The sequence below is a fragment of the Magnolia sinica genome, chromosome 1 (assembly GCF_029962835.1).
Source record: "Magnolia sinica isolate HGM2019 chromosome 1, MsV1, whole genome shotgun sequence".
Classification (NCBI taxonomy): Eukaryota; Viridiplantae; Streptophyta; class Magnoliopsida; order Magnoliales; family Magnoliaceae; genus Magnolia; species Magnolia sinica.
Window position 1 is genome coordinate 6,756,561 of NC_080573.1, and position 72,089 is coordinate 6,828,649.

Below are 72,089 nucleotides of genomic sequence, written 5' to 3' on the forward strand. Positions count from 1 at the left end.
ATTCCCTACAACATCCTGGAGTGGACACAGAAATTTTATTACCTTCATAAACAATTACTCTCGTTTCAGGTACCTCTACCTTATCAGTGAGAAATCAGTACCCTGGATGCTTTTAAAATCTATAAAGTTGAAGTTGAAAATCAACTCAATAAAATGATTAAAGTTGTCGGATCTGATCGTGGTGACGAATACTATGGTAGATATGACGAATTAGGTTGCAATCCAGGGGCATTCGCTAGATACCTATAAGATTATGGCATTGTCGCCTAGTACACTATGCCTGGTACTCCAGAGTAGAATGGTGTAGCTGAAAGACGTAATCGCACCGTTATAAATATGGTGCGAAGCATGGTTAGCAATTCGACATTGCCAAAATCTCTATGAGGTGATGCGATCAAAACCGCAGTTCATATCCTTATCAGGGTCCCCAGTAAGGCAGTACGCAAAACCCCTTTTAAGTTATGGAATGAGAGAAAACCAAGTCTCCGATATCTACATGTTTGAGGATGTCTTGCTGAGGCTAAAATTTATAACCCACATGAAAAGAAGCTCGATCTCAGAACTATAAACTGTTTCTTTATTAGATAGTCAAAAAGGTCAAAAGGTTTTTAATTCTACTGTCCTTCCTACTCTATTAGGATTGTTGAGACTGAGAATGTTAGATTTATTGAGGACACTGAAAACAGTGGGAGCACGAACATTAGAAACTTTATTTCCGGTCATAGTCACTCAAGATCACGTGGATATAAATGCTATAGTAGACCATGCAGTCACTGCAGAACACCACGTTGAAACTCATATACAACCCACTGATGATGAAATTCAAAATCACACCTAATAAGCTGAACCATTAAGAAGATCCGAAAGAGAGAGAAGACCTGTAAATCAAGATGATTATAGCGTATACTTACATGAGCATGAGTTTGACATTGGGATGAAAAAGGATCCTAAATCCTTTGCACATGCAAGTCAAACAAAGTGCTGACCATTCTCGTTGGTTTGATGCTATAAAAGATGAGTTGAAATCCATCAGGGACAATAAAGTATGAGATATTGTTGAGTTACCCTCTAGAATAAGGCCGATTGATTATAAATGGATATTTAAAATTAAGTGGGACTCCAAGGGTAATGTTAAAAGATATAAAGCCAGACTTGTTGCCAAATGGTTTTAACCAACGTGAAGGCATTGACTTTAAGGAGACTTTCTCACCAGTATCTAAGAAAGACTCATTCAGGATCATAATGGCCCTTGTAGCTCATATGGATTTAGAATTACATCACATGGATGTAAAGATAACATTTCTCAATGGGGATCTGAATAAGAATGTATATATGTTACAACTCGAAGGTTTTGTAGCCCATGTCTCAGAACATTTGTTTTGTAAACTAAAGAAATCCATCTATGGGTTGAAACAGGCATCACGACAGTGAAACCTAAAATTTCATGAAATAATTTCCTCGTATGGTTTTGTAGAAAACACTGCAGATTAATGTATCTACATTAAAATTAGTGGGAATAAGTTTATTATGATGATTTTGTATGTTGATGACATTCTGTTAGCTAGCAGTGACATCAGGATGTTGAGCGACACCAAGAAATTCTTATCTCAAATATTTGAAATGAAGGACGTTGGTGACGCCTCTTATGTCATTGGCATTGAGATTTGTCGTGACAGATCTCGTGGACTACTTAGCCTACATTATTAGGATACTCAATAGGTATGGCATGTAAAATTGTACTCCTAGACAGTCACTTATTGTAAATGTGATAAATTCGGCCAATTCCAGTGTCCCAAAAATGATTTGGAAGAGAATCGAATGAACGAACTTCCGTACGCATTAGTAGTATAGAGCATCATGTATGCTCAAGTTTGTATGTGACTAGATATTGCGGTTGTTAGAATATTGGGCAAATACCTGTCCAATCTAAGAATGTAACATTGGATAGCTGTAAAGATAATGTTACACTATCTAAAAAGAACAAAGGACTTCAGAGTCACCTACAGGAGATCGAACCATTTGGAGTTGGTTAGATACTCAGACGCAGATTACGCTAGCTGCGTTGATACTAAGAAGTCCACCTCATGCTACATTTTCATGATGGTTGTGGGGTTGTATCTTGAAAAAATGTGAAATAGTCAACTACAATCTTATCCACCATGGAAGCTGAATTAATTACTTGTCATGAGGCATCTAATCAGGTATTATATTTACAACATTTCTTCTTTGGTTTGCAGGTACTGGAGCATATCCTGAAACCATTAAGAATATTTTGTAATAATTCAGCTATGATATCCTTATTTAGTAACAACAAGCACTCATTAAGGTCGAGGCATATCGACATCTAGTACCTTGTTGTAAAGGAAAGAGTTCAAAATCGTCAAGTGTCTATAGAGTTCAACGGCACTAAGCAGATGATTGCAGATCTGCTTAATAAAAGGCTCCCTATCACGCCATTTTTGAAACATGTTACATCCATGAGAGTCATTGATTCCACGGATGTTTTCATTTAGTGGGAGTTGAACATATTTTATTTTCACAGACATTAAGGAGATCTCATTTAATAAAGTTATTTGATGATTCTGATATAAAGTTAATTTTGCTTCTCTCAAAGTATGTGCAACAAAATTTGAGTAAGTAGAACTATAGTCATGTCTATTAGAGACATTTGAAAGCTTCAATACCTATTAGGGATAGACACACATCATCACATTACGTGTGTAATCCTTATACCACACTTCCTAATTTTTGATCTATGTCATCAAAACTCTTAGTATTTATGACTGCGCTTAGTGTAAGCCCCGTATCCTAGACCGTACCTTTCCATAGGCTTCCGCGGTCTTTTCGGTCGAATTCCGGCAACCTTCGACCCTTAACCGGTATTTGCGCGCGACCTGGATTCTCGTGCCGTCAACCCGAGTCAACTCAACCCAGGGCTTGTACCTTAGCGACCGCGTCGTCGCCGCGGTTCCGATGCCGCGACTTACGCGCCGAGGCGATACCTTGGTTGGGAGTTGTGGGCCAGCGTTCTATGCGAGGAAACGCCGAGCGTGCGAATTCCGAGAAAATCTCTACAAGGTGTCACATCAATCAATCAATCCCATCAATCCCATCATGTCAAGTACACATCAACTTTCACCATTTTCCAAGCAACCCCCAAAGTCAAAAAGCTCTTACACAACCCATGCTTTTCTTACACCTTTTACGAAAAAAGTCATAAAGTCTCTTACACCCCCATCCCTCTCTCCCATCCATCACTCCATCACCCATCACTCCCTCTCTCTCTCTCCCTTACAAGTCTCTCTCTCATTTCAAACTCTCCCATAGCAAAAATCCATACGTATGAGTTCTCCCATGGTGAGAAAATTGCATTTGTGAGGCCCACCTTTCCTACCCCTTCATCTCTCATCTCAACCATCCATTTCTCATCTTCCTCCATCAAAGAGGAGCACAAGGAGCTAAGGAAGCCAAGGGAGCAAGAAGATCAAGTGGTGGGTGTTTTGATATGGTAGATTTTGATGTTTTTAAGATGGGCCAAGTGAGGCCAACCGATCAATGGTTTGGATCTCACTTTGGACCCTAAGATGTGGCCGATGGCCCACTTGGATCATCATGATCATTCCATGATGGGGCCATCCTCCATGGACCCCATCATGATGTTTATTTCTTTGCATGCTTAGGGTCATCTAGACCGTCTCTTTAGTGGAGAAGGGATCTCCACCGTTGGATTTCAATTTCATGGACCCACATGTAATGGGACCCACTTGATGTATGATTTAGTGCAAGGGAGGGCCCATAGTGCCGGGGTCCCTCCATCACGCGGGTCTCACTCTCTATCTCTCTCCCTTTTATTTTATTTATTTTATTTTATTTTTTTCTTTTATGTTAATGAGGTTATGTGGCCCACTTGAATGGACCCCACCAAGAGGTAGGTATCTTATCCAAACCATTTATAAGTGGGGCCCACCTTATATGTGTAGTACCCGCACCATCCATCAGTGGTGGACCACCTGAGCAGGCCCACCTTGTGTGGCAGACCGTCCAGCGTCCCTGGACGCTGGACGTTTTAATGGAAAATCATAAATACTAGCTTGGTTCAAGCTTGGGTGGTCCACTCATGTAGGCCCCACCTTGATGTATGTATTAAATCTACACGATCCATTCCCTTCCCAAGCCCTTTTTAGGCGTTGACCCGAAAGATGGGATCAATCAGACTTTCGAGTGGGCCATACCATAGCAAATGGTAGTTTTCACCATTGAAACTTTCCCTAAAACTAATATACCCCAAAATATGTCCAATATTGGACTTGTTTTGCTCGTGGTGAGCCATGGAAGAACACTGGACGGCGTAGATTCACTGGATATGGACCCCACCTGCAAAATCCCCTGAAAAAAAAAAAAAAAAACTACACAGCAGCCGCTGCTGCTGTGTCAGGAAGAGCAGCAGGCGCTGCTTGCGCGCCAGGGCCCGGCGGACGGACGGCGGGCGTACAGCCACCCACGGCTGTAGCCGTGGGCCCCACCTTGATGTTTACATGTCATCTAAACCGTTCATAGTGTGGGCCATCCCCTGACGTGGGCCCACTCCAAAATTCATCCTGATCTAAGGCTCAGGTGGCCCACACCGTAGGAAATAGTGGGATTGAACCTCTACTATTGAAATCGCCTTTTGGGCCCACAGAAGTTTAGGATCAACATGAAATTTATTTTTACCCTTCACCTAGGTCCATGCGACCTTATCAACGGTTTGGATGGGGTCTAAACAATATGGTGGGCCCCACATGGAGCCCACAGTGATGTAAGTGTTTTATTCCCACCGTCCAGGGACGGTGGGTGTGCTGGCTGTGTACGTGTGCGTGTGTGTGGGCACGTGTGTGTGTTGGTGTGTGTATATATATTTATATATATAATATTATATTACATATAATATTATATGTTATATATATATATAGATATAATAATATATTATATATAATATTATATGTTATTTATATATATTATATTATATACAATTTATTGATGGTTGTGGCCCACTTTAATATATATATATATATATAAGGCCCATCTCAGTTATTTTTGGCCCATGATTGAGGCCCACTTCGATTTATATGTAAGGCCCAAGGGTCGAGGCCCATTTGATGTGTTATGGGCCCATGGGTCGAGGCCCATTTGATGTGTTAGGGGCCCATGGGTTAAGGCCCGTTAAGATGTATTAGGACCTATGGGTCGAGGCCCATTTGATGTACATATAGGGCCCAATTGGCGAGGCCCATTTGATACACATAAGGCCCATGAGAGTAGGCCCATTTGATGCACTCTAAGGCCCACGGGTCATGGTCCATTGCAATGCACACAAGGCTCATTGGTGCGGCCCAATGATGTGGCCCACTTGATGAATATAAGGCCCATATGATATGGTCCATTTGACATATTTAAGACCCAATGGGATGTGCCTAAGGTCCATTGCAATGTACGATCCCAACATGGGTTATGTAATGATGTTTACGTCGGGCTGTACCTTGGGAGCAATGGCGGTTTGACGTCCCCATTGCAAGTATAGTGTTGGTTAAATGTCCACATTATGACTTTTCCTAGGGCCCATTGTTAGGCTCGTACGTGTTATGTGTAGGCCGTCTAGGCCCATCTTCGTTATGCACATCACCCATCCTATATAACATGTTTAGTTCCATGATTCATGATCATATACATCATACGTATGCTTGATATGAGAAGTACCTGATCATATCATATGCCTTCGGGTAGATTGTTTAGGGGCTCCCGTACAGGGGGTGTTACCCTACATGAGCGCACGATACGCGCAGGATTGCTGCATGACTGAATAGTGTGATTCATGCATTCGCATTGTGTGATATGGTTACTATACGCCCTAGCGACATCGGGGCCGTAGCCTCCACAGATGTATCGTGGTTGGCAGGATTGGATACCGAAAATACTGTTCTACATGGGGTGCGATAGATATCCCTGGGTGAAAGTCCCTAAACCCTTATGGTACCAGGAGGTTGCTCCAACGTCTAGACCGAGTGGATGCATGAGCGCTGAGTGCCGATTACCAGACGGTTGCGCTTTCCACTGTGTCGTGGTCGGTTGGGAGGGAGTGCGGCCTTACCCGCCCGAGAGTAGGGGGCAATGCTAGGCTGAGTCTGACCAGTTCGAGGAATGGGTCCGCTATTGACGAGCCGAGCCCGATATTGGCAGGCGGATAGTGAGGTCTTTTCCACTCACCTTATTGCGCGCGATGGGGCGGCAATCTGGCTTGAAGTGTACTAGACCCCGGTGATATTCCAGATTTGAGCCGCATTGACACGTGGACTTAGATGAGGATTTGTATGCTTGACTTGCATTTCGCATTACATGGCCTTGGTATGGCCGACATCATTCTTTGCACCGCATGGCCTTGGTACGGTTAATGGTATTCTTGGCATTCATCAGCATGTTCCGCATTACTCTGATACTGCATAGCTACATTACCACCTTGAGCATACACTTTTACCACCCTCTAAGCTTTCTATAAGCTTATGCACGACTGTTGCGTGCAGGTGACGTTGGATTGCAGTAGCGCTGAGGCTTAGGCGCGTGACAGATTATTTTTGGAGTTTTGTTCATCTTCATTGTATTTCCCTTATGCTCATTGTACTTGTAAAGTTTTTTATTATAGTGGAAATGTGATGGAGTTTTTGGTTGTTGTTTGTGGGTTATGCCTTTGGTTATGCTTATTACGAATCAAACTGATGTTGAAAATCCTCCTTGTAGCATCCCAGGATCGGAACCTGGCGAATGAGCGCTGGGAGCCGAGAATGGGGTTCTACGGAGGCTGTCGGCGCCGGATTCAGCGATCGGGAATTTTGTGAGCCCGGTTTCTGAGTTTGGGGCGTGACAGATAGCCTCACTTCACCTAGATTAAATGTTATGATGACTACCGCGATTTGCAATACTTATAGTCTTGATGGACCATATTGTCATAGCACTACCCTTATTATCCAACAATATTATCAGTTAACCATTGGATGTTTCTTCAAATCAAAACATATTTTTCAAAATATTTCAAAAGATTAATCATTGACATTAATAAAATGTGGCCCAAGTGGGAGAATGTAAGAATTCTATAAGGTGGGCCTTATTGATCAACGGTTTGGATTGTCCTAAGTTTTGGATAATCTGATCGGGTATACTAGTGGGCCCCACTAAGTTGTGATACATTCAGAAATTCGTGTAAGGGGTGGAGTGCTACAACTGTGATGCACACACAATGTTTTAAAGGAACTAGGATTATCAAATTCGGGTGGAGCCATAGGGAGAGGAGTTTTGATGGGTTTTAAACACCTCTGCCCTCTCCATTATAAAACAGGGCTGGGTCCCCAATCCAAAATCACCAATAGAAGTTTCAACCCTATCACAGGTTCTCTAAGGGTTTAAGGAGAGGAAGACTTCGACATCCTATCTACAGTAATGACGTCCCAATAAGGTAAGCCATCTATCTCTTCTGATCTCCATATCCGATGCATAACACAATTCTTGCAATTTCGTATAAAGTATTACAAGTTCATCCTGTCTTGCCACCTGATGAAATTCTTACCATCGAATCAGTCTAATCAGATGATATTCTAGTTCGTCAATTTGACTGATGCAATACTTTTGGTATACAAAATCAAGCTTTAAGATTATTGAAAAATATATTGGAAAAATTGACAACTAAAATTATTTATTTTTAGCACCAGGCCGAATCATATGTAAATAAACTGGCCTTAAAGCTTGATTCACCCCCTTATCAATTCCTAATGGGTTATAGGCGAATTGCGTAAAGGAAAAGACAATGAGAAAGGTTTTGGTGAGAACCGATGAATTCAGATGAGATATGTTGGAGTTAATTGATTCTGTAGTATGCGAAGTGCAAAGTGCGCCATTTAATGCCACTACAGCCACACTGCCCACACCTGTGCCCAAGCGTTCACATATGTGGGACTTAAGAAACTGCAGTTTTTCATTTCAAAATTTTCAATATAGTTTTAGCAGGAAATGAAAAATTCAAAATATTTTGAATGTTAAAACTAAAATTTTAATACCGAGTACAGGGTAAGGCCAAACTATGTCCAACCTTATCTATTTGTGGACCAACGTAGGTTAACGTGGGGACCCACCTGATGAACGTCACAAATCATCAAATGGGCCACACAGGTATCTTCAAATTGATAGACGTGGGCTCACCTGGCCACCGCACAACCTTATTTTTGGACAAGGGCACGTAAGCTTTGAGGCCCACCTAATGAACGACATAGATCTGTTGTTCGTGTGCAATCTCACGTGTTGGATAATCTGATTGGGTATACCAGTGGGTCCCACTAAATTGTGATACATTCAGAAATTTGTGTAAGGGGTGGAGTGCTACAACTGTGATGCACACATAGTGTTTCAAAAGAACTATGATTGTCAAATTCGTGAGGATCCAGAGGGAGAGGAGTTTTGATGGGTTTCAAACTCCTCTGCCCTCTCTATTATAAAACAAGGCTCAGTCCCGAATCCAACACTACTGATATAAGTTTTAGCCCTATCACAGCTTCTCTAAGGGTGTAAGGAGTGGAAGACTTCAACATCTTATCTACAACAACGACATCCCAATAAGGTAAGCCATCTATCTCTTCCGATCTCTGTATATGATGCATAACATGGTTCTTGCAATTCCGCATAAAGTATTAAGATTTCATCTTGTCTTGCCACATGGTGAAATTTGTACCATCGAATCAGTCTAATCAGATCAGATCCTGGTTCATCAGTTTGACTGATACAACATTTTCGGTATACAAAATTAAGCTTTAAGATTGTTGAAAAATATATTAGAAAAATTGAAAAATAAAATTATTTATTTTTAGCACCAAGCCAAATCATATATAAATACACTGTCCTTAAAGCTTGATTCACCTCCTTATCAATTGCTAATGGGTTACCGGCGAATTGCCTATAGGATAAGATAATGAGAAAGGTTTTGGTGAGAACCGATGAATTCAGATGAGATATGTTGGAGCTAATTGATTCTGTAGCGGGCGAAGTGCAAAGTGCGCCATCTAACTCCATTACAGCCACACTGCCCACACCTGTGCCCAAGCGTACACATGTGTGGGACTAAAGAAACCATAATTTTTTATTTTAAAAATTTCAATATAGTTTTAGCGGGAAATGAAAAATTCAAAATATTTTGAATGTTGAAACTAAAATTTTAACACCGAGTATAGGGTAGGGCCAAACTATTTCCCACCTTATCTATTTGTGGACCAACGTAGGTTAATGTGGGGACCCACCGGATGAATGTCACAAATCATCAAGTGGGCCACACATGTATCTTCAAATTGATAGACGTGGGCTCACCTGGCCAACGCACAGCCTTATTTTTGGACAAGGGCACGTAAGCTTTGAGACCCACCTGATGAATGACACAGATCTCTTGTTCGTGTGCAATCTCAAGTGTTGGATAATCTGATCAGGTATATCAGTGGGCCCAACTAAGTTGCGATACATTTAGAAATTCTTATAAGGGGTGGAGTGCTACAACTGTGATGCACACACAGTGTTTTAAAGGAACTAGGATTGTCAAATTTTCGTAGATTATAGGGAGAGGAGTTTTGATGGGTTTTAAACTCCTCTGCCCTCTCCATTATAAAACAGGGCTGAGTCCTCAATCCAACACCACCGATAAAAGTTTCAGCCCTATCATAACTTCTTTAAGGATGTAAGGAGAGGAAGACTTCGACATCCTATGTCACACCCCGAACTCGGAAACCGGGCTCACAAAATTCCCGATCGCCGAATCCGGCGCCGACAGCCTCCGTAGAACCCCATTTTCGGATCCCGGCACCCATTCACCAGGTTCCGATCCTGGGATGCTACAAGGAGGATTTCAAATCATCAGTCTGATTCATAATGAGCATAACAAAAGCATAACCCACAACTAATAATCACAAGAACACCACCACAAAATCCACTATGATCAAAAACTTTTTAGTACAATGCGATAGAAAAGGAAAATACAATGTGATAAAAGAAATAAAACTCCAGAAGCTCGTCTGCACGGTCCAACTACGGCGAGACTAAGGCTGCGACTATGTCCTGGCGTCACCTGCACGCATCAATCGTGCATAAGCTTATGGAAAGCTTAGAGGGTGGTGTAAGTGTGTGCGCAATATAAACGTACTCAAAATGCAAGGTCAGAGTGATGTGGAAACATGGTAATGAGCACATGAATGCAATCAGCCGTACCAAGGCTATGCGGTGCAAGATATGAATGCCATCGGCCAAAACACGGCCATGCGATATGAAATGCAATTCAAGCATGCCAATCCTCAACATGTATCAGTACAGTTCTCATTCTGGATAATCACCGGGGTTCAATACACTCCAAATGGCACTGTCGCTCTCCTAGCCGCACAGTCCAAGTGAGCGTAAGAAACCTCACTATCCGCCTGGCCAATAGTCTGCCAATACCTATCCGGCACGTCGATAGCGGACCCATTCACGAGCTGGTCAAACTCAGCCTAGTATTGCCCCCTACCCTCGGGCGAGTAAGGCCACACTCCTTCCCAACCGACCACGACACAGTGGGAGACACGGCCTCCTGGTATTCGGCCTTCATGCGCTCGTATATCCACTCGGTCTCGACGTTGGAGTCATCCTCTGGTACCATCGGGTTTAGGGATTTTCACCCAGGGACATCTATGGTGCCCGTATGCTAAAACTAAATATTTTCCTCCAATCCTGCCATCCACGATGTATCTGTGGAGGCTATGGCCCTGATGTCGCTAGGGCACATAGTAACTATAATCACACAAATGCAAGTGCATGAGTCACATTATCAGTCATGCAACAGTCTGTATATACCATGCACTTATATGGGGCAACTCCGCCTATCAGGGAGCCCATAAACAGTCTGCCCAAAGGCATATGCTATGATCGGTCACTCCTCACGTCAGGCATACATATGATGCGAATGATCATGAACCATGGATCTATACTAAACATGCATATAGGGATGGGCTCTGCGTATCACAGAAATGGGCCTAGACGGCCTGCAGAGCATAAGTATGAACCTATCAGTGGCCTTAAGGAGTGTGACAATGCGGACATTTAACCAACATTGTCCTTACAATGTGGACGTCAAACCAACATTGTTCCCAAGGCTTAGCCCGCCATAAAGCACCATTACACATACCATAGGAAATCACACATTGCAATGGACTAATATACATCTCATTGGGCCTCGACCCATAGTGTTCAGTTACATCAAATGGGCCATCTCATATGGGCCTTATATAAGTCAAGTGGGCCGCATTAGTGGGCCTTATGTACATTGCAATGGGTCATACTCCATGAGCCTTTGAAAACATCACAATGGGTCTCGTAACATGGCCCTTATAGATATCAGAGTGGGCCTCGACATCGGGCCACCAATACGTCAAATGGGCCTAACCTCATGGGCCTTATATATATATCAAGGTGGGCCTCCCCAATGGCCAGAATTACATCAATATGGCTCCACCACATGGGCCTAGGGCCCACCATAATATTTATTTGAAATCCAACCTATTCATAAGGTCACTTGGACCTTGGGTAAGGCCCACTGAAATGTTCATTTGAAATCCAACTTATTCATAAGGTCATACGGGCCAGGGAGGAGGGGAACAACAATTTTCAGCTTGATCTGAAAATTCTGTGGACCCAGAAAGGGTTTCAATGGTAGAGTTCAATTCACACTTTTTCTTGTGAAGTGGGCCGCCCAAGCGCTGGATTGATCTGATTTTTGAGGGGGGTCCATGTCAAATGGTGGCCCACCAAATGGACGGTGTGGATACAAAATATACATCATGGTGGGGCCCACAGCTGGAGCCGTGGGTCCCTGCCTCGTGGCCGCCCGTCAATGCAGCAGCAGCAGCGCTGCTGCTGCTTTTAAATTTTTTTTTTTTTTTTTTTTTGTTTTGGGGCCCACCGAGATGTGATTCACAATCCAGCCCATCCATTATGTGGGTCCCATCTAAATAACCGTACAGACCAAGTTTCAACGACATCCAAAACTCAGGTAGGCCCCACCAAGTGTTTTTATATGTTTAGGAATGTCTTCACATGATTTTTGATGGTATGGCCCGCCTGAGCTTTGTTTATGGCTGATTTTTGGAGTGGACGTATGGGCTGAGGGGACCTATCGAATGGACGGTGTTGATGGTTGAAAGCACCAAGGTGGGGCCCACAGCTGGGGCCGTGAGCCCCAGCCCGGTCGCCCGCCCGTCCATCAGCGGCAGCGCAGGCGCTGCCTGCGTCTGTTGTCAGTGGCAGCGGCAGCTGCTGCTGCTGCTTTTTTGAAAAAAGTTGTTTTTCTGCAGTTTTTCCCAGGCAGGGCCTGCTTCAGCAAGATCCACACCAGCCATTGGCCCCTGTGGCTCGATACAAATCTATCGAGACCAATATTGAATAGTTTTTTGATGTACAGCAACATCGGGGTGTATTTCAATGGTAGAGAACTTATTCGCTATGCTATGGCCCACCATAAGTTCAGATTAAGATCATTTTTCGGCTCAACACCTAAAATGATCTGTGGAAGGGGATGGACGGCTTGGATTGCATAAAAACATCAAGGTGGGGCCTGCATGAGTGGCCCACCACTTCTACTCTCCTTTTTTTTTTTTTTTTTTTTTTAAGAGACAAAAAGGGGGGTGCCCGTCCAGCGTCCAGTGACGCTGGACGGCGTGGATAAACACATGTCTTGTGGTGGGTCCCACATGGACGTGGCCCACCAAATATATATATAAATATATATATATATATATATATATATATATACATATAATATATATATCATATTGTATATATAATACATATTAAGTTATATATATTATATATATTATATAAACTATAACATATAAGTATATATATATATATACAAAAAAAGTGCATTGGGCCCATCCAAACAGTGGATGGTGTGGATCATCACCTGTGATAGAGTGGGCCACGCCGTCTGGTGTAGATGGACGGGGGTAGATGTAGCACATATTGGTGGGATCCACACCATTACAAAGAGAGAGAAAGAGAGAGATAAAGGGAGATATACGGTGAGATAGAGGAACCCCGCCACTATGGGCCCTCTTGATTAGATCACATACATCCAAATGGGTCCCACCAACAAGTGGGCCCTGAAATTCAAAATAATGACAAAGCACCCACCTTATCTTCCTTCTCCTAGCTCCCTTGGACTCCTTAGCTCCTTTCCTTCACTTTTAATGGAGATTGATGAAGGATGAATGGTTGAGATTGGAGATGAGAGGGTGGGCCACACTTGAAGTTGAGAGGGAGTGTTGGATGAGTGAAATTCTCATGGGATTTGGAAAATTTGCTAGAGAATGAGAGGGAGAGATAGAAATAATGGGTGGAGGGATGGGTGGAGTGATGGTTGTAAGAAAGAAGTGATGAGGGGTATGGTTTAGTTTGAAATTGGTGGAGAAGAGGGATGGTTGAGGTTGAAAATGAGAAAAGAGAAATGGTGAGGTGGAAAGATGGTAGACTTTTGAAAAAGATGGAGATGGGTTGTTGTACTTGAAGTATGGGATGCTTTAATGGTTGATTGATGAGACTTATTGCGTAGAGATTCCCTCGAAATCCGCAACGCGCGGTGTTTCTTCGGAATAAACGCTGATCGGCATCTTCTTACCTGGGTATCGGTTTGGTGCGCAAGTCACGGCGTTGGAACCGCGGCGACGACGCGATCGTCAAGACATAAGTTTCAGATCGAGCCGACGTCGGTGTGCGGGACCTGCCTTAGGATCGTGCGCAAACACCAAATACGGTGCGAAGGTTGCCGAAATTTGACCGGAAGGACCGCGGAAGCTAATGAAATGGTACGGATTAGGACACGGGTCTTACATCCTATCTACAGCAACGACATCCCAATAAGGTAAGCCATCTATCTCTTCCAATCTCCATATCCGATGCATAATATAGTTCTTGCAATTCCACATAAAGGATTACAATTTCATCTTATCTTGCCACCTGGTGAAATTTGTACCATCGAATCAGTCTAATCAGATCAGATCCTGGTTCATCAGTTTGAATGATGTAACACTTTCGATATACAAAATCAAGCTTTAAGATTGTTGAAAAATATATTGGAAAAATTGAAAAATAAAATTATTTATTTTTAGCACTAGGTCGTACAATATATAAATACACTATCCTTAAAGCTTGATTCACCCCTTTATCAATTGCTAATGGGTTACAGGCGAATTGCCTATCGAATAGGACAATGAGAAAGGTTTTGGTGAGAACCGATGAATTGAGATGATATATGTTGGAGTTAATTGATTCTATGGCCCACGAAGTGCAAAGTGCGACATCAAACGCCACTACTGCCCACACCTGTGCCCAAGCGTGCACATGTGTGGGACTAAAGAAACTGCAGTTTTTCATTTTAAAAATTTCAATATAATTTTAGCAGGAAATGAAAAATTCAAAATATTTTGAATGTTAAAACTAAAATTTTAACACCGAGTACAGGGTAGGGCCAAACTATTTCCCACCTTATCTATTTGTAGACCAGCGTAGGTTAACGTGGGGACCCACTTGATGAACGTCACAAATCATCAAGTGGGCCACTCACTTATGTTCAAATTGATAGACGTGGGCTCACCTGTCCAACGCACAACATTATTTTTGGACAAGGGCACCTAAGCTTTGAGACCCACTTGATGAATGGCACAGATCTGTTGTTCGTGTGCAATCTCATGTGTTAGATAATCTGATCAGGTATATCTGTGGGCCCCACTAAGATGTGATACATTCAGAAATTCGTGTAAGGAGTGGAGTGATACAACTGTGATGCACACACAGTGTTTTAAAGGAATTAGGATTGTCAAATTCATGTGGATCCATAGGGAGAGGTGTTTTGATGGGTTTCAAACTCCTCTGCCCTCTCCATTATAAAACAGGGCTGAGTCCCCAATCCAAAACCATCGATAGGAGTTTCAGCCCTATCGCAGCTTCTCTAAGGGTGTAAGGAGAGGAAGACTTCGACATCCTATCTACAGCAACAACATCCCAATAAGGGAAGCCATCTATCTCTTCCGATCTCCATATCTGATGCATAACATGGTTCTTGCAATTCCGCATAAAGTATTACAATTTCATCTTGTCTTGCCACTTGGTAAAATTCGTACCATCAAATTAGTCTAATCAGATAAGATCCTGGTTCATTAGTTTGACTGATGCAACACTTTCAATATACAAAATCAAGCTTTAAGTTGTTGAAAAATATATTGAAAAAATTGAACAATAAAATTATTTATTTTTAGTACTAGGCCGGATCGTATATAAATACACTGTCCTTAAAGCTTGATTCACCCCCTTATCAATTGCTAATGGGTTACAGGCGAATTGCCTATAGGATAAGACAATGAGAAAGGTTTTGGTGAGAACTGATGAATTCAGATGATATATGTTGGAGCTAATTGATTTTATAGTGCGCGAAGTAGAAAGTGCGTCATCTAATGCCATACAGCCACACTCCCCACACCTGTGCCCAAGCGTGCACATGTGTGGGACTAAAGAAACCGCAAATTTTCATTTTAAAAATTTCAATATAGTTTTAGCGGGAAATGAAAAATTCAAAATACTTTGAATGTTAAAACTAAAATTTTAACACCGAGTACAGGGTAGGGCCAAACTATGTCCCACCTTATCTATTTCTAGACCAGTGTAGGTTAACGTGGGGACCCACCTGATGAACGTCACAAATCATCAAGTGGGCCACACATGTATCTTCAAATTGATAGACGTGGGCTCACCTGGCCAACGCACAGCCTTATTTTTAGACAAGGGCACGTAAGCTTTGAGACCCACCTGATGAACGACACGGATCTGTTGTTCATGTGCAATCTCAAGTGTTGGATAATCTGATTGGGTATACCAGTGGGCCCCACTAAGTTGTGATACATTCAGAAATTCTTATAAGGGGTGGAGTGCTACAACTTTGATGCACACAGTGTTTTAAAGGAACTAGGATTGTCAAATTCATGTGGATCCATAGGGGGAGGAATTTTTATGGGTTTCAAACTCCTCTGCCTTCTTCATTATAAAACAGGGCTGAGTCCGCAATCCAACACCATTGATAGAAGTTTTAGCCCTGTCACAGCTTCTCTAAGGATGTGAGGAGAGGAAGACTTCGATATCCTATATACAACAATGGCATCCCAATAAGGTAAGCCATCTATCTCTTCTGATCTCCATATCCAATGCATAACACAGTTCTTGCAATTCCGCATAAAGTATTACAATTTCATCTTGTCTTGCCACCTGGTGAAATTCGTACCATCGAATTTGTCTAATCAGATCAGATCTTGGTTCATCAGTTTGACGGATGCAACACTTTCGGTATACAAAATCAAGCTTTAAGATTGTTGAAAAATATATTGAAAAAATTGAAAATAAAATTATTTATTTTTAGCACCAGGTTGTATCATATATAAATATACTGTCCTTAAAGCTTGATTCACCCCCTTATCAATTGCTAATAGGTTACATGAATTGCCTATAGGATTAGACAATGAGAAAGGTTTTGGTGTGAATCGATGAATTCAGATGATATATGTTGGAGCTAATTGATTCTGTGGCCCGCGAAGTTCAAAGTGTGATATCTAACGCCACTACAGCCACACTGCCCACACCTGTGCCCAAGTCCTGCACATGTGTGGGAATAAAGAAATCGCAGTTTTTCATTTTAAAAATTTCAATATAGTTTTAGCAGGAAATGAAAAATTCAAAATATTTTGAATGTTAAAATTAAAATTTTAACACCGAGTATAGGGTAGGGCTAAACTATTTCCCACCGTATCTATTTGTGGACCAGCATAGGTTAACATGGGGCCCCACTTGATGAATGTCACAAATCATCATGTGGGCCACACACTTATGTTCAAATTGATAGACGTGGGCTCACCCGTCCAACGCACAACCTTATTTTTGGATAAGGGCACCAAGCTTTGAGACCCACCTGATGAATGACATAGATCCGTTGTTCATGTGCAATATCATGTGTTGGATAATCTGATTGGGCATATCAGTGGGCCCCACTAAGATGTGACATATTCAGAAATTCGTGTAAGGAGTGGAGTGATACAACTGTGATGCACACACATTGTTTTAAAGGAATTAATATTGTCAAATTCGTGTGGATCCATAGGGAGAGGTGTTGTGATGGGTTTCAAACTCCTCTGCCCTCTCCATTATAAAACAAGGCTGAGTCCCTAATCCGAAACCACCGATAGGAGTTTCAGCTCTATCGCAGCTTCTCTAAGGGTGTAAGGAGTGGAAGACTTCGACATCCTATCTACAACAACGACATCCCAATAAGGTAAGCCATTTATCTCTTCCGATCTCCATATCCGATGCATAACATGGTTTTTGCAATTCCGCATAAAGTATTACAATTTCATCTTGTCTTGCCACCTGGTGAAATTCGTACCCTCGAATCAGTCTAATCAGATCAGATCCTGGTTTATCAGTTTGACTGATGCAACACTTTCGGTATATAAAATCAAGCTTTAAGATTGTTGAAAAATATATTGGAAAAATTGAAAAATAAAATTATTTATTTTTGGCACCATGCCGAATCATATATAAATACACTGTCCTTAAAGCTTGATTCACACCCTTATCAATTGCTAATGGGTTACAAGTGAATTGCCTATAGGATAAGACAATGAGAAAGGTTTTGGTGAGAACCGGTGAATTTAGATGATATATGTTGGAGCAAATTGATTCTGTGGCCTGCGAAGTGCAAAGTGCGACATCTAACGCCACTACAGTCACACTGCCCACACCTGTGCCCAAGTGTGCACATGTGTGGGACTAAAGAAACCACAGTTTTTCATTTTAAAAATTTCAATATAATTTTAGCGGGAAATGAAAAATTCAAAATATTTTGAATGTTAAAACTAAAATTTTAACACCGAGTACAAGGTAGGACCAAACTATGTCCCACCTTATCTATTTGTGGACTAGCGTAAGTTAACGTGGGGACCCACCTGATGAACGTCACAAATCATCAAGTGGGCCACACATGTATCTTCAAATTGATAGACGTGGGCTCACCTGGCTAACGCACAACCTTATTTTTAGACAAGGGCACATAAGCTTTGAGATCCACCTGATGAACGACACAGATCTATTGTTCATGTGCAATCTCAAGTGTTGGATAATCTGATCGGGTATACCAGTAGGCCCCACTAAGTTGTGATACATTCAGAAATTCTTATAAGGGGTGGAGTGCTACAACTTTGATGCACATACAGTGTTTAAAGGAACTAGGATTGTCAAATTCGTGTGGATCCATAGGGGGAGGAATTTTTATGGGTTTCAAACTCCTCTGCCCTCTCCATTATAAAACAGGGCTGAGTCCCCAATCCAACACCACCGATAGAAGTTTCAACCCTATCACAGCTTCTCTAAGGGTTTAAGGAGAGGAAGACTTCGACATCTTATTTACAACAATGACATCCCAATAAGGTAAGCCATCTATCTCTTCTGATTTCCATATCTGATGCATAACACAGTTCTTGCAATTTCGCATAAAGTATTGCAATTTCATCTTGTCTTGCCACCTGGTAAAATTCGTACCATCGAATCATTCTAATCAGATCAGATCCCCGTTCATCAGTTTGACTGATGCAACACTTTCGGTATACAAAATCAAGCTTTAAGATTGTTGAAAAATATATTGGAAAAATTAAAAAATAAAATTATTTATTTTTAGTACCAGGCCGAATCATATATAAGTACACTGTCCTTAAAGCTTGATTCACCCCCTTATCAATTGCTAATAGGTTACAGGCGAATTGCCTATAGGATAAGACAACGAGAAAGGTTTTAGTGAGAACTGATGAATTCAGATGATATATGTTAGAGCTAATTAATTCTGAAGCACGCGGAGTGTAAAGTGTGCCATCTAACGCCACTACAGCCACATTGCCCACCCTTGTGCCCAAGCGTGCACATGTGTGGGACTAAAGAAACCACATTTTTCATTTTAAAAATTTCAATATAGTTTTAGTGGGAAATGAAAAATTCAAAATATTTTGAATGTTAAAACTAAAATTTTAACACCGAGTACAGGGTAGGGCCAAACTATGTCTCACCTTATCTATTTGTGGACCAGCGTAAGTTAATGTGGGACCCACTTGATGAACGTCACAAATCATCAAGTGGGCCACACATGTATCTTCAAATTGATAGACGTGTGCTCACCTAGCCAATGCATAACCTTATTTTTGGACAGGGGCACGTACGCTTTGAGACCCACCTAATGAACAACACAGTTCTGTTGTTCTTATTGAATCTTAAGTGTTGGATAATCTGATCAGGTATACCGGTGGGCCCCACTAAGTTGTGATACATTCAGAAATTCTTATAAGGGGTGGAGTGCTACAACTGTGATACACACACAATGTTTTAAAGGAACTAGAATTGTCAAATTCGTGTGGATCCATAGGGAGAGGAGTTTTGATGGGTTTCAAACTCCTCTGCCCTCTCCAAGATAAAACAAGGCTGAGTCCCCAATCCAACACCACCGATAGAAGTTTTAGCCCTATCACAGCTTCTCTAAGGATGTAAGGAGAGGAAGACTTCGACATCGTATCTACAACAACGACATCCTAATAAGGTAAGCCATCTATCTCTTCCGATCTCCATATCCGATGCATAACATAGTTCTTGCAATTCCGCATAAAGTATTACAATTTCATCTTGTCTTGCCACCTGGTGAAATTCATACCATCAAATCATTCTAATCAGATCAGATCCCGGTTCATCAGTTTGACTGATGCAACACTTTCGGTATACAAAATCAAGCTTTAAGATTGTTAAAAAATATATTGAAAAAATTGAAAAATAAAATTATTTATTTTTAGCACCAGGCTGTATCATATATAAATACACTGTACTTAAAACTTGATTCACCCCCTTATCAATTGCTAATGGGTTACAGGTGAATTGCCTATAGGATAAGACAATGAGAAAGGTTTTGGTGAGAACTAATGAATTCAGATGATATATGTTGGAGCTAATTGATCTGTGGCCCGCGAAGTACAAAGTGCGACATCTAACGCCACTACAACCACACTGCCCACACCTGTGCCCAAGCGTGCATATATGTGGGACTAAAGAAATCACAGTTTTTCATTTTAAAAATTTCAATATAGTTTTAGCGGAAAATGAAATGTTTTAAATATTTTGAATGTTAAAACTAAAATTTTAACATCGAGTACAGGGTAGGGCCAAACTATGTCCCACCTTATCTATTTGTGGACCAACGTAGGTTAACGTGAGGACCCACCTGATGAACGTCACAAATCATCAAGTGGGCCACACATGTATCTTCAAATTGATAGACGTGGGCTCACCTGGCCAACGCACAGCCTTATTTTTGGACAATGGCACGTAAGATTTGAGACCCACCTGATGAACGGCACAGATCTGTTGTTAGTTTGCAATCTCACGTGTTGGATAATCTGATCGAGTATACCAATGGGCCCCACTAAGTTGTAATACATTCAGAAATTCGTGTAAGGGGTGGAGTACTACAACTGTGATACACACATAGTATTTTAAAGGAACTAAGATTATCAAATTCGTGTGGATCCATAGGGAGAGGAGTTTTGATGGGTTTTAAACTATTCTGCCCTCTCCATTATGAAACAGGGCTGGGTCCCCAATCCAACACCATCGATAAAATTTTCAGCCCTATCACAGCTTCTCTAAGGGTGTAAGGAGATGAAGACTTTAACATCCTATCTACAACAACGACATCCCAATAAGGTAAGCCATCTATCTCTTCCGATCTCTATATCCGATGCATAACACAGTTCTTGCAATTCCGCATAAAGTATTACAATTTCATCTTGTCTTGCCACCTGGTGAAATTCGTACCATCGAATCGGTCTAATCGGATCAGATCTTGGTTTATTAGTTTGACTGATGCAAAACTTTCGGTATCCAAAATTAGGCTTTAAGATTGTTGAAAAATATATTGAAAAAATTTAAAAATAAAATTATTTATTTTTAGCACCATGCTGAATCATATATAAATACACTATCCTTAAAGATTGATTCACCCCCTTATCAATTGCTAATGGGTTACAGGCGAATTGCCTATAGGATAAGACAATGAGAAAGGATTTGGTGAGAACTGATGAATTCAGATGAGATATGTTGGAGCTAATTGATTCTATAGCGCATGAAGAACAAAGTGCGCTATGTAACGCCACTACAACCACACTGCCCACACCTATGCCCAAGCGTGTGCATGTATGGGATTAAAGAAACCGCAGTTTTTCATTTTCAAATTTTCAATATAATTTCAGCAGGAAATGAAAATTTTAAAATATTTTGAACGTTAAAACTAAAATTTTAACACCAAGTCCTGGGTAGGGCCAAAGTATATCCCACCTTATCTGTTTGTGGACCAGCATAGGTTAACGTGGGGACCCGCCTTATTAAGGTCACAAATCATCAAGTAGGCCATACATGTTTCTTCAAATTGATAGATGTGGGCTCACCTGGCCAACGCACAGCCTTATTTTAACACAAGGGCATGTAAGCTTTGAGACCCCCCAGATGAACGACACAGATCTCGCCAGATGAACGACACAGATCTCGCACTCGTGCATGCCACCACCGACGGAGTCCTTTGCAGCCCGTGAGTTCTAGTGGGACACACCAAGTACCCCACAGCCGGCGCCAGCTGCCACCTGCTTACGTTAGCCAACAACCTTCCAGAAGTTCATCATTTCTTTCAGCCGTCTATTGCCATGTTGCGCACAAACGCTTCTACACTCGAGTAGAAGCTTCTTGTAACCGTAACTATCTTGTTTTAGTAGGGAATCTTGTAACAGTTTTTATCTATTAGTAAAAGATCGACAGCCAAGTGTATTACTGTCCTTGTAAATAAATATACGGTTCTGATTCAACGAGGACCTCTCATGCGATAAACACAAATTACCACTGGATCAACGGTCCGATGCCTCACATGTCAGAGATCCGATCCATTCATCAGATAGCATATGCTTTCAGCATACCGTGGATAAAAAATTATGTTGGTCCACTGATCAGGCAGGTTAAACTTGAGATCTACTTCATGGGTACTGTACTATCAAATTCTTTTTTGGCATATGGGTGTTGACAATGCGCACTTGGTAATGGATGGTCCGGATCTGTTGTTCGTGTGCAATCTCACGTGTAAACAGGGTGCTCGCTTGAAGGCCCCCCAAATCTAACAAAGTCCGTGAAGATCTTTGCATTTATCAGCCCACTGGAAAAAAAAATCCGCGGATATCTCACAATAAATAAATACTTTGTTCGACGTGGCATCTTTTCTTAGTAAAATCTCTTAACTAATATAGTAGTATCACATACAAACCATTGCATGCTATGTTAGTATCATGTCACTTTTTTCCCTACTGAAGTGTAATACATGTGGAAAATCCGGTCCGTTCATAAGGTGGACCCCACCGTGAAAATCACCTGACACAAAAATTAGGTCGTTCCATTCATTTGTGGGCAATGATTTTGAAATTAGTGGATGGCCAACGATCTAAACTAATGTTTACTTCCTGCTCCATGGTGGTCTAATTTTCTTTTCAGGTGAACATCCTGGAAGGGCCCACCTTTTGTAAAGCTAAGATGTGGTGTGGATGATGTGAAAGGTTGGAAAAATGAAAGGTGTGATGAGTTGTTTACGATCTTTCCTCATTTACAAACGGATTTGCGTTACCGTTGAGGTCTCAGTTGGGTTGAGCCACGTGGACTTGAAGATAATTCGGTACAGCTATGGTATTGGAATACAGCGGAGCCATACTCTCATTTGGGACCGTCCATCTAATTCTTCACGCATGGATGGGGAATGCTTTGAATTTTGAAATATGTACAGATAGGAGGACATAAGCCATCTGATCAGTGGGCCTTGCAAACAATGGTGGAAAGACAAGAAGCTTAATGGTCCACATTAAGTGAAGAAACATGTTTGATACAATTTCATTTAATAGGTCTAAAAAGAGATATCCAGTCTGAGGTGGGCCTCATAACGCTTATCACCTGATCGAAAATCAGGCCGGTCCATTTATTGAGTGGGCCACATTAATTCATGTGTCGTGCCATTGACTGTCCATTGATTTTGGTGTTGTGTGGACGTGAGGTGACTGTCCAAATATCATGGTGCAGCGAAACGCGGCCTTTTTTTTTTTTTGGTTAGCTTGTCAGTACATCCCCCTGACAGTTCACACTTCACTGTTACCCACCCCACTGGGAAACGGATTGGCTGCTCCCCCTGCCACCTGCTCCGTGGCTGATGGTCGATCGGTGATCTGTGGGCTCCACCATGATGTAGGTGTTTCATCCATTCCGTTCATCTATTTTTACATATCATTTTATGGCTTGATCCCAAAAATGAGAGGAAATAAATCTCAGTGGACCACACCACAAGAAAACAATAGTGATTAGATATCGACCATTAAAATCGTCCTGCGGCCCACTATAGTGTTTATTTGACATCCAATCTGTTGATTAGGTCATATAGGACCAGATGAAGAGAAAAACCAAAGATCAGCTTGATCCAAAACTTTTATTGCCCCTAAAATGTTTTAAATGGTCGACCCTCATTCAACACTGTTTTCTGTAATGTGGTCCACCTGAGATTTGTTTATAACTCATTTTTGAATTTATATAGTAAAATGACCTCTAAAAATAGATGGACGGCATGGATGAAACACCTGCATCATGGTGGGGCCCACAGCACCGACAATCAGCCATTGGCTCCTGTCGGGGGAGTAGCCAACACTCCCCCCCCCCAACGAGGTATCTTTCACTCAGTCTACCACTTGGTGCAGCCAAACGCGGAATTAAAGATAGTTATTTTCAATTTTGCTCCTGATATGAATATTTTTATTTAATTAATTAAACACTGAGGAGTGTCAAGTAGATAGGTAGACATCAAGTCAAGCATGAATTTTCAGGTTAAAATAGGGGAAATGATCTAATAAAGCGGTTGTATGATAAGTCACTATGCAGCTTTTTAACTTTACCCCTCCTAGCTAAGGTGTGGAGTATTTGGTGCAACCAAACACAACCTAAGCTGCATAGTTAATGACATGTTAGTCATTAAAAACAGTAGATGATGTATATTTCATGGGACGTTGGACGTACAGTTAATAAAAAAGCGCCATGTACCTATGTACAAGTAAGACACTCCTACTGAAAAGGGTAAAATGGTTATTTCATGTACAAAAGTTTTTAATATTTTACTATGAGTCTCATGCATGATGCACGCACGTGCCACGTTATCATTTAGCACTAATGCGAGTTAGCCTTCCTTGCTTGGTTCTCCTTATAATAGGTGCAATTGTAAAAGGGATTCTTTATAGGTTCTCCCCTTCCTCGATCAACGTCCCCAATGCGTTAAATCCTTGTATGGTTTGCATATTAAGGTGGTTATATCAACAATTTGGTATTGTTGGGAGGCAGGGTATTCTTGTGTTTGTTGCATCTAGGTTGTCTTTGTATGGATATTATTTTGGATAGGTTATATGATTGTTGTGGCCTAATTTATTATTATTATTATTAAGCTCATGTAGATGATGTAAAGTTATCTTTTTTGTCTAAATAAAATTTCAGTAGGTATGCTCTCACCTTCCTTTAAAAAAATGATGTGAGGATTTAGGTGGATTGATTAGAACCTTTCAAAGACACTTTGGATAGAAACACCTCAATTATATCTTGTAAAAGGGGACATTTGATTCACCGAAACAACTACTTTGGATGCTAGGATGCTATCAAAAAAATGAACAAAGGCTATAGACTATAGAGGTCTCTTGATTTAATGTTTCTTGCGATTTGGATGATTAAGAAAATTAAAAATTCTGTAAAATAATTATTACATTTATTTATAATTATAGTTTTTTAATGTAAGATATGAGATGACTGTTGTCTAATAAATATATAATTTTCCCTTGTCATTTAAATAACAAATTTCTTTTTAAATTTATAGAAACATATTTAGTTGGGTTAGAGAAGATAATATTCATCTTTTGGACTGCAATGTTGAAAAAAACATTTTTAGAATCCATTTGTATGCTGTTTCAAAAAGGTAATCGTTACAGTTAATTTTTGTTGACGCTTATTCTAGCCTAAACAAGCCATAAAACATGGTTCTTTGAGGTGATAGTGACACTCAAATACATACAATGCAACTATGAAGAAGTTTTTATTTTTTATTTTTAAATGATGTCCCAAAGCGGCCTAAAATGCATTTTTGTACATAAGTGGTAATTTTCTTATTGGGTTATCAAACATGGTTAATTATTAAATGACCGGCTAAATTTTAACTCAACTAATTATATCCTTGCATCCAAATAGTTCTGAAGGTAATTTCTAATGCATGAAGATGCTTTTTCTAGTGAAGATAATGAAAACATTCCAAAACCGATCCAGTCAAACAAATACTTTGTTGATTAATACAAATTTTATTTGGCATATTTGATTGAGCGATGGCTAACCACAATTAGTTGGGATAAAACTTAGATGATGATTCATTGAAATAGGTAACTTTCATCCCTTCCATATAAAAATAATGAGAGTTACAAATAAATAAATAAATGAATCAATCATCATACCTCTTGAATATTTCATGACAAAGTTAACCAAGCCAATTGACATTCAAATTCCCTCATCATTTAACTAACTACAAATAATTAAAACTTCAATAGTTTATCATGCCGTTTGTAGTGAAATATTATCTAAAATTTGGGACCCAATGTTAAATCAGAGAGACTACATTATGGAAAAATGGAACTTACATTTACTTCATTAACAATCACACGGTGGAAGGTATTGGTTTGCCAAAAAACAAGAGATGGTGGAGGGTTATGGTGGCATGACGGCGACGAATAGGGGGACATGGGGTTTGTGGTGGTGGCGTGGCAGATGGGTTTCACAGCGCTAGAGATTGCACATGGTGATGGGTGTGGGGCAGCGGTCTTGTAGATGGGTTAAGGTCGATAGATTTGCTAACGAAGATGAGGGCAAGGGAGAGGAAGGTGCAGTGGTCAGCGACTGTTGTGCGGTGACTATTGAAGGTGTTGAAGAAGAAGAAGAGAAAATAAAGAACAGAGCTAGGGTTTTCTTGGATCAAAGGCCCAAATCGAATACTTTGATACTATTTTAAGCCAGAGAGACTACGCGGAAAAATGAAACTTATTTATTTTACTAACAATTAGAAGAATATATAGAAGAGATTGGATATATACAAAGATCTAGGGAGATCCTAACAGATATGTATTAATAAAGTGATGATATCCTAATTTATCTAATATACTGTAACAACTCTCTAAACTTAGGATACTCAGAGTAGCCTGAGTTTAAAAGGCATTGACAAATTTATTTGAAAACAAAGGAAAAAATTTAATAGCAATGTATTTCGGGTAGCGACGGGTAGCGTTGGATATCATGATCATGAGTGTGAGCGGTGATCATTAATAAATTTCGAAAAAATTGGCAATGAATTTCTAGCATGAGATGAACATATCAATAATGATGGTAGGTTTGAACATTGGAGGGAACAAGTAACTTATGTGTGTACAACGGGGAAAAATATCAGGTGTAACCAAAGTATGAATCATCCCATATGGTAAGAGCTGGCAATGCATGCTAATCCTTATTCTATTTCCTTCCAAAAATTTGATAAGTTGGCATGTGTGGGGCATTGGGATTCTATGCCATCACCAAGGCTTCGTTTGGATAGGTTGACATTATGGGAAAAGAGAATTTTTGTCTTCGATTTGGCATTTTTCACTTTGGATTGCAAAGAAAATCATGAAATTTGCAAACTAATCATTGATCTTATATAAAAATTTTGTTCTTTGATAGAAGACATGACATTGCCATTATTATTTGAATATGTCATTTTCACTTGCGAAGTCAAGATGGCCTGTAAAAATGAAATTCCTTTTTCAATAGTGCCAACAAAAATTATAATAACTTTTTTAATGTCCACACCTTGGATTTAACATATCCAAATAGCACCTTACATTTGTTTCCAATAATTTGGCCCACTTGGTGATTAGATTGGCTAGACCCACCTAATGCATATATAGGATAGATCATAGACCAGTAATCGATAAACCTTTGCCATTGCCCTTTTATTTTTTTTTAACACCGCTGGTTCACATGGATAAGGTAGGAATGTCTCATTGGTAGGACATTTGCATTTTGATCCATCTATTGTGGGGCCCACTTACACAGTAGATGGTCCATGGAGATTATTGAGTTTTTAGTTGGTGCATGACCTCTTATACCATTTGGATTTGTCGAAAGGAAATGAAATATCACTTTGTGTGAAACTAACCTTTTGGTGTTGGTGCAACTTTTCTTTACAAGAATTTATAAGAAACTTCATTTCCTACTTACTTTTTCAAAAAAATAAAATTGGGGGAGTCAATGAATTTATTTTCTCACCTCCACCTGGAAGAAAAACATTTTCCAACTATAGAAGGAAAATAGGTTTCTTAAGAGTAAAATCCAAATGTGCTAACATCCATCTTCAATCGCCTTACATGTGCTAAATAAATCATCATTCATCCTCAATTATGCCTCAGCATGTGCTACCATCTATCTTCTCTTACGGCTCACCTCACGTGTTAATGTCCCACATGTATTACCATCTATCTCCAATTGCTTCCGACATATGCTAATATACCACATGTGCTAATGTCTTACATGTACCACCATCCATCTCCTATTATTAACATATGCTAATATGCTACATGTGCCATCATCCATCTTCAATTACTTTCTATATGTCACATGTGCCAATGTGCACAAGTGCTACTATCTAGCTTCAAGTATATCCATGTGCCAAATGTGTTAATATCTCTCCAAGCGCTTTATGTGTGCCATTGTGCCACAATCCAACTTCAAGCACTTGATATATGTATGTCACATGTGCTATTGCCTATGTTCAAGCATACAATGTGATAGTTGTTGTTAACAGATGTCTTAAATCTAAAGAAATTCGACTAGCCCGAGAAAGTTTTGGTGGAAGTCCAGCAACAATGTATTTTGGAACTTTCGAGAAATTCGACCAGTTGAAGGGCATGTTCGATTAGTCGAAGTGTCCTATGACTAGCCTGAGTTTTGATTTGACTAGTCGAAAGTTACGCAGATTGTGCATGGACTGCATAAATTTGAGGCGGTTTCCAGATTATTCTAGATCGGTACGAAAGTTGGAGTTCCCCAACTATAAATAAGAGTTCTTAGGGTGCTCCTAAAGTCATTATAAGATATTCCAAGGGTTCTAGGGTTTGCAAAGAGTGTAGCAATGGTGAGATTCGAGGTTGTTTGAATCGAGTAAATATTCTCTCTTTGTAATTTCTACTTTTATAGTGAAGATCTGTCGTTTTGTGTCATGGTTTTTTCTCGAAAGGGTTTTCCACGTTAAATCTTTGTGTTCTCTTGTGTTTGCTTAGTGCTCTTGGATTGCTATCCTAAATCTATCTCCGTGTGATTCCGCAGAACAATTCTCAACAATAATATGACCAATGCTAGTGACTAATAGGACATTTAAATTCTTTACAAATAATTTCAAGTTCCACCAAACAACAAATTTGAAATAGTTTCCAAAATTTTATTAGTAATTTGTTATAAAACAAACAAGGAAAATAATGTTTCCTTTCTTATAGTTTCATAGAAATGAGGTTTTCTCAGAGCTCCTATTTTCTTTCCCATGCTTTTCATGGATCCAAACACAAACAAATAGGGGAGCGCTTGGGTGTATTGATAATGCATTTGAGAGGAATTTATTTCTGTACGGTGGAAAACTGGTTTGAGTGTACATCCAAACGCACCCTAAGTTTCATGCAATGCACTTACTTCTCGTACTCACTAAATAATGCAATTATAAAACAAGTTCAATGCCTTGGATGCGACCCGAATACAGCTATGTAGTCGCACTGCCCCATTTTTTGGTAAACTAACGTCGGAATCCGCTGGAATAGCAAGAATATGAAGCACGTGTAAGATTTCACACTAAGAACGCTCTCTCTCTCCTCTCCAAGAGCCGTTTTAAATCTCCCTCACAGCCCTCTTCTAGGGTCACTGCAACCTCTCTCTCCCCCACAGCTTCCTCTCCCTCTTCAATACCTCCCCCCATCTCTCAGCTCCCTCTCTTGTCAACACACCCATTTCATTGCTGCCTCTCTCTCTCTTTCTCTCTCTCTCTCTCTCTCTCTCTCTCTCTCTCTCTCTCGTCAACCCACCCATTTCATAGTCACTACTCTATCTAAAAAGCATGGATGATACGTTTAGTAATCTACCAGAAGCTCTCCTCATTCTCATCATATCTTTCTTGCCATTGAAAGATGCAGTGATGACAAGCGTGTTGTCCAAACGGTGGCTCAATCTATGGACTAATACCATGGCCATTGATCTCAACGAGGATCAATTCCTTGAGATCCAAAGGCAGCGCAGGCTTTTGGGTTCCGGCCGCAAGTCCTGGGCATTGCATATCAAGAACCAGGGGCGAAGACGGTTCGCTGAGTTCATTTGCCAAATGCTCCCTTGTTTTGAGGGACCCAAGATCTCCAAGTTTTCCCTCCGCTTCAGTTACCAGACTGAGTATCATTACTGTATGGAGGAGTGGATCCAGTTTTCAATCTCAAAAAAGGTTGAAGAAATTCACCTAGACTTGTCCGACGGCGATCTACCACCTAATACAACGGCATTCTTTGAATCCCTCTTTTGTTTGCCGGATTTTCTCTATGCGTACAAATCGCTATGTGTGCTGAATTTGGACTCATGCAAATTCTCACCCTCCAATTTCCAGTGTTTCATGACACTTAGGAGCTTGTCCCTAAGGCGGATCAAGTTACCTCAAGAGGTAATTGAGGATGTAATCGCTAATTCTCCATTTCTGATCAACCTAAGTCTTATTGAGTGTTTCGATTTGTACTACTTGAGTGTATCTGGTGTCCGATTACCGCTCAAGAAGTTGATCGTAAGGGACTGCATGCCATTGTCCCTTGGGATCGAAATCTACGCTCCGGAACTCCAATCTTTCGAGTACTTTGGGAGCATGGTGACCTTCTACTTAGAAAACTTGGTGAGTTTAAGCAATGTCATACTTGATTTTGGACTCGAAAGCAAGTTCTATTACTATGGAGTGGAGCTTAGCGACCTTCTTCATGAGTTCAATCATGCAAAGGGCTTGACTGTCTGTAGTTACCTTATCCAGGTACATTTTCTCTACAAATCACATTTCTTTCTTTTAATTTCTTGATTCTTGCATTCAAGATGTTAGTTCAAGATGTGATCTGAAATCATGCTTGTTTGGTATTTAACGGCCCCAGAAATCTAGAAATCGTGCAACCGAAACATGCACGTAGCGAAGCAAGACCAAATATTTCTACGAAAGGCGATGAGAGGACCGTTGAGTAAATCCTCACGCAAAGAACCCTAAATCATTCGTCCCATATTTTTCTATTCTAATTCGTGCTTCAATAAGATTCCTAACTTAGCTGTGAATCTTAGCATCTTCACTCTTCCTTTACTGTAAATGTGATATCCATGTAAAGATAATTATTTCATTACCATACTAAACCACTTTCTCAAGTGATTCTTGAGCAGTTTTGGAGATCGCGTTATCAAAAGCAATGACAAGATCATGATTTTGTGCTTGCATGGAAAATTTAATGTTGTCGAGGTCATTGATCGAATGGTTGATCTTGCCGTATTGAGGAAAAGACTAACTACTCTCAAACACATGCAACATTAGGTAAATGTGTACATGTAGATAATATGTGGTGCTCGCATTCTCACGTCTTTTGGTATCCATAGGTTTTGCCCACAGAGGAGATATTGTTCAACAATCTACCATGGCCACTTCTTAATCTGAAGCATTTGACGCTGATGATCGGTCTGGTACGACATGAGCTCCCTGGGTTGCTGTGCTTGCTTAGGAGTTCCCCTAATCTCGAGACTCTTGCCATCCAAACAGGTTTTGAAAACTTTCTGGATGTGAGTACCATGAAACTGAAAATTTCATTTCTGGCATGATTCTGTGATTAATTACACTCTTTGTTAGTTGGGGGTACATTTGTATGTTGCAAAAAACATCTACGTCTGTGCAAATTAATCTCCATTGACATTGATTTGGGGTGGAAAAGGCAGAAAACCATGCATATGGCCGACTAAACAGTTACAAATTTCTGTGTGACCCAAAATCCACTGCAAAGGGGAGAAGCATAAGTAAAAACATTAGCTCTGATTTGGGTACATCTAAACACACCCCAATTGTTGACAATGTTTATTAATCCATCTGTGTTTTGTATTATTTTCAGGGCTACATCTTTCCCAAATGTGCTCTGATGCCTAGTGAGTATTGGGAGTCATTGAGGCTAACTTTCAATCCTTTCCAATTTCTGAGGATGGTTAAAATGGAGGGCTTCCAAGGGGATGGAAATGAGATGGAGCTACTGAAATTCTTGCTAGAAATGGCGTTGGTCTTAGAGACAATGACCATCATACCGGCCAACCGTGCGTTCTTGGAAATGGATGGAGGAGCTTTGCCCTTGATTGCAAAGGCTGTGGAAGAACTTCAAAATTCTGAAATTGCCTCTCCAAACGTGGAAATATCTTTCTGCTGAATCTGGAAATTGTCTGTGAACGATATGCATGTCTAGAACTTAGGTCACTAGACCAGCTTTATCTCCTAAATAGTGATGTTTGCAGTAGCTTTAAATTCAATAAATTACTCTTACTTGCAGTTATGTAGTGATATGGTGAGTAAATTCCCCAATATTCCTATAAATTTCAAGATGGATGTGAAGAAAGCCGGGTTTTCCTAATGTCCACACTGGGGATGGCCTGAAATCCCACTGATCAGATGATCTTAACCACTCAATCAATTACCTACTTTTTGATCATCATCAACAGTAATAGAATTTTTCTATTAATTTCACAACAATATCACATAAACATCTCATTGTCGTAATGCTACATGCGAAATGCTAAATCCAGTCGCAGTTTTATTGGAGAAGTTTAAATAACACGTCGAACAAATCAGAAAATGGGAACATAATGTCTGATTTAGAAATCTCTCTCTTTCTTTAATATACACTCTTTATGCCTAACGAGGGTGTAGTTAGGTAATCAACACCTTATTTTTGGAAGTTCGTATAAGTGAGAACTTGTAGATTCATCCATCTCACTTGCCGGAAAATTCGAATCTGTTGGGGTCAAACCAAACTCCATATCACTCCCTCCAACGAAGAAGGCAGGCCTTGAAGGAGCAGGGAGGGTGACAGAGTAAGCATCGACCATGAGAAGAACCTGGGCCGCACTGTTGCTTCTTGCTGCGCACACATAAATCTGATATAAATACACCTCAGCACCTCTTCTTGTTGGTAGTGTCCTCCCAGGAGCTTGGTCGATCAGTTCCAACGGATTTCCGTCCGTCCAACGCCACCATGTCTGTCAACAGTCTGTGTGAAGAGGATCTTCATAGCACAGACGGGTGAAAGAACCTGGCCATTAATCAGGTGGGACCAAATAGCCGTGCCAGACCAAAATCTGCAATTTTAGGATTCATTTCTCTGTCTAACATGATATTGTTCGCTTTCAAATAAGGGTGAATAATCTTGATCTGAGAGTCTTCATGGAGATAAAGAAGCCCTTGAGTTACTCCAACAACGATCTTATATCTTGTTTCCCATTTAAGTTGTAGGCGTTTGATTGCATCTGCCACTACAAAATTGAACTTATTTAGAAACCAAGAAGAGATTAAAGATGGTAGATTGTTTGGAAGGGAAAATACAAGAATAATGCAGTGAGATTAGCAGGACTAAGTATGAGAAAAACTAACAATCATGGCCCACTCACCATGGGTCCTTACTCTTGCTCCGGTGGTAGACTAGGAGTTTCAACAGCTGGTCGGTTCGAGTACCCATAGGTGGTGAAATTCCACTAGCGTGAGTGTGTGGGGGTGGGTGTGTGTGTGCGTGTAAAATAAAATAAAATAAAATTAAATTAAAAAAATAAAAAATAAATAAAAATAAAAAATGGCCCACTCACCATACCTTGATGAGCCTGCATAAGTGCATGATCTTTTAGTAGCTGGCATGACCGATTTTGGAAGCAACTATTCAACACCATTTGAAGGGCTGTCCATGGTGTTACTTTGCTACCATGTCAGAAAAAAAGAAAAGAAAAGAAGATTGGTGGTGCGAGACCATTAACTATTGGGAGTATCACCTGGGCTCCACTGTTCTAGCACGAAGGATGTCCAGGGCTTGAGTCTAGGCCCATCCCAACTGATGAGAACTTGGCTTGGGTTATGAATCAATTCTAAGGTCCTGTTTGGGTGGCTCCTAAAAAGTGTTCATCTCATTATAGTTAATTATAGTTATGTATTAGAGATTGTATTTTTCTTGAGAGGAGTTCATCTTATTTTAGTTACTCATAATTATGTATTGGAGATCGTATTTCCTTCTTGTAAGGATTAAGAAAATTATGATCTCTAATGCATAATTACGATTAACTAAAATGAGATGAACTCATTTTTAGACATTTACCAAACAGGCACTAAGCCCATCAATGTCAAAAAAGTTGGACAAAGCCTACTTATTGGGCCATTAAACAAATTCAACCCAAGTACAGACGGATAGTTTTTGGGCCTAAAACTCAGGTCTAGTCTAACCCACAGGCCTTGAGACACAGCCCAAACAATGTGCTAAGTTGGTTGGGATTTCATCGAGCCCGCACCATCAATGACAATCTTGAAAGAACGAGGCAAACGGGCTATGCTAGCTTGGCTAAGCTTGAGCTCAGCTCGCTTTGGTCTGATCCCCAGGCATGGGTTGGATCTGCAACTGATGTGGCTGGACATGGGCTTGCATTACATGTACCACGACCATGGCTCAATTGAGCAGCTCATGAGCTAGGCTGGCTTGGACTCAGGTCTTAGGCTCATGGGTGGGATGTGGGCATTCCTTGACCCTGGCTGGCCCATTTGGTACCCTAGTTTGAACCTAACTGCAGGAAATGTACATTGATGTGGTGTGATGCCATTCAAGCCCAAAGTGCTGAGTATGTAAATTTGCACATCCCTCTAGCATAGTTGCCTCAAAGAGGATTGCGACGATAGACCATCAGGGGCCAATATCCAGGGTCAGATCACTAGATAAAGATGCCTTATCATTCCTGACATTGAAGCGCCTGAGGAGTCGACCTTGACATAGAGAACATTCTGGGCTTCATAACAAAGTAGAGGTGCAGACTGTTGATTTTTACGTGCAAATCATTTAGATTATAATTGGACAAGCACAATGGGTCAAAGGGATGCATCTCTGCTCATTTGGGCCATGTCCAAATCTGGTGCAGGGAGGGACGTGATGAGGTCAATCACCGTCTTTATCAAGGGATAACTACCCTCAATCCACGAGAGATAAAAGCATGAATAATTCTTAATAAATTCAAAATAACTTGATTGATGATTAAAGGAAAAAAAAATTTACAATTTTTTAAATAAGGAACTCAAACCTAGGACAATTTTAGACTTATACTCCAACTCAAACACCCTAAAAATGTGACTTACTATAAATAGTAAACTTACTATTTATAGACAACCTCTATTCCTACTTTTTTCTCCTAACTATTCTAAACCCTCTTCATGTTGGACACCACTTCTACAACTCAAGAGGATCAAAAGTTATACTTGAACTAAAACTTACTATTTATAATAAAAACAAAACTAAATGGGACTTTTGACCATCGATCTGATGTAAGCTTGCAAATCCGGCTTGGGAAACATAGTGTAGCGGGATTAGTTGGCTTAAGTAGATCCTCCTACCCCAAAATCATATATAATATGTTGAAAAACTCATCCCAGTTTGCGAGATACGATTGATTTAAGGTTTTGTGTCTGGATCATTTCTGCCTCCTATTGGTCCTTCTCTGGTCCATCTTTGCCATGAAAGTGTCTGTGACCTAATGTACATCAAAATCCCATGTCAACAAGAGAGAGTCCGTCATCTTTCCTCCCTTCATCAATACATCCATATATGTGGGGTCCATTTATTAGAAGGGTTTCCTTGTGCATGCCCTAGCTCTATTCTAGGAGATGTATGGTGGCTTTATGCTTCTCCTTCATCTTAGATAGATTAGAAAGAGACCTCATACTTTAAAGGATTGGCATTGGTTTGTATATTCTAGAGTTTTGATTGTATTCTACATATGTATCCTTGGATACTTCTAAGATCAAATATTTTTCAAAATTTTAAGCTTCAGCATTTCATAAAATGCGAACAAAAAACGGTATCGTTTTATCATAAATTCATATCAAACCTTTGTTTGATTGAGCCGATGTGTATGTTGTTTGATTGAGCCGATGTGTATGTTTGTTCGGATATGTAACCTAAAAGATTGAAGATTTATCCCTTGGGAACATGTGTTCCAAATTTGGGTTCAAACGGACTTACAGATTCAAAGATGCGAACAATTCAATTACCATATTGGCAATAGTATATATTGAATTCGTGATTGATTTGAACACATGAGGCTATTTTATTAGTTTTTCTTCACTATGAATAATATGGAAATTGAAAACTTCTCTTCTTACATTTTTAGCTGATTAATTAGACTCTCCTTTTGTTAGGGGCATGTTTGGATGTCCCTCAAAATGTGAATGTCTACGAAAATTTATGTATCTTGACAATAATTTGGTATAGCAAAGGTAGAAAAACTATATCCTAGATTAAGCAGGTGCAATTTTCTGCAATCCCAAACGCGTTGCAAGTGGAATGAACATATCCCAGATTAGCTCAGATTGTGATTTGGGCTACATCTGAATATATACACTCCTATACTTGAAAAATGTTTGCTAATCCAGACTTTGTTTTGTATGATATTCAGGTTTCATCAGGACTTCTTTTCATTCATTTGCAACGCCTGAGTAAGGTTAAAATGGAGGGCTCCCGGGGAGATAACTACGGAAATTATTGCTAGAAATGGCATTGGTCTTATCATGTTTTCCCAGGATCAGATGGAGCTTTGGCCATTGATCGCAAGGGACGTTGTGGAAGAATGTCGAATGTTGAAAGCATCTCTCCGTGAATATATCATTCTACTGAATCCGGAGATTTGTCTAAGTACTATCACGTTTATGCTTGTCCAAAACATACATGTCATTAGTCCAACTTTATCTTTCAAATGCTATCTTACTGATAGCTCTGAATGCAATAAAAAGACATTTACTTCGAGTGATGTAGTAATATGGCCGCGTGTAAAGTCCCCAACAACGCTGTTAATTTCAGAGGAAGATGGATATGAAAAACAGGTTTTTCTCGTGTCCACATTGGTGATGGCCTGAAATTCCACCGATTGGATTATCTTAAACACTCAATAAATTGCCTACATTTTGGTCATTAACCATGCTATATAGAAAATGTCTATTTCACAATCAATATCACCATAAACATCTCATTTCAGTAATGCTACATGAGGAATACCAAATGCAGCACCGGTTTTATAAGAGAATTATAAATAACAGTTGAATGAGCCGGAAAACTACGGAAACAGTTCAAAGAACTATTATCTGATTTATAAACCTCTCTCAAACAAACACTCTTTAGACCTATCGAGGGTGTAATTCGGTAATCGATGCCTCATTCCTAGAAAGTGGCAGAAGTGAACTTACAGATTTATCCGTCTCACTTTCATGAAAATTTGAATCCGTTGGGGATAAATCAAACTCCATATTTGTCTCTCCAATGAAGAAGGCAGGTCGCAAAGGAGCAGGGAGGGTGACAGAGTAGGCGTCGAGCATGAGAAGAACTGATGACATGGTGGGCCGCGCTGTTGCTTCTTGCTGCACACATAACAATCCAATGTGAATGCACCTCAGCACCTCAGCTGGCTCGTAATTTCCTCCTAGATTTTCATCGATCAGCTCCAACGGCTTTCCTTGGCTCCAAAGCCGCCATGTCTGTCGAGTGCACATTGTCAGTCTCCATCTTTATAATCATGATCTTCGTGGTACAGTTGCCAACACCGCACATGGGTGCAAGAATCTGCCCATTAATCAGATGGGGCCGACTACAAACCCGCCCAGGCCCTCAGGTGGGTCTACTAATCAGGCAGCCTGCATGCAAATATTGAATATAAGATGCTACATTTTCTCTAACGAGTGTGGCCCACTGCTTGATTTGTGGGCCATGACATGTTCACGGTTCGAGTCTTCTGACCCAACTGATCAATGGCCTGGATTTCACACATGTGCCATGTTAACATGAGTGATGCTGTGATACACTTCAATCCTCTTCTCATAGATCTCCTCTACATTCCTGAAAGTGAATCAGTAGATTACAGATAGAAGATTACATTCTAAATATTCCATACTCACATAGTTTGTAAGGTCCATATCACTTTCGGATTCGCGAAAACCAATTGTCTTCCGTCCTGTCACAAGCTCTAAAACTAAAATGCCAAAGCTATATGCATCCGTTTTCGCTGAAAACTGGCCATGAATGATGTACTCGGGTGCCATATATCCGCTGCATAGAATCAAATGATGTTTGAATACGATCTCATGTATCCCAGGTAGGATTCCAAGGAGAATCAGAATTCACTGGGAACATAGAATTATTGGTGCATGATTGAATGAAAAAGGGATTGAAGTTTCTAACTTACTATGTGCCAGCAATCCGACTTGTATTTCCATGAGTTTGGTCTCCACCAAATAGGCGTGCCAAACCGAAATCTGAAATTTTAGGATTCATATATTTGTCTAACAAGATATTGCTGGCTTTTAAATCACGATGAATGATCTTAATCTGAGAATCTTCGTGGAGATAAACAAGACCTCGAGCGATCCCTACGATGATCTTGTTTCGTCTTTCCCAATTAAGTTCTAGGCATTTGATTGGATCTGTTGCCACAAAATAGAACTTATCAGCAAGAAAAAGGTTAATTGAATTAACAGTGACAAGAAGAGATTAAAGATGGGAGATTATTTAGAAGGAAAAATGCAAGAATGATGTATTAATTAGCAACTGATCTTTGGTAGTAGGAATAGTTATTGATAAAAATAATAATAATAAAATAAAATCATGACCCACTCACCAGGCCTTGATGATCCTAATAAGTACATGAGCATTTGGGAGCTGGTCATGGCCAGTTTTGGAAGCAACTATTTAACTAGCTAGGGCTGTCAACAGGCCAGGCTTGGGGTTGGCTTCAGCCTAGATTTTGAATTGTTCAAGTTGGGCCTATTCCAAAGTTTGATTTTTGCGCCCCGGCCCATTGACAGCCCTACTTTTGCCACTCTTTGAAGGGCTGGTTTATTGTGTTACTTCACTGCTATGAAAAAAAAAAACCAGTAGTAGTGAAGGATGAGATTATGAACTGTAGGGAGTGGGCAGAAAGATGTCTGGGCCAGCCCAATCCCTGAGATGAGAAATTGGACTTGGGTTACCCATCAATTAGTAAGCACACCAATGTTAAAGAAGTTGGGCCATTAAAACAAATGTGAGCCCAAGCACACGCCAATTATGTTTTGGGCATAACACTCGCGTTTAGACCAACCAACGGGTCTTTCAGCCAACAACTTGCACAAAGTGGCCCAGACTCACAATAACATCAGGTCATCCCTGCTAAGTTGAACTAGGGTCTAAATGGGCTGGACCAGGTTTCATATCACCTCATCTTGCCCAAGTTTTAAGCCGCACACATAAATTGGCGGTACATGCACTTTTGTCTCGTAAAAAGACAATTAGAGAGCTTGTCTGAACTCATTTAGAACTTATTGTTCAATGTCTTAAATCTGTTTGTAACTAGCTCTTTCGATGACATCGATAGACCACTCAATCCCATCAAGCAGATGTTGATGCCATCAATAGATACTCCCTATCAAGAAAATCTAGAAAAATCATAATTGATTGTTGGATAGTTTTAGATGTACTACTCGATAGCATCGAAGGAGGCTTCGATGTCACTGACAGGTCTTCGATAGATGTCGATCACATTGAAGGTCCCATCGAAGACATGTACATAATTGCTATGGTGTACGATTTGTTTCCTATTCTGGCTGTGATAGTATATATATCAGATGTAATCGGGATTAAGGAAGGATTAGGGCTTTCTAAGTTGTTCTTAAGGGTTCAAGGGCATAGCTACGGATTCAAAGGAGATTTGAGGGGTTGTTTGAATCAGTTAGATCATATATCTCTTGTAATGTTGCTTTCATAGTATATTACTCATTGCTTTGTGCCATAGTTTTTCCACGTAAATTAGTTTAGAATTATTCTCTATTTGGGTTTGCTTGTGCGATTGTGATTACTTTGCTTGATTCTCTCTGTGTGCTTCCACGAGTCCCAACACTAAAGAGTTGATACTGGGCTTTGGATGGCCTGCCCCTGATTGCCTAGATCATGGTCTGGGCTGGCGTGGATTCTGGTCGCTCATGGGTTGGACTTGGACATTCTTCAGCCCAGTCCGCAGTTGGAACCCACTTAGAACTAACAAAAAATTAAAAAATTAAAATAAAAATAATGGAGTGATTTGTGTCAGAAGGGATCAAACCAAATAGAAAAGAGTCGAGGCTGGTGTTGTGAACGTATTCGTAGACAAGCATCTTCTCTTCTCCTTCCAAGCAACAGCCCAGCAACCTTACAAGGTTCCTGTGCTGAAGTTTAGCAACCAACACCACTTCATTTTTAAGCTCTTCAACTCCTTGCACCGACGTTCTCGCCAGCCTTTTCACTGCTATTTCCTGACCATCCATTAGCTTCCCCTGCAGGAAAAAAAAAAAAAAAACAATAAATAAATAAATCAAGTTCAACGTAGAAGATGTTTGCTAATCCCATAAGCATATGCTTAACTCAGTGTCCACTCAGTCACAGCTCAATACATGGGGAACATTGGAGCTACCCATCTAGCCCGGCCTAAAAATCTATCTTCCACTCATCTTGTGGGCCCAGTATCTGAAACTAACTGACGGTTGCATGAAAACTACTGCTTATTTCTTCAAGGGTGGAAAATGGGCGTGGCCAACTGATGTCAAATCCAGCCCATAGTCAATGATCTAAGTTCAGGCAAGCCCACAAATCTTAAATAACTTAGGTGGTCTAGGCCCAAGTCTCTAGCCTTTAAGCAAATGCAAGCCCATGTCAGGCCCACTTAATTATTGGGCTTGAAACTAAGATTTGAGTCTAACCCACGAGCCTCATGGTTCACCCAAGCCCAGCCTAAAGCATGCCAGACTTGACCGGGTGTGCTAACCAGGCCATTTGCCACCCTGCATGTTTTTCCAGGCAAAAGTAGGTTTGATCTTTATAAAGAGGAATTAAATGATATGCAGGTAGTTTTGTTTATGGGTTTTCAATTCTAATAAGTGGGATCAATGGTTCTGTAATGCAGACCGTTGTTTTGTAGCTCCCACGGTGGGAGACCATTTCTAGAAAATTTCCTAGAATTGAAGATCCCAGCGACCAATTCTTGCGACTTTTCAATTATACATGTATAGCTGTTCTATTTCTCTCTTAATTAACTGTCCATCTGTAGGCCACGTATCGAGAGGCTAAGATTTTCTTATATATTAATTAGGTTTTTGAGACAGTGTTCATCTAAAGTGGAATGCAACAAAACAGTTTGGCTGAACGAAAAATGGATCCCACCTATCAGAATTTAAACCCCTTAAAGGATGCAGCTTGGATATCATGTAACTTAGATGAGCCAGAAAAAAAAAAAAAAAAAAAGAGGAAAGAATACTCATTTACATAATAAAATATTAATTACCTTGTAAACAGGACCGAAGCCACCTTCACCGAGCTTATTTGCATCAGAGAAGTCATCTGTGGCATCTTTGAGTGTCTCTAAATCAAATAGTAGTGTTTCCAAGCTCCTTATCTCTCCACCATTTACACCTGTAAAATAAAACAATTGAAAGAAAAAACCAGGTTTAAATTTTCTAATAAAAACATGAATGACAGGGAAAGAATTACTCTCTCTCTCTCTCTCTCTCTCTCTCTCTCTCTCTCTCTCTCTCTCTCTCTCTCACACACACACACACACACACACACACACACACACACACCTAGCTACATTCATATGATTAGGGTGAATGAAAAATACCTGGTTTTATTTGGTACAATTCAAAATAAAGTAAAAGAAGAAGAGATGTGTGTAATAAAAACTAGAAAAAGATGGAAATCTTTTTTGTTTTTAATTTTTTCTTATGTATTTGTGAATAGTAACATAAAGAATTTATAAAGAATGTGATGTAATCAAATCCCCCAATCACATCTTTGATTAGGAGCAAAAATAAAAACACAGACTGCTTAAATTTTGTGCCTAAGAGACCCGTGCGGAAGTGCGCAGGTGTGCTGGTGAGCATCAACCCCATCAGTCAGACGCACCATTCTATGGTGGCCTAGGGCTTAAAAATCAAGTCTGACTTTTGTAGGCCACACCACGTACAAAAGCTGAGAGGGTTACCCTCCCATTAAAACATTCATAATCATTTGTTGGGCCCACTGAGGTGTGCTTCACAAATCCAGCCCATCCATTATGTGTGTCCCACGTGGATGAGGTGTCAGACCAAGTTTCAGATGCATCCAAATTTTAATTGTGGGCATTCAAACACACTGAATCCCACAGTGTGGACCATATGAGATCTGAATCTACTTTCTTTTTCTTTTTGGGCTCATGCACTAAAATAATCTAGCTGTTTTCTATCCAGTCTAGCCGTTTTCCGTCATCTCCTGTGGCAAATGTATCATTAGTACAAATGATATAACGTCCTCACCGTCCCCCACTTTCCATTATTATTAGTTTTATGCGGCCACTTTCGTACAGGGCCCATCCTAAATGGAAAATGCTTTTTAAAAATAATATAGTCAAATAATCTTAGTCACTAGCCGCCTTCACTTGTCGGCCATTGAATATTGCCGCCTTCCTCAACAAATTTTTTGTCAGCTTTGGCCATCCTTAAAATAGACATAAAGGATCCCTCAATTTATACACACACACACACACATACACAAATGTTGAAGCCAATTACTCAGATGGCTAGGATTATCCAATCTACACACGATTTGAACAGCTAGATGGATGGTCCCAATTAAAATTACTCAAGTGATAGGGATTTTACCAATTTTTCTTCCCATTTTCCTCCTTCTGTACATAAAAGTGCATAGGATGCCGAGTAGAACTAATGTAACAACCACAAGGACGACGATTATAATAACCAATTTCGTTGTATTCTTCTTTCCTGCATCACCATGAGATAAGAGACACTTAAAATAACAAAACCAACCAAATTAGGTTTTCTAAGTCTACATGCATGTATGTGTGTCAGACGAGAGAAAGATCGAAGCCATCCATTAAATGTGGTCCGGTCACGTAGATGACCTGGCCCAAACGTCAGGTTGGTAGAGTCAGGCCTCAATTGTCAGCAAGAGGCAGTTGGTTTATGGAACTTTGGCAATTTCTTTCAGCAGTATGTTTATTTTATCAGTGGCCCACCTGGTAAGGTGGGTTGTCTGATTTCTCGATTAAGGCATCTAAATAGTGGGACCCTCATTATAGAAAGATTTAGCATGGTGGCTTATAGATGATTGGCGGGCTTAGCCAAGCTCGCCATTGATACAGGTGTTAGCAATGATGGTCTTCCCTATTATAAAACCTGAGATGGGACTCGTACACTATACAAGCGGCTCACCTGTGCAGCAATCCGGGCCATCCAATTCATAGTGCCCATTGCCAATGGAACATTGATTAAAAAGAAATAAGAAAAATAGCGCGCACTGTACAATCTTGACCATCCAATTGGAGGAGCATCGAATCCACGGTGGAGGAATTAAGGGCTATTTATCCCACCTCATATCAATATTTCCTTTATGGACCACAGTGAAATAGAACCTGTGGTACATATTGATGCGAGATGGCGATGATATGTGAAATAGAAGATGTCCTGATCCTCACTGTTGTCAAAGTGGGCCCATGATTCCATGATCAAAACCATTAATCTGACGGTTCTAGGATGATGTCCACTCTATTGGAAGATCGTAATCTTCCCAGCAGTGTCCAATAAATGGATGGTTAGAGAAATAATAATTATAAAAATAATAAAAAATAAAAATAAAAATAAAAAAAACCTAGCTACAGCAACAATACAGAAGAGGCCAAAGATTGGGTAACTATGGTATTCTATAATGAAAGATTCTCAGGCATCTTCCATCCACTTGGGTCATCAGATTGATCAACGGACACGAATCTTATTATCTTCTCATCAAGATTGCCTATTGTAATAAGTGGGCAACCCCACTTTCTTCAAGGTCACTTTCTTGGTTTTCTTTTTAAACAGAAATTCATTTTCAATCTATCTATCAAAGAAGAAAAAGAAAAATCATCCAAGTGGGCGAAAAAAAAAAAAAGTCCTTACCATCTCCTGTCGTATTATTCACATCTGTAGAAGGCGGCAGCGGCGGCGATGCTTGAAAGAAGAGATTTATTGAGTGCCTTATAAAACAACTTAAAGTAGCAAGCCGGGCACCTTCTTTCGAATCACAACAGCTCGGAATCCGTCCGATCATTGATCTTAAACACGAATAACAATCAGTCTCTGATAAATCTCTAGTGCACTGCACCATACCATATATGTTTTCAAAGTTATTAAGACGGGCCGCCCCTGTCGCAAACTTGGACGACAGGGAAGAAGCGGAAGACGATAGATTAATCATCAGCGATAGTAGCTGTTGATTAAAGTAAACTGGGTTAGATACGTTGTCACCACTCCAAGAGTAGTCCCAGGTGCTGTCATCCAGATTAAGTTGGGAGAAGAACCGTTGGTCTGAGTATCGTAAAACACAGTCGACGCGCCGGATGGTTGCGTCCTTTTGGTTCGGACATCTCTGGATGATACGCACTGCTGAAATGTTGAGGCAGTTCCTGCATGCTTCAGTAGTGAAATCATCTCTGCACTGCGCTAGGCCATATACCATGTCAGGACTTACACCGGAGGTGGTGTTGTAGAAATCGTTGATGGAGCCGTTGGTGGTTAGAGAAGAGAGGAGGAGGTTGAGATTGGTCTCGAACCTGCTACCGGAAGTGTAATTGCGTCCAGATTCGCAGTACGCTAGTAATACTTCCTGGGCTGTAACGGGGCTTTGAAGGAGGAATGGCAGTATGGTTAATAAGACTAAATTAATGGGTTTTAGTATAAGATTGTTCACCATGACTAAAGATGCTTGTACTGATCTAAGAGAAGGAAGAAGGAGGAGATAGAAGGAGGAGGAGGAGAAGAAAGAAGAACCTTAAAAGCAAATGGACGGTGGAATTTTTATTGGTCCAATGCTAAAATTCAACGGTGCCCTGCGTAATCAACAAATGTTTAGTGGAAAGAGATAATTACGGAAAGTTAAGTCCAAACCTGGCAATTGACCATGTGGGACCCACCTAGCAGATTATTAAACTATCAGGTATGCCTGCCAGACATGAACAAGAAGCTGTTCATCCGAAGTTATTCACATGGACCACATGCAGCTCATATGATAATTGAAAACCCTCTTCTTTTGGCTAGACGGTCCATGCATTAAGGGGCCATTTGGATTCATGCAAAGTTGCGTAAGTACTGCAGAATTGATTGAAATTGTTTTATTATTATTATTATTATTTTTTAACCGCTTATGTTAAAAGTAAATGCTAAAAAATAAGAAAAAAAAAAAAACTGTATGTTTGGTAAACATATATAAGATAATAATTTCCCAGCTAAGGTTTCAATGGTGACCGTTGAATCCCACTGCTTGCATTGCCGTGGCCCACTAATCTACTTAACATTTGGAGTCATATGTTATCACATATGGCCAAACTAATGGACCGAGTGGATGTAGCATGGTCGTCATGGTGGGCCTAACAGCGATCCAATCCGTGATTAGAGGAAAGGAGCGTTCCTTCAGCTTATCTTGAGATGAGATTTGCTAAGTCCTCAGGGTGTAATACAATTCATGCACATGCTATACATGTCCAATCTTAGCACGTAGGTCTGAGATTCAATCCACTTATTAAAAACCTAATTAGGTTAATCCACTGGTCAAATGGACCAGTCTTCAAAACAAATGTATGGTTGTGAAACACTTGCTGAGGTTTTCTAACCCAGACACCTGTTTTCAATATTGGGGCTCACCTTCTAGGTGGACCAGATTGATTTTAAGGAAATATGGTGAGACCAATCAGTGGATGGATTTGACCTCGTACCTTCTATGCGCCAAGATGGCAAATATGTGAAGGTGCATAGTCTTATGCTCCCGTGCAATTAACATACTTTCCAGAAAGATAGGTCTTCCATTTTCTGAGTTTTCTTTTTTTTTTTATTTATAGTAAATTTACAGAAAAACTGAATGGACGGCACAAAATGAGAAGTTGTGTCACGAAAGGAAAGGATTAAATTTCATAAACAAATTATTTATCTAAAACTAATTAATTGACTAACTAAGAAGTATTTTTCAGAATCAAACTAGATGAATTTCGATGGGAAACAGTGGCCCTCGATCTCATTCAACACGAAAAGTCCATTTTAACAGTCGGAATGAAATTGTGGGCTTAAATTTTGGACCATGACTAGTCTACCAATGAATGAAGGGTCCGGATTTAACAAACGACTGGCACTTATTCCCATTCATGCATGTGAGCTTTACCTGCTACATTTTTTTGCTTGTTTCTTGGTATTTCTCGTTGACATTTACCAACAACGCGCATGAAATTTCCGCGGTAGAGAAAGATCTCCGAGTAGAAAATGAGAGACAATCACGTACAACTACAGCATGTGAAGCTAACCAAGCAAAACCATTTTCCAACCAACATTTTTCTTGGTTGGACATCCGAGCTGTTGAAAAGATGGGTCTCATCATGGAGATCACCTGATGACAAAATCAAACTGGTCAATTCATCAAACGGGCCACACCATCAAAATAAATAATGCTCCACAATCTTATCCAATGTACAGTTGTGGCCCACCTGATGTGTGGACCAGCACGATTTTCGTCATCAGTTAATAGTTGTGATGGGGCCCACTTTCTAGACCATTCGGATGTCCTACACGTGTGATACATTTAGAGGGACAAATGGGTGTAGCATGATAATAGCTTAAGATATAGCTCTTTGAAATTTTTTTTTAAAAAAATAGCTCTCTGAAAATTGCTGTTTTACGAGCAAGGAACAAAAGAAAACGTTAGCAATTTAGCAATGGACAACTAAACAGGTCGCAATGTGATTTTCGTATGGACAAGAAGTCAAGATATATGCTTGTCAGGTGGGCCACACATATGGAAACGGATTGGCTACTCCCCCTGACACCAGCCCCGGAGCTGGTGGTCGGTGCTCTGTGGGCCCCACCATGATGTATGTGTTTCATCCATTCCGTTCATCCCTTTTAAAATATCATTTTATTTCTTTTCCCCAAAAATGAGAGGGATATAAATCTCAAATGGATCACACCACAGGAAAAAAATAGTGATTGGATATGCATCATTCAAATCCTCCTAAGGCCTAATGTACTGTTTATTTGAAATCCTATCCGTTTATTAGGTCATAAAGACCCAGATGAAGGGAAAAAACAAAGATCAACTTGATCCAATACTTTTATGGCCCCCAAAAATCTTTTAACGGTCGAAGCTCATTCAACACTGTTTCCTGTAATGTGGTCCACTTGAGATTGGGATATATCTCATTTTTTGTGTATTACCATAAATTGATCTAGAAAAATAGATAGACGGAATGGATGAAACACATACATCATGATGGGCCCACAGAGCACCGACCACCAGCTCCGGGGCTGGTGTCAGGGGAGTAGCCAATCCGTTTCCCACACATATAGAGAAAAAATGTTAAGTTAACGACTATTGTCGCGGGTCACATTCAGTCTGCACTGTGGCCGATTTAATGAGTGGACCATCGTGATGTGTTGGTACATGTGCTGCCAATGTTACTAGAGACAGACTAAATGGGAGGCGTATTGCGTCCTGCCCCCGACTGGATGGATTACCGTCCACGCAGAGGCTCTGTGGGGCCCACCGTAATGTATGGGTCCGTATGGGACGCGGATTGCGTCCTACCCCCGCCCATCTCTAGCTCCGAACGGGCAGTTCTGTGGGTGTGCCCACCGTGATGTATCCGTTTATCACAGCCGTCCATCCCTTTTATCTTATCATTTTAAGGCATAAATACAAAAATGAGGCAGATTCAACGCTTAAGTGGACCACACCACACTTGACTCTTGCATTTTATGCAACTATCATTTAATACCTTGTGCATTTAATGCAACCAAGTTTATTACTTGGCGTGGTCAACTTAAGCGTTTGATCTGCCTATTTTTTTTAATCATGCCTTTAAATGATAAGAAAAAAGGGATAGACGGCTTGGATGAACAGATACATCACGGTGGGCCCACCCACAGAACTGCCTATTTGGGTCCAGAGACGGGCGGGGGTAGGACGCAATCCGTCTCCGTCTGTATGGGAGGCATATCCCTTTCAAACGTCTTTTCAACTTAATTTGGATATTAATAAGTCAACCATTCCAACCCCCAACCGTTTTAAAAACGATAAAGAATCTAGGTGGGAGGGTCATTTTAAAAGGACTCGGTGCAATGAACCCTTCGGGATGACGGCAAAGTTCCGTGGGCCCACACCGTGCTCTCATTTCCAAAAATGATACAGATCTAAGACTCAAGTGGATCACAATATAGGAAACAACAAGGTTGAAACCTTAATAAGGCCCACCGTGATGTTTATTGCCAAAATCTTCCGTGAAGAAAAAACACAAAAATCAGCTTGTTCCAAAACTTCTATGGCCCATAATAAGTTTTCAACCATAGACATTTAATTCTCAAAGTTTCATGTGATGTGGTCTACTTTTGAATCTACTATCTTTTTAGGTTTATATTCAAAAGTAAATTTAAAAAAATAGGTGGACAGCATAGATAAAATACACACATAAGAGCTTCAACCAATTAGGACTTCATAGTTCACTTGTGGTCAAACTCTATTTCAACATTGAGATCCACAGATTAAGTGCCCATGTTATGCACATGGCTGTATGTGAGTGGGTTTGGTGTGGATGTGTTTAAAAAAAAAAATTTTAAAAAACAAAAATCTAGTCTATTAAAAAATTGGGATAAAGGCTAAGTTGGCCCTTATTCCATTGCCTCCGTACACACCTACACGGCGCAAGCGTGCTTGAATGTACCATTCATCAGGTGGTCCGTGCGAATGAACATGGCCCCAAAAAATCAGGCTGGTCTAAACCAGTTGGGCTACACTTGTATCAAAAGCAGACCTTATATATATATATATATATATATATATATATATATATATATATATATATATATATATATATATTAACCAACAATCAAAACTTAACAAGTGTGCCTAATTTGATGAACTGAACCATCAGATTTTTGGGCCTGGAATATACAATATAGGGTCCGCCTAATCAACGGCGTGAATCTCGCTGAACTGTGCAAAGGATGTGATTTTGTCTCCATTCACATAGGTACTGCATTTCTCAGAATTTAGGAGCTAGCCTTTGATTCTGGATCATCTTCCAATTATTCAAACACGTTGTATTAAAAGTATCTTTTGATATGGTGGAATCAACCATTATAATATCTTAATTTGATTAATTTAATCTTTGATCATTTGGCTTTTTTAATTGGAATATGAAAGGTCAACAAACTAATTTTATATAATCAAAAGTTGAAATATTCAATCAAAGAGTTTAGGTGAGGCCCTGTACTCACCCAAGACGTGCGGCCCTTACCATGGGCCCACCTTGATGTCAAGTATTCTTTATCCACAGGATCCATCCATTTTGCTATATCATTTTAGGGCATTATCAAAAAAATGAAGCAGATCCAATTATCAAGTGGATCATATCATAGGAAACAGTGGTGATTGACAATTAATGAGCAACAAAAGTTTTAATCAAACCAATATTTGCTTTTTTTTCCTTCATCTAGGCTTATGTGACCTTATTAACAGATTGGATGACAAATAAATACTAGGGAAACATTGAGGTAGGCCTAAGAAGCTTTTAAAGGTAGGTCATTCAATCACCACTATCTTCTCTCCTATGATCCACCTTATAATTGGATCAGCTACAATTTTTTTAAAATGATCTTGAAAAATAGATGGATGACGTAGATATAAATGTATACATGAAGGTGGAATCCATGGTAAGGGCCATACGGTTTTGAGTGAGTCCGAAGTCTCACCAAATCTTCCCACAATTGGTTAGGATGTATTCCAGCAAACCTCTATCAAAAGAAGCTTCATTAGGACTAATGTACTTAACTAAAATAGAACATAAATAAGCGGTGTTGACTCAACACTCGAATCGTGCTGTCTAAGCTCAACTTTGGATTTGTGGAGGAAGTTGGACCATAGAGCATATTGAATTTCATAATTTTTATGTAACAAAATGTTTTGTGGAGCCCACCATGATGCTTTTATTATATGCACGCCAGTTCATTTACAATGTGAACTAAAAAAAAAAAGTAGGCTAATTAAAAACTCAAGTAGGCCACCCACAAGAAATAGTGGGAATTGGGTATTAATAAGTCAACCATTCTAACCCCCAAAGGTTTTAAAAAGATAAAGCATCTAGATGGGAGGGTCATTTTAAAAGGACTCGGTGTGATGAACCCTTTGGGATGACGGTAAAGTTCTATAGGCCCACACCGTGCTCATTTCCAAAAATGATGCAGATCCAAAACTCAAGTGGATCACAATATAGGAAACAACAAGGTTGAAACCTTAATAAGGCCCACTGTGATGTTTATTGCCAAAATCCACGTGAAGAAAAAACACCAAAATCAGCTTGTGCCGAAACTTTTATGGCCCATAATAAGTTCTCAACCATAGACATTTAATTCTCAAAGTTTCATATGATGTTGTCTACTTTTTGTTGCGCAGCACGCCAACAACGCAGTGAACCGAGATCCAATCACTACGCCAAAATCGCCAATTTGCGACGGATCAAATCCGTTGTAAAGCCAAATAAACGACAGATTTCGACCGTCGCTGTTTACTGGGTCGTTTTTTTTTTACGGATAAAATCCGTCGTTTAATCTGCGACGGATAACGTCCGTCGTTTCATAGCGACGGATAAGATCCATCGTAAAAAATAAAAAATCCGTCGGTAAAATTCAAAAAATCAGTCGTTACTAAAAATATTAGCGATGGATAAGATCCGTCGCTAATATGAGTAAGCGACGGACCTCAAATCCGTCGTTGATTTTGAACGGTCGGAAATTAGCGACGAATAAGATCCGTCGCTAATATGAGTAAGCGACAGACATCAAATCCGTCGTTGATTGTTAATGTTCACAAATTAGCAACGGATTTGGTCCGTCGCTAAAATATCTGTAAATAAAACAAAATATTGATAAATTATTATTATTATTTTTTTTAATCTTGCACCTGATAGTCATTCAAAAAATAATTCACACTACTGTTTGATAAGAATCTTATTCACAAAATTGGTAACAACTCAATTCAATAAAAGAGGAAATGACCCAAGTGGCCCACTCCAACAAAAATTGACTTACCCTACAAACTAAACATTTTCCCCTCTTAAACTAGGACCCGTACAAAAGAAATTATCCGGAACTTCAACTGTTGGCTATGCCTTGCCTTGAATTGGCTACTTAGTATCTGCTCTTGTTCAACCTTCTTTTGAGCCCTTCCTACATATATTACAAACAACCAGATTCAATCCAAGAAAAGAATAGTTTAGTCAACCCTTCATATATTACAAATAACCAGCTCAGATCCATGAAATGTGAAGAGTTTAATTAACCGAAACCAATTAACAAAATAAAAGATTAGAATTCATCCTAGCCATTAGAGGTTCAGGTAAGAGCATTTCTTAACTTCATAGCATTCACTGGGAGAGCACAATATAGTTTGAAAGGATCTTTAGATGTTGGAATCAATACACAACAGTGCAAGGCAATCTGCATTTAATGCACTAGTCTAACGACATAACCAAAGGAAAGTGTAGGAATTGGGAAATTCCTATTTCTCAACAATTCGAACTCTTTTATGAGCAGGGATAATGCATCAAGTTCAGCTAAGTTGGACCGTAGGTTATTGTCCAGCCAGTGGACAACTTCTAACCTGTCATGCATGCAACATCCAACTTGTCCAAAACGTGGGCCTACCATGAGGAGCACCTTGTGCAAAAATTAGCACAATCCATGCATCAGATGAACCCTATATGTATAGATGCCCTGACCCATAATTCAGGCTGGTCCCACATGCATGTTGACTGTTTGAGACCACATGAAGAAACTTGATTTGTATATGAAAATATTATGTGTTTGCTCAAGCACATAGTCTATTTGAAAGGGAAAAAAAAAAGAAGAGAAAATGTACCCATTTAAATAGATATCCATGGTTTAGATTCCATGTATATGAGAGATTCATGCCAAAGATCCTAGCAACCAATGAATAAATAGAGAGGCAAACAATTCCAGAGCTAAGGAAGAGCTCTAGGTGTAATGGAAAAGAAGAAAAGATAAACAGATCCCCAAACATGCATTGCAACTAAAACAAATACTGTTAGTAGTAAAATGCAAGAATTTGGAGATCAAACTAAAGAAAAGAATCCAATGCATGTGTAGTTCATTACCAATGTCCTTGTAAAATCTCACCTGAATCAGTTGATTTCAATGACTGTCAAGTTGGGGAAAAAAAATCATGATTGTCAATTGCATTAACATCTTCAGTTTTGCAATAACCATCACCATTGGAGTTAGCCATGTATGCTGTAAAAGATACAAAACTTGAAAATGTCCACAGAAGTGCTTAATGCAAGTGCAAGGGATGATATTAGACTAAAAGAATCCCAGATAACTTTGGAATGAAAAAATAAGGAAAAAAATAGCAAATTCAATCACATAAACCGAACACTTACAACCGTCCATCACACAAATCGCATTAAAAGAAGAAAAAATAAACATTAAACTATCTATTCATTTCCTACCAAAACATGCCAGGTTGGTATTTGTTAAATCTGAATTCCAAAGTATGAATCTGAAGTTGGAAAACTAGTGGTGAATGGATGTTTGGTTTATCCAAAAGGTATCCAGTTTGAAGCTGAAAGGCATAAAAAGTACATCTTCCAAGTTCTTTAACTCGGTCTTCTACTCAAAACAAAATGTTTACTATTGATCCTAGTATTATCTACTACATACTAGTAACATACAACCAATATTGGGGCACCATACCATAAGCTACAAAATTTCATGTCCCCCTAAACAAGGCATCCTCCATTGATAACATATATATATATAATAAGTTTTTTTTTTTCATTTACATTCACAAATACATTCATCATCCATCAAACTATTAACAACATTTACAAAAAATAAAATATATCCAACCAACTCTTAATAATAATTTGCAACTTAACCTGTTGGGAACCGTTATGCACCGTAATGTCTTACGGCAGAGCGGGTTCTAAGGAGTTACAAGTTGACCCTAACGACAGCATATAAATGAAGCGATAAAGATATAAATGATTTGAGATTAATTAAAGGTTTCGAGAACTTACATCCACCTCGCTCTTATTGCCAAGTAATCCTGACGAAAATGCATCCACACTACGAGAAGGGAAAAAATAAAAATAAAATTGTGGCTGCACCGATACGGTCTAGTATGAACGGCTGCCTACGTACCCAATGTTTGGAAGATTGGGATCAAGCCACCTCGTAGTTCTTAATATTTAAATCAGAACATTTTACGCATAAGCAAAGAAAAAATTAAAATAAATCATAATAGAAATATGTGTACCTTCTGTCATGCATAAGAAGATGAAAAGCTGAAACAAATCACTAGATTAGTCAAGCAAAACTACTAAATAATTCAAGATAAAGATTTAGTCAAATAATATCCAAAATAACCTCAAACACAATCCATATGTCCTGACCAAATTACAAAAATATGTTCTTGACTTAAGAAAAGTTTTAAGTAAACTCCTTTAAAATTTATGTTTTCGTCAGCACTCTAGGCCAAACGAGAACGTCACCCACGTCGCAATCGGCTAACGTCTTCTCAATGTCACCAAACACATTCGCACTGGGAACTTCAACAACATCCAATATAACTTTGATGCAATCTGGAGGGATGCCTGCATTATCTCTAATCAGACGCCCACGTGCAACAACTCGACTACAAATATCTGTCAAATGACAGATTTGTTCCACCCGTAGAAGTGGAGGTGGAGCTGACTCATCACGATGACTTGAGGTATCGCCAGATCGAAAAAATGCTTACAAGAAATAATTTTTATTATTTTCATGGATAAAATAGTAACTGTACATTATTCTTTTATTGTTAAAATACCTGAGAACCAGCAGTGCTTGGAGAGCATTGCATTGGTTGAACTGGAGTATTTATTTGATTCTGAACTTCAAGCAAACGTTCTCCAATGGTCAATATCATGTCCTTGCACTCGTTGATCTTATTTTCCATTTGCTCTTTTAATACAATTATCGATGCTTTAACCTCAGCAATTTCGCCCTTTCCTTCTCTAATTTCATTAATGTAAGGGGTTGAAGCAATAATGGTAGTTTTTGCAATATGACCCAACCCCCTTACACGTCCTCTTTTATCAAGACCACAAACCTAAATGATAATCAACCATTATTAGTAATGCATGTATATTAGTAACAAAAAATGTTCAGAAAGCTAAGTATGTCAAAGTGAAGAGAATGAATGAAAAACCTGTGCAACCGGGTCATGATTTAAATCATTATGTATACAAGCCGGGTCATTGGCAACTATGTCTTTTATTTTTTCCGTTGTGATGCTCAGCTCCTGTGAAGGGAGAGACCCATCGGATCTAGTATGAGTTGCCAGAAACAATTCAGTTCTTGTGATTTGAGTATCTGGATTTTTTTGTTGCTGTAATTTACAATGAGAAATCATGTTAATTATTGTGTATTCTTAAATTAGATTAAAAGAAATTAAAGTTATATTAAAAACTTACAATCAACTCTGCCGTCCTAGCAGATCCCCGTCGCCCAGTCGTGTGAGGGAACTTCATTTCGCTTCTGGATTCCTTTCCCTTTCCACGACGAGACTTTGCCTCTTTTGTAGATTCGTAATCAACGAATTTGACCCAATCTTCTAGCTTTACGCCATTAGGGCAATTTTTTTTCCTGTCTCCATCATTATCATACATATCCAGGACAGTTCCTCATAATCGGTTCTTCCAGTCTTTCCACATATCATTAGCACGCTTAATTATGGCAGTTTTACACCACTGTCGCCAACATCATATTTGGCCTACATATTTCATTAAATAGGGCAATTAGTCAACAATAATTATATTATAAACATTAGAAAGTAAAACTCATGTATTTAAATGCTTACCAAAATAGTTGACCAAACATTATCCTTGATGGAATCTGGCACAAGCCGCCAGTCTTTGTATGCAATTGGACAATGAGTCCTGACCACATTTCCTAGAAATGAGGTGAATTGATTTTTGTTATCTCCAGTAATCTCTCCAACTGGACTAATTGAAACTTTTATCTTTGTGGTGCTTCCTGGGGCAGAACTAGAAGGCCCTATATACGACATAATTTCTAAAAAAAAATTAAGATTATTAGTATTTTAATATGTTGCTATACATAATAAAGAGATGACACTATACACATGCATAAGTTTTTACTGAATTTAGAAAAATGAAAAGGAAAATAATCTAATATAGTAAAAGTAGTTAAATTTATTTCAACCTGATATGAAACTTGATCAGTTTCTTTTTCGCTTCTGAATACGTGGGTTACTTGACACAATTTCTACATATGACCCTTCTTGTATATCTTCACTAGTTGGTTCATACAGATCATCTACTAAGGAATGGCTCGAGGAACCTGCAGTCAACCTGGCCTCAAACACTAGCGGATCCTCAAATGCATATGCATCTTTTGTTAGTCGCTTCGGAACATCTAATACAACATGCCAGTCATCTCTTGTCGGATCCTTGCAATAGAAGACTTGAGCCGCCTGAGATGCATGTATAAATGGCTCATCCTCTTCCTTGATATTCCTTCTAAACCTTCCTAGGTTAACAAATATCAGATTTGTTTCAGGATCTACATAACATCCATTTGAAGTATCTTCGATATGCACCCAATCACAGTAGAACAATGTTATCTTAAAGGTGAAGTAGTTTAATTCAAGAATTTGTCTAATGATACCATAATAGGTGGCTTCCTGTTCTACCAAGTTCTTATCCCTGGCACTCGCCCTGAACATAGTTAAGGCTTTCATAGAGACTCTGTTTTGTGTTGTCAAGTTTTTTTCAGAGTCTGATGTGCAAAAAACATATCCATTTACTGAGTATGTACTGTATGATGTGGCATTGTAGCTAGGACCAGTAGCGATTCTCTTAAATTGTGACATTTCTTCATTCTCTAATTGTTCCCTTAACCAAGCATTGTAGTCTACTTCTTTTTGTACCGACGGATTGCCCCTCCTGTTTTGTCCCTTACGTGTTTGGCCATGAATGTATTCATTGTACTTCCTACAATTCACATATAATATAATGTATGAATTAAACTTTTTACTTTATATAGTACAATTTAAAAACATTAAGGATAGAAACATAGACTTTTGTCAACTTACCCCAGCCATTGAGCATTTTCAGCGTGATGTTGTAATACCCATCTGCGTGCTTGTTGATATTGCACATTAGTAAGAAGATAACTTTTTCCTTTTTTATCGATTTGGAAATTATCGGCATTATCATCACCCTCATCATAGAATATCTTTTTCACTCTCTTATGGCTTCCTAACATCTTATCAGGCATGTAGTCCATGCAGTACATCATGGACTCTTCCAGTATGTAGCGTTCAACAATACAACCCTCTGGATAAGTTTGATTCGTCACATACTTTTTGTATGTTCTCATCATCCTATACACATTAAAATCAGATATGGATATAAATTTAAAAAAATGGAAAAAGAAAGTTGATAAATTCTGCTAATTAATGTTACCTCTCAAAAGGATACATCCACAGATATCTGATAGGTCCACAAAGTTGTACCTCCTTTGCTAAGTACACCACTAGTTGTGTCATAAGAACCAAAAAAAAAAAGATGGCGGAAAATATTTTTTAAATACACATAACATTTCCACTATTTTATTTTTTTATCTTTTGAAGCTCTTCACGATTAATAATTTTTGAACATATGACGTTGAAGAATCTTGACATTTCACAAATGGCAGTGCGTAATGTCTTCTTCTTTCCTAAAAATGAGTGCATCAACAAAACTGGTAGCAATTGCTGCATCACAATGTGATAATCATGTGACTTGAGGGCCTTTAGCTGACAATCCTCTAAATTGACACGATGTGTCCAGTTTGCACAATATCCTCTTGGGACTTTCAAATTGCTCAGTGTCAGACAAAACATGTTTCTTTCAAATGTGGACAACGTGAAAGGAGCTTTGGGTAAGAATAACCTGCCATTTCTTTCTTCAGACCACATAGACTTTCTTATCTTTATAGCCTGGAGATCCTGACGGGCTTGTAAACCATCCTTAGTCTTATCTTTTGTATCCATGATTGTTGCAATGAGGTTCTCGGTGACATTTTTCTCAACATGCATCACATCCAGATTGTGACGAATGGGCAAATGCTCCCAGTATGGCAAGTCAAAAAGGATTGATCTCTTTGTCCAGGCAGTAATGTTGTTCGGGTCATTCTTAGACTTTTTCTTAGTCTTTCCCACTTGCTTTCCGAAAACGGTTTCAATATTATTCATTTTACGTAGTACATCTGAACCTTTCATACGCTTCAGAGCCTTTCTTTTTTCCTCTTTCCCATTGAATCTGGTTCTATCAGTCCTAAAGTCATGACCTGATGACAGGAATCTTCTATGTCCCATATATGCAAACTTCTTTCCATGTTCAAGCCAAACCGATTCTGTCTCCTCACTACAAATAGGGCATGCGTACTTTCCTCCTGTCCTACAACCAGAAAGATGTCCATATGCTGGAAAATCATGTATTGCCCATAGTAAAATTGCCCTCATTGTGAACATATTCTTACTATGCGAGTCATATGTTACAGATCATTTCCATAATTCAAGCAACTCTGCAATCAACGGTTGCAAGTAAACGTCAATGTCATGTCCTGGACCTTTTTTTCCAGGGATCAAAAGTGTTAACATGGTAAACTCCTTCCGCATGCATAAATGAGGCGGGAGATTATACGTAACAATCATAACAGGCCAGCAACTATATGAATTGCTCATATTCCCAAAAGGATTGAATCCATCCGTTGCAAGTCCTAAACGAACGTTACGTGGCTCCGCAGCAAAATCAGCATACTTTTCATCAACAATCTTCCACATAGACGAATCCACTGGATGACGCATGTAAATATCATCTTGAGCCGACTTTGAATGCCATATCATATTCTCTGCAATCTCTGGTATAGTGTAAAGTCTTTTTAACCTCGGTGTTAATGGGAAGTACCTTAGCACCTTACAAGGTACATGTGGGGCGGTTGACCTTACAACACTATTAAATTTCCATCTACTTGCTCCACATTTTGGACAACACTGCTTATCAACATGGTCCTTCCAGTACAAAATACAATCGTTAGGGCATGCATGTATTGTCTCATAGTTCATACCCAATGAACTGATCAGGCTCATTGCATTATAAGTACTATTTGGCAAAGAGTTCTCGTTGGGCAAAATTTTCTTGAGCAAGTTTAATAACTCTGTAAAGCTATTGTCTGACCAACGAAACCTAGCCTTCATACTCAGCAACTCCACTGTCACAGACAACTTTGTATGCTCTGGTTTACACGATGGATATAGGGGTTGTTTTGCATCCTCCATTAACTTCCTATACCGAGCCTCATCGCCTAATTCATCATGAGCTTCAATATCATCTCCATTATTAACCTCATCCATGCATGCATCTAACTCAATGGGTTGAAAATGACCGAAAGCATCATTCACCAAATCGACCATTCTGGGCAACACATCTTCATTACGATTATCGACAAATGTACTCGCACTTGTTTCAAGACGTTGTTCCCCATGGAGAAACCATGTCGTGTACGTTTGATCTATGCCATTAAAAACCAAGTGTTCGGAAATGGTTTCTAATGTCATCTTCCCACGTATATTACAACACTTGGCACAAGGACAGCTGTGCCAGTCTTCCCCATTTGAATTTTGTTTCACGTACTTTAGAAATGTTACAACACCTTCCATGTATTCAACAGTTAACCTTCCTGCCCGCATCCAGTTCTTGCATGGTGTCATGGAAGCCATCTCTGGTAACGTATACATGATGTGTTTAAGTTAGATTACGAATGAGTATGTCTATTTAACTGACTAAATCAGTTGCCCATCCAAGACCAAATAGATTGTAACGCTTTCATTTTCAAATTTCAATGCCTACACCGAAATTCCGGCAGCATCTCCCCATATCTCTCCAGATATATTGATCTTGTATTTGATTCCCACGTCAGGTATCAACACAAAGTGATGATATTTGACAATGGAAATAAATGCAAGAAACATATCCAGAGAGAAAGAGAGATGATGCATAGAAAAGGCAAGTGCATTTGAATTGCTAAATGAAAGCATTACATTCTATCCGGCATTGAACTGTCCAAACAGGGACAATTTAAGGATTTTTATGCACCAAAGAGCACACTGTATCTATGCCTGGCCACATAAAAACCCTTAAATGGGTAACTGATTGTCTTAATCTATATACAATCACATCAAAATTTGTAATCTAAATGAACATAATTCAAAATACAACTCATTTCTAAATGTAGAATCAAAGCAAAAGAACTGGTAACCTGAGTTGTTTTCCTGCAACTAGTCTCACCAGATACCAGCACCACCTGTTCTCCATACATAAACAGATAAACAAAACTCAGAGCATGACATTGAATAACATTGAATCCTCATTTCACCAGTAGTAGCAAAAAGAAAATGCTCAATACAAGTGTAACAGGTTTATCCTCCTTTCTTTTTATTAAGCATGGTGATGGGGATATTATTTTCTAACAGATGGGTGTAATCTAGTTAGTCCCATACATGAAAGTAGACATGACCAAAATCTGAAAATCCGAATCAATCTAACAAAAACCATCAAAATCCAAAACCCAAAATAAGATTCAAAATAAACCAAGATGGATGCCTAAACTGCAAAAACTACACAAGAAGCATCTACATGCATCTACCGACCAGTTACCACCTGTAGTTTCTCCAACAATGCATGACATCTATAAACTTCTGCTTTTGATTTTTCTATATAGCATAAATTAGAAAAGATTCAAGTGACTAAAATTTTTCTATGGATGGTAACTGGCCAAGAAAAGCTAATCACATTATATATAGTAAAAATTAGAAAAGATTCGAGTGACTAAAATTTTCTCATGGATGGTAACTGTCCAAGAACAGTTTAGCCATTTGTTCTAAATGACATGGATTGACGACTCATCTGAGTTACACATGACTTGTCAGAGTAAACTTGGACCCTAGTTTGGAACCACAAATAATCTATCATGTAGTAGCCAAGGCAGGATCAACTGGTCCATTTTCAGCATCTATCATGGTCATGTAGCAGCCGAGGTAGGCACACGGCTCAAGTAGTAAAACACTGCAATTACTGCTGGTTGAACTCGCCTCACACGTGTGTAAGATCAGAAAGTTGACCAGGCTTTCCTTATTGTGTAGATTACATGCATCCAAAAGCAGCCAAAACATGTCAATTTGCTCTTTGCCTTCATTTATATTGTACAATAGGCATCAGCACTGCTGGGATCAAATGACGAGTGGGTCTGATATTGCACACGTGTGCCTTGATCGCATTTTTGCACAAGGTTCTCCTCATGGTAGGCCCACGTTTTTTTCGAGCTCTCAAAAATTAACTCGATTGGGCCCAAATTCAATTTTGAGCCAAATTGAGTTGAGCTTTATCGAACCGAGTGGAGCGAGTTAATGGAGCTGACTCGGTTTGTAAATAGCTCTACATATAGAGACGCACCAGGCCGATCTGATTTGAGCCTGGTTAGGGTTAAAATGACTTGACCTAAGCCCAGCCCACATGCGAAGTAGTGGGTCCATGCTCGGTCTAAAGCCAACCTACTCAGCCCGTTGCTACCCCTGGCCCTCTTTTGAATCATATCACCTAAACGGTAGGACCCACTTGCCATGAAGATCACCCGGTACAAATATAATCCTGTCCACTCATCTGGTGCCCTAAGAATTAATGGACAGCCCACGATTTGACACGATATACAGGTACGGGCCATCTAATGAGTGATGAGGCGTACTATTGCATGGTAGGGATGTCCTCCACTAGTGATGATTTGAACCGTTCATGTCCCGGTTCTTCCGGGTACAACCTCAGTGGGTGTTACCCTTACCGTGGGGCCCACCTTAATGATGTATTGCATATCCACGACGTCCATCCGTTTCTCCAGTCCAGTTTAATACATGGCCCCAAAAATTAAGCAGATCCAAATCTCAAGTGGACCACAGCACAGTAAGCAGTGATGATTGAATATCCACCATTAAAAACTTCCTAGGGCTTATAGTAATGCCCACTGTGACGATCTTTTCCATCCCAGCCATTGATAATGTCAACCAGACCTAGATGAAGGGAAATTATAAAGATCAGCTTGATCCAAAACCCTCATGGCCCACAAATAGCTTTTAATAGTCATTCACCACTATTTCCAGTTGTGTGGTCCATCTAAGATTTTGATCTGCTTAATTGTTAGGATAGTGCCTTAATAATTTCTACACTCGTTTTGAATATTTTCACGGGCTTTCAAACTCAGTATGTTATATATTTAGCAAAAACCCATTAATCAAAGGTTATTTGTCCTTCTTTTCAACTAACGAAGGGTTGGAGGTCTGGTGATTATTTTAGAAAAGGAATGGAGAATCGGGTTGGTGTTTGATACTGGTATAAAAAACAAATCAATCGAAAAAATTAATTTTTGAGTTAATTTTTGAGAGCTCGATAAAACACATACTCTATGGTGTGGCCCATCTAAAAGGGTGGATGGCGTGGATGGGTCTCATGGACCCCACCATCACACACTCCACTGTCAGCACACACCCACCGTCAGTACACACCCACCATCAGTTAACACTTCACTGTTACCAGAGAGAGAGAGAGCATTACCTGTGTTGGTGAAGAGATCGACAGGAAGAAAGAGGTGGGAGAGATGTCTGCGGCCGGCGTTGGGAGAGGAAGAGACGGAGGTGGGAGAGATGTCTGCGGCCGGCGTTGGGAGAGGAAGAGACGGAGTGAATGAGAGGGAGAGAGAAAAGGGTAGTCATTTTAGGCAGATTGCGTTCTAACTCAGTACCTTGCGTACTGAGTAAACCATGTGGGGTCCACCGTTATTTATTTATTTTATCCACTCCGTTAATACATTTTAACAGATAATTTTAAGTCTTGATACCAAAATGGAAGAATATCTAAACCTCAAGTGGACCACACCACGGGAAACAGTTTTTTTGAACCTCTACCATTGAAAAATTAATGGAGGTCACAGAAGTTTTGGATCAAGCTGATGTTTGTTTTTTCTCTTCATCTATGTATTTGTGATCTTAAGAACAGGTTGGATGACAAATAAACATCACTGTGGGTCCTAGGAAGTTTTCAACGGTGTAAATCATTATTCCACACTATTTCCTGTGGTATGGTACTCTAGAGCTTTGGATTGACTTAAAATTTTGGATCAACCCCTAAAATTAGAGGGAAAAAAGGATGGACGGTGTGGATTAACCACATACATTCACAGTGCAAGATCTAGACCATGAATCAGGTGAAAAAAAATAGACATTCCGTTTCACAGAAATAATCTGGGAACGGATTGGCTACTCCCCCTGACACCAGCCCTGTGGCTGGTGGTCGGTGCTCTGTGGGCCCTGCCATGGTGTATGTGTTTCATCCATTCCGTTCATCCATTTTTAAAGATCATTTTAGGGCTTTATTTTAAAAATACGAGGGTTATAAATCTTCAATGGACCACACTATAGGAAAACAATAGTGATTGGATATCCATCATTTAAATTCTCCTAAGGCTCAGTGTATTGTTTATCTGACATCCAATCGGTTGATTAGGTCATAAAGACCCAGATGAAGGGAAAAAACAAATATCAGATTGATCCAATACTTTTATGGCCCCCCAAAAGTTTTTAATGGTTGAAGTTCATTTGACACTGTTTCCTGTAATGTGGTCCAATTGAGATTTTTATATATCTCATTTTTTGTGTAATACCATAAAATGATCTATAAAAATATATAGACGGAATGGATGAAGAACATACATCATGGTGGCGCCCACATAGCACCGAACACCAGCTATTGGCTGGTGGCAGGGGGAGTAGCCAATCCGTTTCCCAAATCACTTACTGTTCACGTGTACATCGAATATATACCATTGGTGATTGTGTTCCTGTAATTTTCCATTATATAATAAATTAATGGATAGGATATATGGAATATAGAATTAAATTGATCTAAAAAAATCTGATTAATGGGTCAGATCTAATAATATGTAGGTATATCATCATTTATACCGTGATTCATTTCTTCACTCTCTTCTCATGCGAGTCGTCATGGAATTTCAAATTTAAAGAATGGGAAGGTGATGTGGTTGCCTGACCAACCGTGCTCTGTTAGGGGACGTTGATTATATACACGTACACATTCTCACACGCACGTTTCGTACCTTCACTTAATCTTAACCGTCCAAAATATCAGATCCAGTAAGAATTAGGTACATCCCATAAATCGATTCGTAGCCATTTGATTAATGGTCATTTCCTATTGAAATGTGACTATTGGATATCCAATCAATATTGTTTTCCTATGATGTGGTCCACCTTAGGTTTATATCCCTATCATTTTTTTGATCAAGCCCTAAAATGATCGGTAAAAATGGATGAACATAATGGATGAAATACATACATCATGGTGGGGCCCACATAGCACGTAATACTAGCCAACGGGTGGGTGGCAAGGGAGTAGCCAATCCGTTCCCATCCATGCTGGTATTTGTGGTATGGTCCATTTAATCTTTGGAAATGATTCATTTTTGGAATAATTCTCTGAAATGATCTCGAAAAATGGATGAACGGTGTGGGTTGATCCCAAATTTTCGGTAAATCCAAAGCTCAAGTGGACCATGCCACACGAAACAATGTGGAATAATGATTTCCACCATTGATACCTTCCTTGGGCCCACAGTAACGTTAACGTTAATTTATTTGCCATCCAACCTATTCATAATATCAAATATATATGAATGAAGAGAAAACACAAACATCAGCTTGATCCAAAACTTCTATGGCCTCCAAGAATTTTTCAATGGTAGAGGTTCAATCACACTATTTCTTGTGGTGTGGTTCACTTGAGCTTTGGATATGCTTCCTTTTTGTTCTTTAGACCTCAAATTATTTGTTAACATGGATAAACGGAATGGATAAAATAAATAAATAACGGTGGACCCCACAAAGTTTACTTTGGTAAAGGTAATGGCTAATTCACCTGAATGTAGAGGGGTTTCCTTAAAACATTTATAATCATATATTAGGCTTGCCTTAATGTGATTCACATATCCAACCCACTCATTATGTGTGTCCCACTTGGATGAGGGGTCAGACCAAGTTTTAGCCGCATCCAAAACTCATGTGGGCCCCACCAAGTGCTTTTATATTTTTTATGATGTCTTGACGTGGTTTTAGATGGTATGGTCCACCTGAGTTTCGTTTACGGATGATTTTTGACATATCTCATAACCTAAAGGGGACACATTAAATGCACGGTGTTGATGTTCGACACACATCATGATTGGGCCCACAAAACTTATCTACATCAATTCGTAGGTTCTCACAAGGTCAATAAATTGGGTCACAATTTTGACAATAACATTTAGCCCATTTTATATGTATAGTCCATTCACTCTATTTTATTGATCAATATCCTCAATTTGACTAGTTACTCGCCTCAATCAGGCTAGCTACATGTGAGAAAGGTATTGGGAATACAAGATTGATCAACAAGTCGAGTGAAATTTGATTTAAACATATGAAGTTATTTACTCTTCAATCTGGACTAATTCGATTGTCCAAAAATGGTTAAATGTTCAATTAGTGGATGTGCCTAATAATTTATTAAAAAAATATTTTTTTTTCACAGATAAATATCAATTTCCATTCAAAAATTACATTTTTTTTCAAAATGTATATTTTTTTACTCTTAATTTTTCTTTGAAAACTTGTAACAAAATATCATTTTTAATATAAAATATTTCAAAAAAATAAATTAAAATACAAATTCTGAATTTTTATTTTCAAAATATCTTAAATTTTCACAATTTTTAAATTTTTTCCCAAAAATTCCAAAATGCCAATTTTTTTTTCTTTAAAAGCATCATGTTGTTTTCAACTTTTCAATTTTTTTAAAAAAATTATATATATTTTTTCAAAATCTTAGTGTTTTTATAAATAACTTTTTCTTTTAATTTCGAATTTTGAACATTTTCAATTATTTTTCAAAATCACAAAATTTTTCAACTTATTTATTTTTCATTTCAAAATGTTTGTTTTTTGATAAAGTATCGATTTTTTAATATCGTTTTATTTTAAAAATTTTCAATTCTTTTTCACTTCTCCATTTTTTTTAAAAGCATTTTATTTGAAATTGTCAATTTTAATTGAACTTCACAATTTATTTATTTTTTTTTTCAAATTTCAAACTCTCATTTTCTTTTTAAAAATATTTTCATTTTTCAACATTGTGAAAATTTTCACATTTTTTAAAATATTTTTAATTTTCTTTTTCAGGATGCTATTTTTTTTTTTTCAAATTTATCAACTTTATTAAATATTCTTTTTTATTCCCACAATAGATTTTTATTAAATCACGATTTTTATTTTTTCAAAATCTAATCTTTTTCTCAAACATTGTTAAATTTTTTAAACTTCTCAATATTCTTTTTCATGTGATATTACAAATCATTTAAATATTAGTTTTAAATTAAAAAATAAAAATAAAAATTCCACTCATTTGATATAAAAATAAATAAATTTTCTTTTTGCATTCAATCAATTGTTAAAAAATAATCTTAGATACAAATATGTACAATTAAACCACTGAAATTATATTAAAAAACAATTATTAGACTACAAAAAACTTAATTTTCCACCATATTCTAAAGAAAATGAAAAAAAATTAATGTTTAGGCAAAAGTCCTTTTACGACGGACCTGATCCGTCGCAAAATCAACTGAAAAGCCCGCCATTTGCTAATTTCGGCGGGAATTTGCAACTGTTCGTTTTCCGTCGCCAAATCAAACTTTGCGACGGATTTCATCCGTCGCCTAGTTACGACGGACAAAAAATCCGTTGTAAATACGTCGTAAATCGGATTTTAGCGACGGATTTTGGTCCGTCGCTAAATTTCGCGACGTTAGGCCTACGGATATTCAAGAAAGACAAGCTTTGCGACGGACTTTTTTCGTTAGCGACGGATTAAATCCGTCGTTAAACCAAGAGATTTTTGCGACGGACAAAGTCCGTCGCAAAAATACGTCGCAAAATGGCCACTTTGGCGTAGTGAATCTCCGGTCTTACCCACAAACGATAAATAGGGAGAAATATAAACTAGAAGAAAAATCAAAGTATTCCAAACAAGAGTTAAAAAACCACGGATGCAAACTTCCACTATGAAAGAAAATGAAGATTACAAGGCAATATACTAACCTCTCCCTTGGAAGTAAAGAGAAAACCCTTTGCCCGCACCTTAGAATTATTTCTCATGCCTTAGAAAAGCCCTAGGGACACCTATTTATAGTTTAGGCAACTTCCCTTTCGTATATCTGCGAAAACCGACTCAAACATCCACGGTCTGCATCAAATCTGGAAACAAATCTGCGTGACCTCGATTGGTCGAGCGGACACCTCGACCGGTTGAGTACCTTGGAACCCAAAACCTAATACTCGCTGGACTTTGAGTCGAGCCAGTCCACGACTGGTCGAGTGGGCCATTCGACCGATCGGGCAAGGCACTTAACTGGTCGAGCGGCCCCCAGATTTGGCTCTACATCTCAATAATCTCCCACTTGGAGACAAATCGCCATAAACTTTCATCTTCTACATCCGGAGTGCACCACCTCCCCATCTTCAAGCCTGAAGACCAATCAAAGCTGAACAGAGCTTCAGCTTCTCCCGTGTGACCGCCTTAATACATTGTGATGCATTCAACCAAACCTCTATTACGAGATCAAATCAAATGTCAAAAAAAAAAAAAAATTGTTTATACAATGTCTTACCATTGCCATGTAATATTGTGTTGGGAGCCGCAAAAATCAAGCAAAATCATATCAATAAATGTTAGGATAGCATGTTTATCTTGCAAAAAATTCTACGCTAGATAGACAAGAACCGATGAACTATGCTTGGAACAAGAAAAGCTAGACTATTGGTCAGTTTCTATCACTTAACTTATTGTGATTCACTTTCTGTACAAGTGGTACGCACACAAGCGCCCTCCAATAGAATGGTTAGGATTGTCAAGGTTTTTGATTTGATTTTGAGTATGGCCCATCCAAGATATAGCCTACTTGATGATTGGATTCAATCTCGTACACCGCACTTACGAAAGTCAAATCACTGATAAGTTGAACGAAAAGAAGTGGCAAACATCATAATCTAGATACTTGGTATTGCTACTAATTTCAGGCTATTGATTTGTTATCTTTTCCTATGAATTGAATAAGAAGTAGAAGACGGGAATTCCTTAAGGGGGTGTTTGGTGCGTGGGAATGGATGGGAATAAGTGGGAGTAGGTTTGTGAAACCTATGGATTTTAGGTTGCTATTGTTTGGGACTGCCGAAAGAAGTGGGTTTGCAGTGTTTCTCGGAAGCAGCACTTGGCCAATGGAATTGGCAAATCCTTCCTTGGAGGCAAATCCTTCCTTGGTTTGCAGGGTTTCTTGGAAGCATCCCATGCCATCCAAACAGCATGGCACAGGATCCCATGGAATTACAAAACACATATAATTGCAAGACAATTACCTGAGAAAGCCATCATTACTGTTTTTTGAATCCCATCCCACCTTATCCATCCTAATGCCATGCGCCAAACACCCCTTAAGTCTTCTCATTAAAGGTATCTGATATGCAATGAATGTATTCGACTCCGAAGATATTAGTGTTTTGGAAAATCCCACCTTAAGACAAGAATTCCCCCATAGTCAATGGTTGGGATTTTGGTGACAAAAGGCCTGACTACTGCTAGTAGAAAGATTAGCCATCTACATTCTATTCTTCCCAAATCTGCCACATTAGGTGGGCCCCACCATGTATATGTAGTAGCTTGATACTATTTGGGTCATGAAGTAGGCCCCACTATGTATGTACATTGAATGTGGATCACTGTCACTCGTTAATTGTTGCTTTCTCATACATGGCTGGCCCACCTGATGAGATTTTGGTCCATGGCACATGTAGATGAGCAAATATCTAACAAACACATACATTAGCTAATGTTGGGAGGCGGGATTTGCTTTAGTTCAACAGGGGCAAGTCCATTCCTTTTTTTCTTTCTGCCCCTGCCCCCGTCAACAGGAAGTTCCTGCAAGAAGAAGGTATGGGGCCCACTGAGATGCCTATGAAAAATTCAATCTATCCATCACTTTCACAAGCTCAGAATAGGACAAGAGTCCATAAATGAGGTAGATACAAACTCAAGCGAGCCACATGACAGGAAACGGCCACACTCCTGGAACCCACCATGTTGTTTATATGTCATCCAGATCATTTATCAAGTTATTGCTTCTAGATGAACTAAAAACACAAATATCATCCTGATTCACGAATTTTTCAATGATGTCTTTCAACCCCAACTGTTTCGTGTCACATGGTCCACCTCATTTTTGGATCTGCCTCACTTTGGACTCCTGTCTTATACCAAGCTTGCGAAACTAACAAATAGAGTGGATTTCTCACGGACATCGCGGTGGACCCCACATCTTATGCCTACTGGAACTTCCTGTTGCTGGGGCATAAGCAATTCGCACCCCGTTTAGATGGCCCGAAAGTTGAATTTCTATTAGAAATCTAATAAAATTGAGAGAAGGAAAAAAAAAAAGCATTTTCCTGGCCTACACTTTACATATCGTCATTATGAACGGTGAATAATAGAAAGCATAAAGAAGAAATTGCAAGGTTAGCGATTCGGTTCATTGGTGCATCCAAACGCATCCAAAAACCAAGAACTACAAAACATCATAAACACCCTAGATCTCGTATTAGCTTTCATGACAGAAAATGGAAATGCAATTCGAAAGAGATGATTTACGAGAAGCTAATATCTAATTAGCGAAGGCGTGTATGAGGAAAACGATAACCCTACCCTAAGAAGAAGAAAGTGGAGCTCACCTGCGCCGTCTGCCTGCCTATCATCTCACCCCTTTGCCCAAAAACCCTACCTAGGGTTTATATGGAGGCCTTGATCTGCCGTTTGCACTTCTTGTAGGCATCGAAGATGGTAGACATGAGATAGAGCGTGGAGGTGCGTAGAAGGCATGGGGACCTTCTTCCAATTCAAAGAGAGAGAGAGAGAGAGAGAGAGAGGTGGAGGTGCGGCTAGGGTGTGGGGACCTTCTTCCAATTCAGAGAGAGAGAGAGTGAAATACGCGCGGCTCTGTTTTAAGCGCGCGCCCAAATTTGGGTCGGATGAACGCAGACGGTCCGGACAGGGGCTCCGTGGGGCCCACTATTATGTATTTGGTTAATCCATTCCGATAAATAATTTTAATAAATAATTTTATTTTATGACACCAAATTTCAAGTATATTGAAAGCCCAAGTGGATCACACCATAAGAAGCAACTGTAATTTAATATCCATGTTTCCTACGGTGTGGTCCACTTGAGCCTTCGATCTAGCTGATTTTTTTTATCCTCTAATATAATATTTACAAATATATAGACGGCTTAGATATAACATATAGTTTTTTAGGCCTCGTAAAGCCCCTTACAACACCATTAATTATTAATGGTGTATCAACTTTTTAGCTATGGATTATAGCTAAGGTTTATATCCGTAGCAAAAAACTAACGTGGTCTGTATCCTTTGCCCCTTTTTTTGGTAGTGCTTGGTCAGCATATCCGTAGGATTCTCACTTGTATGAATCTTCTCCAGAGTAATCGATCCATCTTCCAGTAACGAATGTATGAAATGATATCTGATATCAATATGCTTGGTTTTTAAATGAAAGGTTGAATTTTTAGCCAAGTATATTGCACTCTAACTGTCACTGTACAGCTTGCAATCTGTTTGCTTCTTACCCAACTCTTCCATGAAACCTTACATCCACACCATCTCCTTGTACGCTTCTATAGCCGCAACATATTCTACTTTTGTCGTAATGATAGATACTATTTTTTTGTAAATGAGAGACCCAACTGACTGCAGCACTACTCAGAGTAAAGACATAACCTGTAGTGCTTCTTCTGCTGTCGATATCTCCTGCCAAATCTGAATCTACGTAGCCTTGTTGCTTGATTTTCGATCCACCATAGCACAACTCTATATTCACAATACCTACCAGGTATCTGAGGATCCACTTCATAGCTTCTCAATGTTCCTTCCCGGGGTTGTTCATGAACCTGCTAATAACTCTCACTGCTTGAGCACTGTCTGGCCTCGTGCTCACCATAGCATACGTGAGACTTCCAATAGCTGACACATATGGGAGTTTAGCCATGTAGTCTCGTTCCTCCTGCATCTTTGGCCCTTGCTCCTTAGATAGCTTGAAGTGGTTGGCTAATGGAGTGCTAACCAGCTTAGCACCTCCCATATTAAATTGATCAAGTACCTTGGCTATGTACTCTGCCTGTGACAAAATCAGTTTCTTGTTTTCTCTATCACGCTTTATCCTCATACCTAGGATTTGTTTTGCAGCTCCTAAATCCTTCATGGCAAATTCTCTAGACAGTTGTCTTTTGAGATCTGAGATGTCCTTCATGCTTGAACCGGCCACAATACAGAAGAAAGATGATGTACGACGTATCAAACTTCTTCAAATAATAACAGTGGTCTGTATGACATCTCCTAAAACCGTTTCCCGACATGAAACTGTCGAACTTCTTGTACCACTACCTCGGGGCCTGCTTCAGGCCATATAGACTCTTCTTCAGTCTGCACACCTTATTCTCCTTTCCTGGTGCATATATATCTCTTCTTCAAGGTCCCCATGAAGAAAAGTTGTCTTAACATCTAGCTACTCTAGATGTAAGTCCTCTGTAGCCGCTATACTTAAGACCATACTAATCGTAGACATTTTCACCATAGGTGAAAATATTTCAGTGAAATCGATACCTGCCTTTTGTTGAAACCCTTTTACAATCAGTCTAACCTTGTACCGTTTCGAACCATCATACACCTCCTTCAATCTCTAAACTCACTTGTTATGAAGAGCTTTCTTACCCTTGGGTAGAGTGACTAACTCTCATGTATGATTAGACTCAAGTGAGTTCATCTCATCATCCATTGCCAACTCCCACTTAACCCGTGTATCCGACTGTAATGCCTCTTCAAAACACTCTAGTTCACCATTATCTGTCAGCAGTAGATAATGTAAGGAGGGTGAGTATCGGACCGTGGGTCTCCTCTTCTGAATACACCTCCTCACAACCGATGTCTGTAGCTCTGCCTCATAATGCTCCTGTGCATGATCATCCTGTGGCGCTGTAACACCAGTGTCTGGTAACTCTTCCAACTCTACGAATTCTTTTTTCTCAACCTTATTTTCCTGCACACTGTCCTTATGCATCACTTTTTCATTGAAGACTACGTCCTTACTTCTAATGATTTTCTTGTTTTCTGCATCCCAAAACCTATAGCCAAAATCATGTTGCCTGTAGCCTATAAACGTGTACCTCTTAGACTTCGCATCCAACTTGTTTCTGTACTTTGCATCAATGTGAACATATGAAGTGCAACCGAATACTCTGAGATGTGCAAGGTTCACTTCTTTCTCAATCCACATTTCTTCTGGTAACCAATCATCCAATGGTGCTGAGGGATTTCTATTGATGAGATATGCGGTAGTATTCACAGCATCTGCCCAAAAGGTCTTTGGCAACCCTGCATGTAACCTCATGCTCCTGGCGCACTCAAAGATGGTCCTATTAATGTGCTCAGCCACACCATTCTGTTGTGGTGTCCCTAGAATCGTTTTCTAATGTTTGATTTCATTTGCTGTACGATACTCCTCAAATCTCTTATCATAGTACTCTCCCCCATTATCAGATCTGAGACATTTTACTGTCTTACCTGTCTCATTTTCTACCATTACTTTCCACTTCTTAAATACATCAAATACATCAAATTTATGCTTTAAGAAATAAACCTACAATTTTCTACTAGCATCATCAATAAAATAAACAAAATAACGTGAGCCACCAAGATATAATACCTATACTGGTCCCCACACATCAGTGTGTACAAGTTCCAACAGATGTGTCTTTGAAGCGCGTCTTGTTTTCTTGAAGCTTACCCTCTTCTGCTTGTCATACACGCAGTCATCGTAGAATTCCAAGTCAATAAACTTCAGCTCTGGTAGCTTCCCTTTTGACAATATCACTTTCATCCCCTTCTCACTCATATGTCACAACCTCTGATGTCATAACTGCCCATTCACTCCAGTTGATGCGACTGCGAGTGAACTATACGATCATGAAGTCACGTATAAGGTACATTCTTTCTTGCCTCGAGATATTACCAAGGCACCTTTTGTGATTTTTCAGGAATCACTGGTGAATTTCGTCATATAACCAGTATCGATCAACTGTCCCACTGAGATCAAGTTACGTTTTAAACTTGGTACATGTCTGACATCCTTTAATTTTAAAATCGTTCCGTCTTTCTG

General features: G+C 39.4%; 6 protein-coding genes across 7 annotated transcripts; 2 read left to right on the forward strand and 4 right to left on the reverse strand.

Moving 5' to 3' along the window:
• Positions 1-29,374: 29,374 nt before the first annotated feature.
• LOC131225298 (putative F-box/LRR-repeat protein At1g56400) lies at positions 29,375-30,399 on the forward strand. Its single transcript, XM_058220841.1, has 2 exons — positions 29,375-30,316; positions 30,376-30,399. Exons 1-2 carry the CDS (start codon positions 29,375-29,377, stop codon positions 30,397-30,399), a joined length of 966 nt encoding a protein of 321 aa, XP_058076824.1.
• A 548-nt stretch (positions 30,400-30,947) lies between these two features.
• Positions 30,948-31,821, forward strand: LOC131249361 (uncharacterized). Its single transcript, XM_058250390.1, has 2 exons — positions 30,948-31,098; positions 31,422-31,821. Exons 1-2 carry the CDS (start codon positions 30,991-30,993, stop codon positions 31,725-31,727), a joined length of 414 nt encoding a protein of 137 aa, XP_058106373.1. The 5' UTR covers positions 30,948-30,990; the 3' UTR covers positions 31,728-31,821.
• A 4,689-nt stretch (positions 31,822-36,510) lies between these two features.
• Positions 36,511-44,372, reverse strand: LOC131237936 (cysteine-rich receptor-like protein kinase 44). Of its 2 annotated transcripts, XM_058236029.1 has the most exons (7): positions 43,520-44,371; positions 42,227-42,346; positions 40,873-41,000; positions 39,658-39,868; positions 37,768-38,005; positions 37,481-37,631; positions 36,511-37,063 (listed from the first exon to the last, which is right to left on the reverse strand). In XM_058236029.1, the coding sequence occupies exons 1-7, from the start codon at positions 44,310-44,312 to the stop codon at positions 36,713-36,715; spliced, it is 1,992 nt and encodes a 663-aa protein (XP_058092012.1). In that variant the 5' UTR covers positions 44,313-44,371; the 3' UTR covers positions 36,511-36,712. The 2 variants fall into 2 exon arrangements, with proteins under 2 accessions (XP_058092012.1, XP_058092023.1); XM_058236040.1 differs by lacking the exon at positions 42,227-42,346 and having other exon boundaries at positions 43,520-44,372.
• An 8,753-nt stretch (positions 44,373-53,125) lies between these two features.
• Positions 53,126-54,395, reverse strand: LOC131225379 (uncharacterized). The gene is made up of 4 exons (XM_058220940.1): positions 54,130-54,395; positions 53,865-53,957; positions 53,484-53,765; positions 53,126-53,368 (listed from the first exon to the last, which is right to left on the reverse strand). Exons 1-4 carry the CDS (start codon positions 54,322-54,324, stop codon positions 53,126-53,128), a joined length of 813 nt encoding a protein of 270 aa, XP_058076923.1. The 5' UTR covers positions 54,325-54,395.
• A 501-nt stretch (positions 54,396-54,896) lies between these two features.
• LOC131225475 (uncharacterized) lies at positions 54,897-56,076 on the reverse strand. The gene is made up of 3 exons (XM_058221038.1): positions 55,773-56,076; positions 55,496-55,671; positions 54,897-55,207 (listed from the first exon to the last, which is right to left on the reverse strand). Exons 1-3 carry the CDS (start codon positions 56,060-56,062, stop codon positions 54,897-54,899), a joined length of 777 nt encoding a protein of 258 aa, XP_058077021.1. The 5' UTR covers positions 56,063-56,076.
• A 1,148-nt stretch (positions 56,077-57,224) lies between these two features.
• On the reverse strand, positions 57,225-58,442 carry LOC131225557 (uncharacterized). Its single transcript, XM_058221134.1, has one exon. The coding sequence runs from the start codon at positions 58,440-58,442 to the stop codon at positions 57,225-57,227; it is 1,218 nt and encodes a 405-aa protein (XP_058077117.1).
• Between the last annotated feature and the right edge of the window lie 13,647 nt (positions 58,443-72,089).

Bases quoted from the DNA above. Each gene is read 5' to 3' on its own strand.
- LOC131225475 (XM_058221038.1), bottom strand. From the start codon at position 56,062: ATGATGAGAACATACAAAAAGTATGTGACGAATCAAACTTATCCAGAG. The intron at 55,672-55,772 runs GTAAGTTGACAA...TGTGAATTGTAG, and splicing joins GAAAATGCTCAATGGCTGGG to GAAGTACAATGAATACATTC. The intron at 55,208-55,495 runs GTACATACTCAG...TTGTTAACCTAG, and splicing joins CTACAATGCCACATCATACA to GAAGGTTTAGAAGGAATATC.
- LOC131225298 (XM_058220841.1), top strand. From the start codon at position 29,375: ATGGATGATACGTTTAGTAATCTACCAGAAGCTCTCCTCATTCTCATC. The intron at 30,317-30,375 runs GTACATTTTCTC...CTTGCATTCAAG, and splicing joins TCTGTAGTTACCTTATCCAG to ATGTTAGTTCAAGATGTGAT.
- LOC131225557 (XM_058221134.1), bottom strand. From the start codon at position 58,442: ATGGCTTCCATGACACCATGCAAGAACTGGATGCGGGCAGGAAGGTTA.
- LOC131249361 (XM_058250390.1), top strand. From the start codon at position 30,991: ATGATCGGTCTGGTACGACATGAGCTCCCTGGGTTGCTGTGCTTGCTT. The intron at 31,099-31,421 runs GTGAGTACCATG...TATTATTTTCAG, and splicing joins GTTTTGAAAACTTTCTGGAT to GGCTACATCTTTCCCAAATG.
- LOC131237936 (XM_058236029.1), bottom strand. From the start codon at position 44,312: ATGGTGAACAATCTTATACTAAAACCCATTAATTTAGTCTTATTAACC. The intron at 41,001-42,226 runs GTAAAATCCCTA...TTTATTTTACAG, and splicing joins GAAAATGGGAAGAAAAATTG to GTGTAAATGGTGGAGAGATA. The intron at 37,632-37,767 runs GTAAGTTAGAAA...GATTCTATGCAG, and splicing joins AGTCGGATTGCTGGCACATA to CGGATATATGGCACCCGAGT.
- LOC131225379 (XM_058220940.1), bottom strand. From the start codon at position 54,324: ATGTATGATAATGATGGAGACAGGAAAAAAAATTGCCCTAATGGCGTA. The intron at 53,766-53,864 runs GTTTTTCATTCA...ATTATCATTTAG, and splicing joins ATCATGACCCGGTTGCACAG to GTTTGTGGTCTTGATAAAAG. The intron at 53,369-53,483 runs GTATTTTAACAA...CATCGTGATGAG, and splicing joins CAAGCACTGCTGGTTCTCAG to TCAGCTCCACCTCCACTTCT.